This window comes from Oenanthe melanoleuca, chromosome 2, assembly GCF_029582105.1.
Source record: "Oenanthe melanoleuca isolate GR-GAL-2019-014 chromosome 2, OMel1.0, whole genome shotgun sequence".
In the NCBI taxonomy this organism is placed as follows: Eukaryota; Metazoa; Chordata; class Aves; order Passeriformes; family Muscicapidae; genus Oenanthe; species Oenanthe melanoleuca.
Genome location: NC_079335.1, coordinates 38,006,810 through 38,067,757, shown reverse-complemented (window position 1 = coordinate 38,067,757; position 60,948 = coordinate 38,006,810). Strand labels below are relative to the sequence as shown.

The following is a 60,948-nucleotide window of genomic DNA, read 5'->3' as shown; positions in this document are numbered from 1 at the left end:
CTCTCCCATGTTTGTCTATGCTGTGGCATTATTAGTTGGTTTTGTCCTTATCAGTCAGCCCTCCCCTAAACCTCTCTAAAGGTCATGGTTTTGAGGACAGTACAGGCCATGCACTGAGGCCAACCCATTTTTGAGAAGACAATTTAGGTTTGTAGACTTCAGTGACTAGACATCCTACTTATTATTTGTTGCAACATAAAAATGTCAAAGATTTTATGTATCTGTGAAGAGTCTTAAGAGACTGAGGTTTCTCAGGTGTCTCACTAGACATAAAGAAGATTCAGTCAGTGGCAAACATCGAAGTGTTGCTAGTAAATTCAAGTACCATAAAAACTGCTCATTTAGTGTCTCAGGTTATTTAAGAGCTTGCAGCTGTTCTTCTGATGAGAAGAAACTCTAATGATTTACACATTTGTATCTACAGTGGATTTTGTTGCTAGTACCATTTGATGTTTCCCAGATGTTTTAGATAGATTTTCTATTCACCATTTTCATGCCACCCTTGATTTCTTGACCTCTTATATTCTCAGCTGTCTACTCACCAGGTTTATTAACCCTAATCTATTTTACCTCTTCCTTATAGGAAGGCCACTTTGTAGTTCAAAATTACCCTTGCTAGGTATCTCTCTACCTTTTATATTCTGCTATGCCTTGCAGTCATGGTCTTGGTATTCATAATGCACATAATTGATTTTACCCAGTGGCATATTGACATTTTTTGTCTTTTTCAGTATTAATTTCCTAATAATTCATAGCATTTTCCTGAGTTTTTTTTTTTTTTTTTTTAATCTTTATTCAACAGTGTTATCTGATGTTTGTGCTGATATTTTTATGTAACCATGCATTATATCTATAATGTCTCAGTTTCTAGTGGTAATAGCCAAGCTGGGGCAATCATTAGATTTGTTTGCAAAGTTAAGATTGTGCTTTCATGTGTCATTTTACATTTGTTTACATAAAAGTGATTTCCTGTGGTATTTTTGTACTTAGTCACTCAATCTCCTGAGGCTTTTCTGTGGTTCATTTTCAGGCCTCATGATGCTGAATAACCACATCAGCAGCACACCATGTCTCCTTCTGAGTCACACCTTTTTGTGGTCATTTCGGATATGATGAACACTTTGGATCAGAACACCATGCAGTTTGTGGCAGTTGGCATTTACTCCTATTTTTTTTGAACAACTGTAATAACACAAGGGGTTTCCTGCTAGACCTTGTCAGTGTAATTTTTAAAAATCTTGTCAAATGTCTTTTTGAATCTGTATACACTATGTTAAATTTTTCTCCCTTTCTCTAGGCTTCATGGTTACTTCAGAGATTGATCTGTGAGGCAATTGCGGTAGCTTTCCTAAAGTATATGATGTTCTACATTTATTCTGTATTTCTGGAGTCAGTCACTTGCAGAAAACATATGATTGCCTCTACTAAGTATAGATAGAGATACATTGAATGATATGAATGGAAATGGACACCTGAAACCATGCAGAACAAAAGATATTTCTGGAATATATGATTTACTTGGTTTGTTTAATGATCTTAATGATCTTCTGATAGAGTAAGTAGCAATGTATGCATTGCATATCTATCATTCACAATTTCCTCAGTCAAGAAATATTGCTGATTGAAGTTATATTTTACTGTTAAAAATTTCCCAAGTACTTATGCAGAGGCAACTACCCATTAGTAAAGAGATATTAATTACTTTTTTCCTACTCCATTGCAATGAAGATGTGGAACATATAAAGCAATAATACAGGAAGTCTGTTTTGACCAAGCACTAGTTTGTTCTGTGGTGTGAATAAGAAAGTAAGTCATGTAATGACTGGAGAAGAATTAGAGAAAAGAAATACTGACAGACTCATTGTATTTAAATACTAAACCTTCAGTCTTCATTATGATCAATTAACTAAAGAAAATGAAATTTCAGGCATTACAGAGCTAGCGCATGGATGACAGCTCAGCCCCCAGTGAGTTCTCACAAGCAAATACTTATTCTACAGAAGAAATAGGGTTACTTGACCTCAGGTCTGGAAACTGACCTGCAGAGCCATTGAGCGTGAGTGCCTAAATGTCACAAACATGAAGAGAAAGGACCACTTAAAGAGAGCTAGCATGTTCACACCCTCTCACATCCTTTCTGTATCCACAGCACTCGAGATGGTCAGCCATGAAAATGAGTTATTTCCTCTGAAAGGGAAGGATGCTGGAGAATGTATTAAGTTTCTTTGAGTCCTTTCTGCAGGCTTGCACAGATGAATAATTGCTAGATACTGTTGGGCTGCTCACATATGGTTTTCAAGAAGGATGTCTCTTGGGTCTTTTTTATCATCAAATGAAACTCATCAGGTGACATAAACTCAAGTTCTAGAAATAGGTAGATAAGACACTGCTTTGTGACTTACTCCATACAACCGTGCTGCTGTTTCTGCCTTGTTGGCTCTCTAGTTGGACAAAGTTAGCCCAAGGATGAAAAACATCTGTGTGAAACTGAACCCATGCAAGAATCATGATGTGAGGAAAGCCGTCGAGAAGAGTGCAGTCTACTTTGGAGTTCGTCGTTGCACATCTGTAATTGATCAGCTGAATCTATAATTTAGAAGTCCTTTTGCATTCCCTGATTGTGCTAAGTTTGGACATAGCATTACCCATGAGTAATGCTTTCTATAAGCTTTGATTGGCTAGAAGACCCCATCCCATGCTGGCAGACGATGACACGTTACTCAGTTATTCACGCTTCACTTGCTTCCTGGCTGGACTACAAGAGTCTGATGTATTTGGTCACCAGACTTTCAGCACTTAGAACAATTCACCTACAATAAAAAGCCCTCAGCCATTCTGTTTACTTTGAGTGTATCATCAGACCTGTCCTCAGCTGTCTACAATCTCTCCCCACAAGAAGATGGTTCTTCTCATCGCAGTGGGGTTTTTCCACAATGGCCAAAAAGTGTCTAGAGCTTGGTGTTGACAACTGCATTCATCTGTCCATGCAGACCATTCCCTTTGCTCCCTATCTCCACCTCAGTAGGGGTAAGTGCTGTCATAAAAGTTGTCTGTCTAGGAGACAGAATGTTCTTGGAGACCACTCTGAGATGGTGAAATGAATATCCTGGGATGTAAGGACAGTCACAAACCTGACCTTCCATTCAAAGTTCACGGCATATTTATTTGAATTCTAGCAGGGACACTGAGGCAACATAATTGTTTATAATCAAACCAACTCTACCAAATAGACAAGACTTCACTGCCCAAGCATCTTCCCTTGGGAAGAAGAGGAGAGAACAAACAGCATGCAGCAAGCAGGAAGTCATGCTGCTTTAATGTATTTTGGAATGACTTTCCAATGCCATGCTAGTGAGGTATAACGAACTCTTGCAAAACTGAGCAGAAAGTTTCTCACAGCCTAGTTCCCATGCTGTAAGATTTTTTTCTTTTGGTGCAACATTGATCCCTGCTTTTTTGGGCAACATGTAAATGGCATTGCGGAAGTAAGCACACCCTTTCCTTCAAATGCATTTTATTCTGCTACCTGAATATTTGCAATACTGTCATGGCATGTGGCATGCAAAGTTGGCATTTTTCTCTTATTTAAGTTTTAGTAATTGAGGCCCAGACCCTGAGTTCTCTGTTCTCAGCCCCAGACTCATAACCCCCTGAATTCCACCTTTTTGCTCCATCTGCCAGCTCCCAATTTTCTGTTAAGCTTACAGCTTTCCTATCTGTGATGAGAGCTTTTAGGCTGACTTAACAAGCACGTAAACACACAAGCTAAAAAAAGTGGTTATCAGACTGATAGGAAAGTGCAAACCCAAATACTAATAGAGCAATGAAACCAAATGAAGATAGTGCCCATGTATTTGTGTTCTGCCTTTATGAGAATTCATCTTCCTTCGTCTTCTACCTCTTGAGAATTCAGGAGAAACCTAAAAATACTTAACCCTTCAATTGTAAGATATTTTAGTGACAAACACAGTTAAATGCATTCCAAAGAAATACTTGCAGTGGAACCAGCATCTTGGAAACTCTGTGGAAGAGATTAATGTCAAAGTTTCATGGAACACATGAGAGTAAATTAATTTCCATGGCTTATTTCCCACAATATATAAATAAGTATGAACTTTACCTCTACAGGGACACCTTTTTTAGATTCATAGGTAATTTTGACCACTGCAGACTGCCGAGCAAACACCAATTATAAATGACACCACATTTTCTCTAAAAACATATATATTTAAGTCTAGCCACTATTAATTGAAGCTTATTTTCATTTAGACTCCTTGAAAATTCCAGAGCCACTACTGAATCTTTTTTATACTTTGTATGTTCTTGTCCTTTCTCAGCAGGTCTCATTATGAAGCCTGCAGTTGCCTGATGTGCTTGGAGCTATTATCCCATACTGACCCAATCCACTGTGTTTGCATGCTGTCTTGGCTCCCCAGCCTCTTCAGGTGTGGGCCTAAGTTTGGGTGGAGAAGCTGAGAGGCATGTTAGCAAAAGGCAAGTACAGCTGAAAGGGTGCCTGCTGCCCTTCACAGAGGCAAGATTTTGCTTTTACAAGGAGCATTTTCTCCAGACATCCAGAAGTTACCTGGGACACTGGTTCTTTATTCTGGGGTGAACTATGCATTGCATTGGGATTGTGATCAGTTACTTTTATGCATCCAGAATACTCTGTGAGAGGAATTACCATTCGCTGGATTTAAATGCGAATTCAGTGTGTTTGTTATTTGACTGTGTGCTTTAACTAGTGCATATCTTCACACAATCGTATGGAATTTGCAGCTGAATGTCATAATGCAAGGAATTATTTTTGTGATTTATTTGTACCACACTGTAATTCAAGAAATTACATGTAATTAGGGAAAAAAAGAGACATTTTTAGAATACTTGTTCAAAATAAAAAAAAATATGGCTAAAGCTGGGAAACTTCAAGGCAGTAATTTATTTTTGAGGACCTATTTTTTTTTTAAATTAGTTTTACACTTAAATCTATTGAGAAAACTAGTTTTTAGAGAAGAAAGAAATTATACCTGCTCCATAATAGCATGTCCCTTTTCTAAAAAAAATAAAATTAATTACTCATTTAATTATAATCTTCCTTGTATTCAATATTTTCATGGCCCATTGTTTGAAGGCAGTTATCTAACACTCCTCACAGCCCCATATGTTATCAAATTGAAGGTTAAAAATTATAAACAACAAATTCCTGTCTATTTGCTGATGAATAAAGCACAGTTTACAGAGTTTACAACAGATATTAATGAAAAATAATCTTTTGTGAAAGTACTTACTTTCCTGCAATGTGTAAATATATACTAAAATAACTTCTTTTCTTTTACTACTTTTTGAGAAAGAGATGATTGTCCAGCTAGATTTATTGTGAAACTCAATTGTTATGTGCTTTTTAAAAAATAATGGACATTACTGTATGTGTGAAAGAATAAAGAGCAATTTTTACAGCACTTTTTGTTTAAACAGATATTAAGAATAACATCCTGAGAAATCTTCAGCGTCATACAGAAAATATGACCTAAAGAAAGATTAAATGTAAGTAATTTATTAATTCTGCAAGTGACTAAAGAAGAAGCTTTATTCACTGGTAGCAATATTTTAAAGCTGTCGAGCTCTTGTCTTTCCTTTTCTGAACAATGATATTATTTAGGCAGTTGAAAATCCCAAAGTAATTAAAAAGAAATAGTATTGTTTTCTTTGGTGCAAAAGTGAGGTGGCAAATACAGGCTTCCTCTTAGCCCAAGATACTGTAAATGTCATCTTCTTCCTCATCCCCAGTAAACCAATCTAAAATGAATGTGGTTAAGTCATGGTCCATGGTATTTAAGTCTCTGGGGTTTTTCATTAATGTTGTATTTGCAAAATTGCTCAAGAGGCAACAGAAGTAGAAGAATCCATACGCCAAGAGCAAAGGGTAAATACAGTAATAGAAATTGCTAAAATGCTGGCATTTATGATCTTCAGAGTAATTTTCTTTCATCATTTCTTTTTCAGTGCATGAGCCTTCAACAAACTGAGTAATTTCACTAAGTGAAAGACTGTGGGGTAAGTGAACAATAAGAGCATCAGTTTTGGAGGTGCCAAACAAAGACATTTCTAGTTAAGTCTGAAAATATTGTATGTTGTCCCCACTAATGGTATCTGAAAACCCCTCATTATGTCTACAACCCTGCCCCCCATTAAATCCACAACATTTATATTGTATATAGTATATATACTATATATATATATATATATATATAGTATATAAGTATATATAGTTATTGCAACATTTTGTATAACTATTACAGAAATACCATCTTGCATTTACATTTCCAACACTGTTCTTCATGACCTGGCTGACTTTCTCAGTCTGCAGATGAAGGATCCTTTCTTAAATTGTCCTCTGTAGTTGAGAAAACAGTCAGTAACACAGGCTTCAGAAACTGGAAATTGTTGATTCCTCCTGCAGAGGGCATTTTGCCAAAGCATTCTGCTTTAGACTAATGGAAATTCTCAGACTAAATATATGCATGCATAGGACTGGAAAAATATATCTGAAGCATGTGTCTCTATAGGAATCCAATTCATCTAAAGCATAAAATTTGAAACCACATTTTCTTTGTAACTCAGATTGAAACTGACCAGGAGCACAACAGTCTATTTTATTGCACAGTTTTACCAGGTTTGCAGTAGTGGATATTTACTAATCAATATTTGGCAAAGAGAAGAAAGAGACCATAAAGAGAAAAGATACATCCTTAAGTAAGAATGTGCTTGAGTTTTTCCACTTGAACAGCAAGCCTGGTCTTTCTGAATGCATGCCCTATGTCTAAGTAGAAAATCAAAATGTGCACCTGATAAAATAAGAAATAGGGATTTTTAAAAAGTGTAAAGTTTCACTTTCAGCTTTTCTTATTTTAAAGCAGATTTTTTCAGTATTGATTCTCCAGTCTCACAGAGTTACCTCTCAATAAAATCTGTAAGAACAGCTGCAGACATTGTGAGAGTTTAACAATGAATAAATAACACTTCTTCCAGAGCCTGGTGAAATTTATAGGACTTTTTCCCACAGTAACTGACTTGTTCAGATGTTTACTAACTTATGCTATGTATAAATATTCAGGGTTCTGTGCCTGTAAATGCATGCCTAATCGGGGACAGCTGAAGGCAACTGCAGTTTTCTGCAGTGGTATGGACCCTTTTCTGAGAACGCAGACCTAATTCACACACATGCACAAAATGGGCTCAAAATCTCTGTGGTACTTCAGACTACTTACCTGCCTTCCATCTCTTTTTCTTGTTCTTTCAACTGGCTGCAAGGGGAATATATGCCAGAAATTCTGGTTACAGTTCTCAGCAAATTCATTAAATAGAGTGTGCTAAAAGCTGAAGCTCATGGCTGATGAGCTGTACTGCTGGGATAAGCCTTATCAATATTTCTTAGGATATCATCTGTCTAGGTAACTATAAAGGATGCCAGCATTTCAGGGAAAGTAATTTTTTCTTTCTTGTGCTGCGTTACACTTCAGGAGCTATAACATACTGTTAAATACTTTTTGTGCTTCCAATGGAAACTGAAAGACAAGCATAAGAATTGCAATATTATTTGATGGATGTTCAAACCAAATCTAGAATTGATGGGGAGAAAGCATTTATTTTTCGAAACTGAAGCATATCAGATCCATACAAAGATTTAATCACAATTGTGTATAGCCATGTTGTGGGTGTCTATCTGTGCCTCAGAGAGCTACAGATTATCTGCATGGTCGCTTTGGTTTTGATGTGCCAGTAAAGCACATCCACATGATGTGCAGGCTTAGCAGAGCCAGCAAGTGAGAGAGCTTGTGGGTTTTTAGAGTTTTTACACTGTTTGTCTGTGCTAGGACAAACTTTTTTGTCTGTTTCTGAAGATACTTGCTGAGTACCTGTTCTCCATGGGGAACTTCATCTGCTTCATAAGAAGGAGGACTAGGTCTTCCAGAGTGCCAGACCTGTACAGGACATCACTCTTTTTTGACACTACTCCTCATCCTGGGTGTCCTCATGTTTACAGCAAATGAAAAACCTCCATCAAGGACATCACAGCCATGTAATGCCAAAGGAAATCTTCACTGGAATGTCAATGAGGGCATCTGTCTCCTGCAGTAATGTGCAAGTACATGACTTTTCATTGCAAATTAGACCAGAGATTTATTTGCCTCTTTATCAGGCACTCTTGCTATTCCATGCTCATACCTGTATCTTCACTACTCTTAGCCTACCAAATGTGCAGGAGCTATGACTCTCCATCTCTAAGAGATGCCAACTTTTTTACATTTTTCAGTGTTCATCCTTCTCTTTCCCCATAAACATTGGGCAATATAATTGGCTCCTGTTATTTCATGTTACCAAGGTTTTCCAAATTTGGCTTTATCTAACATCTAGTCTTTTGGATCCAGCAGTTTTCTGCACATCTCTTAAGTAGCCTTCTGTACTTCCATAAAAATTTCCTGCACAAGTATCACTCTGTCTTTTCTGGTTCCCAGGCTTTCAATTATTAAGGTATTATAAATGCTCTTGTCAAAAACTACATAGAAGTCCTGGCATATGAATGACTACAAGATGTTTTAGAAGGTGTATATGGATTTTCTCATACACTGGACAGTTTTCTAAAGAAAAGGCAAAAAATTACTTGCAGTTTGAAACCATGACAATTTCTCTTAACTTCTAAAGGTTCAGGGCAAAATATTGGTTTCAATACACAGATATTGTTATTCAGAAGAGGGCACTCCTGTATGCACAGGAATGGTATAGCATGGTACAGACAGGCAAGATTAGCTAGAGTTTGGATCTTTTATAAGTGTTATGTGAGCCTATTTTCTTCATGTTTCTTTCTTTCTCACAATTCTATTGTGTCACTAAAAGGCGAACTTCTCATTCTGGGGGTTTGTGAACGCTGGGAATAGAAGAAGGGAGTGAAAAGAGGGACTGACCCCTCATTCTTCTCCCGTGGTGAACACTCTTACCTTAAAACACACAGCCCAGCGTGAGCGGGAAATATAAATCCCCACCATCTAGGAAAAGCTAAAGAATTAAGCACAAGTGCCCTTCTGCCTTTCAAATTTTGCCGACAGCATTCGAGGAGCAAGTGAAAAGCAAGTCGGTGAAATTGCCTCTTGGAGATGCAGGACGGAGCTGCCTGTATTCCTCCCCGGCCGGCGGGTTCCCATCGGAGCTGCGACTCTTCCCAAGGCATCACTCCGACGGGACGAGCCCTCCTCTTCCTCCGGGGAATCCGTGCTGCCGCCGAGGGCTCTGCTCTTGCCGTTTGGCGATCCTCGAAGGTTTTTCCTCTTCTTTCCGAATAGTTGATGCGTATGAAAAATTGTATGTTCGGGGGAAAAAGAAAAAAAAAAAAGGAAAAAAAAAAAAAAAAAAAAAAAAAAAAAAAAAAAAAAAAAAAGAAGAAGAAGAAAGAAAAAAGAAAACGGAAAAGAAGCGCCAGGAGCAGGCGGGGCCGGGGGTGCCCGGAGCCCCGCAGTTCCTGGTGCTGCCTGCGGATCTCTGCCGGTCTGGGGCGCTCTGTCCCCGCTAGGAACGGGAGGAGGGAGCAGGTTTAAGGCAGGTTTATTTTCGTGCAGCACTGTGATCTCTCCTGGCCCCCCGTAATTTCGGGAGCAGCTGATGTGCTTAAGAAAAATTCAGCGAGAACTGTATTACTGTATTGTATGGGTGAGAAACCAAGCAGAACAGGAAATTGGAAGAGGGTCAAAAATTGTACCAGAGGAGGTTTAGACCAGAGATTAAGAATAAAAATCTTCTTTTTGAATAAGTAGTCAAGCATTGGATCAGGTATCCCAGAGAAGTGGTGGAATCACTGTCCCTGGAGGCCTTTAAAGACATGTACATGTGGCCCTTGGGGACATGGTTTGGTGGTGGACTTGGCAGTACTGGGTTAACTGCTGGACTCAATTATCTTATAGGTCTTTTCCTACATAAAGGAATCTATGTGTGTGTGATGAATGTCATCGTGCCAAGGTGTTCTCTGAAGTTTAGTATATCTGCTGGTATATAAAACTGGGTTATGTCTGTGTCCAAGTGCCAGCCTCACAGAGACCATGACACCTTTCCCCCTTGCTCATGTATCTCTCTTTCAGACTTGTAATGGGTCATTTTAGTTCCTCTTTTCTCCTGTATTCTGGCCATAGTGCAGGTCACCATCCCCACAGAGTCATGCCTTCCACGAACTAATCTGGAAATGTTGACCAGTTTTCATTTGAGGGAAAAAGGAAACTGAGGTTTGCCTTAGCTATTACCTCTGCTCTAGGGATGCCTGGGACACAAAGGTGCCAAATGAAGAAGGGAGTGAAATAAATAATTCAAGTGCCCTTAATATCATCAGATGATTTTGCTACTTCATCCTCTGTTTCAGATCAGTAACCAATACATGAAATGAGCACAGCCAGTAGCACAGGTTTCCCTGTGTTTTCCCAAACATCCCAGCTCCAGTCTGGAAATCAACTACACTCTTCCTAGTTGTCCTTCCATATTAAGCCTACCTTGTTTACCTATACAAGGGCCTTAATTTTCTGGTTTATAGCAGCTTAATTTTCATAAGCAAAACCAGCATTTCTGATTAACATAAAATCTTAAAAGGCACCCTGGAAATTTTCATGATAAAAAAGAGATTTAAAAAAAACATCAGAGCTTGAACTCAATCTTCATGTCTGCATCAGTGCATTTCAGGACATAGTTTCCTTTCTGAAGTTGTGAATAAGAAAGGGCAGGCAAACCTTATACCAAGACCATATTCACCAAAGCTGCTTTAGAAATGGGAAGTACTCATTCCTAACCTCAGCAGCATTATTGAGGATGATATCCTCTTAAGTGCAAAAACCTTTCACTTCACATTGATCTCCATGGGAAATGGGTGATGTGAGACAGATTTTACAAGAAAAAGGTTTTTACCTGAAATATCAGTTTGAACACCTATTGCTAATTCAGTAGCCATAGGGAAGACATCTGGTGTTTCAATTGCCTGCTGCACTCAACTCAGAATGCATTGTTTCCAGCTTGCCCAATCAGTACAAGTTTATTAGTTATAAGTAATTGCTAATCTATGAAGTGAAGAAAGAAGGTATAATCCAACATATCAACAGCATGGTGATGTTTTGGCATTACATGTAATTATAGTATATATGCAGGTATAGTTATATATTTAATGCATTTAAACTTAGATATAAATTAGCTGCATCATTCCTGTCTGTTTTGTGATGCATATTAAATGTCCAAATATTTCAGCTGATAGTAACAATATAGGTTGAAATTCCTTTACTCCATTTTTAAACAATTAAATGGATATGTCAGGATAGGAAATCCATCCAGACTTCCTCATCTGCTGGTGGAAATAAATTGCTGCTCTCAGAAAGCAATCAGGCAGTGAAATAAGTAGTTTGGATCTGCCACTTCACCTCCAGATAACTAAAATTAAATGAGACGGATCACTTATTTACTGCTGCAGGATCATTCAGGTGAGCAAATACATTTTGGTTTAAATAAGCAAGTGCTACACAGTTCAATTTTTATTTTAAAGTGTGCTCCAATTCTATGTAATGTACTTTGAATTCAAAGTAGCACCATCAGGAATATTTGTTCTGCTGCTTAGGCTTTGGAGGGACCTTACAGGATAGTTGGTGATTAAAAGGAAGATGTTTGTGTGTTAGCAAAGTAAATGCCATCATGTTATTAAGAAGTGAAAATCAGGAAAGATTCAAATAGATTTAATTAGCATTGTTTATTCTGTGCTTTTTCTGTGAGGAAAAATAGGACATCTAGAAAAATGCTGTATGTTTGAAATTTATTAATCAAATCTGTTTCACAATGATTGGTTAAAAAAAATACCAACTCCCTCTGTATTTTTAGTTCAGTTAGAGAATTTTACTGGCAGGGCAGACAACTTTTCTTAATATTGTGAGGCAGAATTTTTCAGAGAAATTGTCCTTCCAAACACTAGCCTGTCCTGTTTGTGCCAACTTCAAACGCACTTTCCCTTTTTCTGAGTTACCTATTCTTTCCTTGGTTCCTTTTTTTTTTTCTTTTTTCAGGATGGGAAAAGTTAAACTGTGGACCAGCAGTCAGCTAGGCATTTATCAGACTTGTAGGAACAGTTTTGCATAAATGGAAATGTGTATTGTTACTGAAATAGCCATTTTTTTCAGAATATTTCTGCTGAGCATTACATTGTTTGGAGACACATTGTCATCCAGTACCTTCTGATACATTTTTCTCAAACTGACTGCAAATATCTGTATTTTTTTTTCCACATTTGTGTAGAAGCAGGAGGTTGCTTGTATCACTGATGTAATTTATTCTGCCAATATCTACTCAGGACAAATCTGCTTTCTGCCAAATTGTTGGCTCTTTCTACCAAAACTGTGGCTCAAGTCAGTAATTCCTTGCTGCCCTTTGCTTAAAAGCGTATTTTAGGGAAGAAAATAAAAATGCTTTCCCATGCCTGAGAGTTTGCACATGGATTTGGCAAAGGTGCTAAAAACATTTTTCCATTTAGTTTTCTATTTTGTTGCTTTTCATTTGTCTTGTTGTGACTTACAGTTTTAGGCAAAGTGGTTCTTTCTGACTATGACAGGCTGAAATAAATATATCTGGAGATACGTATTCCTTTTAAGAAAGAGTCTTTGAAATTGGGCATCATTTACAAGCCATGAGAGTTCACAAATGGATTTTTTTCCATTTTCGCAATCAATGGATTATTGTTTGGCTGTTAGATTTCAGCAACATCTAGGTGCCAGACAGCAAAGCTGATGAGAGGTGTGGTAGAAGAGCCCAGTGAAGGCAGAGCCTGCTGGGTCTTTGTGCTGTAACTCTGGTGAACACCACAAGCAGAGCTTCACCCTTCTTGTGCCACACAGGCAGAAGGCAGCAAGGCTGAGGGTCTGTGAGAGCCTCACGCTGTCCTGGATCCTAGACACACCCTGAAACCACAGTATATCAGCCACTGCTGCTCATACACATTTGGCTAAACAGAAAGGGCAAAACCAGAAGTTTCCTGCTCCTTTTTCTTTCTTGGTACCCTTTGGAAATTCTGAGTCTCAGCCAGACAAAGGGAAAAAACTTCAATTTTTACAGCCAATTCTGATCTTTGACCAAAGCAGCTAGTATGTTTTATGGGAAAGCTTAAAGTGAAATATGTTCCAAGGATATTTATTACAGACACAGTTAAAGTGTTTTTTTACAACTTCTTGAATTAGAAAAAGATCACAGACCTGTTTGTTTAATCCCCTTTCCCAAATGTCACAATTTAATAAACGTGATTTTGGAGGATTTACTCCTTTAGTGAATAACAACACATAAGCAAGAAATCTTGTCCCTCCTCTGTGGCCTTCCTCCTTACTTCTGCAGCCCTGTTATTAGGCAAGCATTCCTTACACATAATTTTCTCCAGATAACCTAAGTTGCTCTTTTTGCTTTCTCTGTCAGTGACCTAGAGCACTAGAGTACATCCACTGTGTCTCAGTTTAAGGCAAACTGCCTTTCATACAATCTGAAGTTCTGATTTTATTTTTTGGGGGAAAGGCTGTGGATATGGCACATGGTGCCATGGTTTAGTTGAGGTGTTAGGGCATGGGTTGAACTTGATGATCTTGAATGTCTCTTTTCAACCTAGTGATTCTGTGATTCTGTGATAAGAATGATACAAAAGCTTCAAAGAAGTTTACCAGTGACTGAACTGTCTCTGAGACAATTGTAAAGCTGCACATAAATACTAAGGATAATTTTCTAACAAGAAAGCAAAAAACTAGAGGCAAAAAGCTGGAAACAAAAATACTAGGACAAAAAGAAGGCTTGTACATTCAAGAATTGAACATGTATAACCTCTTTGTTGCATGCAGTATCACCTAATGTGAAATGCTTCTTTCTCGTATTTCCCCAGAAAGATGACATATCTTATTATAGTACAAGAGCAACACAATGCTGCAAGTGTAGTACTATCAAATTCTTCTAATGACAGTCTTCTGCATTTCCCTTTTTGATATTTTATCAGGTTATGTTAAGAGGTATCTGAATGCATCTGTGTTGCAATAGTATTGAAGGAGTTATTTTAAAGGTATTTTTTCTGTGGTGGAATACAAACCACTAAAACTAGTTGTTATCATCATCACTAGACATGATGCCATCTCCAAGATGAAAATGCCTTTCATTTACAGAGCTTGTGTGATGAGAATTTATCCAGCAATACATCAGTTGCTATTATGTGTGGTTAAAATAATATAGGTTTTCCATTGTGACATATGTCCAATGATTCTCAAATTAAGGAGGTTTTTCCTTATGTAGGAATTCTGTATGTTGCCTCTGCTGATTTATAAAAACTAGTTCCTTATATAAAAGAAGTGGCATTTATTTTTCTGATTCTTGCTTTAGTTATTGCAGTGGCTTCTGACTTTTGCGTAAAAGCATCTTCCTTCCTTGAGAAAAAAGTATCTTCCTTCCTTGAGAAGCAAATTGTAAAAATGCAAATGGAAGGAAATTTGATTAAAAAGTCATTGTAAAACCTTTGCAAAATAAGAAATCAGTTGCTATGAAATTATATACTAAATAACTATGCATAATAAATAAACACCAGCCGTTTACCAGCTGGTAAACAGATGTAAGGCAAGTGTAACATTGCTTAAATATTGAAGAGGAAAAGTTTCCTTCTAGTTTCCATTCCTGCATGGTCCCACACTGTGGTCTCTCATCTCCTGCTTTTGCAGACATGGTTAGAATCATGTGTCTTTTCTTAATTTTTATGGGGACTCTCAGATTTGCCAGTTTAGCAGTCAGGGCACTGATATTCCTTCAGCTTCCAGGGAAATCCAACCTATAGATAATAAAGGGCTTTAGACAACAAAGTAGACATCAGGTCTAGCCTGCTTTCCTACTTTTAATTTATTTGCTGTCACACTTTAAGTAGCTTTCAAAGATCATTTCAGTACTACCACACTTTCTGGCTTCTTTTTCTGTTCTGTAGGAGTTAATTCCTTATTTCCTGTTACCTCCTAGCATATCATCCTAGGCAGACTGGCAACATGATGGACTCTTGAGGCCAGCTCTACTCAGCCCATTCAGTTGCAGAAAAGAAAGTATCTGTAAGTGTGTAAATGCACTCAAAATGGATATTGGAACTATTGATATATCATTTGTTAACCAAATTTCTGAGAAAGAAGCTATGGAGGAAGCAACAGAGCAACTGCTAGAACAGCCCTTCCACCAGCACAGTGCTCTTGATCGATGAGCATGGCAGAAACGTGGAGTTTGTGAAAGCATTGAGCAGTGCCTCGTGACTCTATAAATCACTGCTACCTCAGGCACTGCTGCCAGCTGAGATTAGCTAATGAAGTGGAAGGCTACCTTTTATACCATTTATTTGGCTGCAGCAACAGTTCTGTGCAATGGTAGAAGGCAATTAGAGCTGCATTAATTCTTTCTAAAATTAAACAGTCATTCTTTATTAGCAGTCTGTAGCATCCTGAAGAATCTGAAGTATTGAGCAGAGGCATTGTACTGGCTACAGAAAGAAACTAGAGAAATCCATAATAGTAATCAATGTAGAATTTTGATCTGTTAATAACTGGGCTTTTCAGATTGTTTCAGATATTTCCTTATGAAATTATATGAAATATTGAAAATCATCAGGCAATATAGAAAGTAATAACATTGCTCTAGGTGTAAAAGTAAAGAGATGAAAATTCTTTTTCTAGTTTCCATGAAAAATTGTATAAGCATGAAGCCTCCTTTTCCCAGGGCAGGTAATTATGAAAGAGGGACAGCATACACTTACACATAGTTTATGCAGTTTTCACTATTTGTTATGTTTCTCAGGGTACAAGTTAGGTCAAAGATAAAGGTAGTGACAGACAAACAGGGAATTTCCTGACTTCCAGTATCAAATCTATCCCTCCACAATTGTCCCATAACCTGTGGGAACTGTGAACTGAACATATTTCGAGAGAGAGGCTGAGAAAATACAAGTTACTAATGAAAAACACTTCAAATATTGCAGGATTGGGAAATATATCTTTCATTTTAGTATATGAAACTAGCCTCAAATTAGCTCTGAGTATTCTTAGAGTGTCTTCTATAAAACCCATCCTTCTAAAATCATAAAGGGTGATCCGGCCTTTATAAAGACGGTGGTTTATATGGAATGTTTTCAAATTTAATGGGGCAACGGCAATTCAGGCGATAAAGCAGAACAAGATATCAGAATTTCTGGGAAAGCTTCTATGATTTGCTGCAACTTGCATCTCAGTGTCTCTGGGCTTTTATTACATGCTTAAGTATATAAATGATGATCTTGAGCATCTATAAAAAGCTGTAATAATGAACAGGGAACACAATGATTTTGGGTGGAAACATTAAACTCTGAAGTAAAAGAGGAACTAAGTAATGTAGAAGAATGAAATAAATGAGAAATTAAAGTTGCACCATATTGCCTCTAAGGTTTATTCAAAGATTGAGATTACAAAGTGACACAGAATAATTAAAATGTTTCTTTCTCAAAATGCTTATAATTTGAATTGATAATGTTCTTCCTAAGATACTCAATACTGCAATTTCCTTTATATGGAAAATGTGATCTGAAGAGCTATGCTGTATCAATGGGCATAAACAAGAGCAAGAAACTGACATCACAGATTATCTCACTACTGATACAGCAAAACAGGCTTTTCTTCATCAGTTTTGCAGAGAAAAAGGAGTGTGAAAAAAATGAGAAAAATTAAGATAACCTGTATTCCAGTCTCATTTGCAGCTCCTGTGGTAACAGAATTTCCCCTGTTAAAATGGTTTTGTCATGGAGGAATTACAAATAAGATTAAATCCTCAAAGAGAGACAGGACACAATACTCAGGAGTTGTTGATAACTCTGAGATACTTCTTAAGTGCCACTATATTTTGAAATATGAAGACAATTTTCTATTAAAAAAACCAGGAACACCATTCGAATGCATCTTATAAACTTTAATGGGAAGGTTTTGGCTTACGGTTCATGAATTACAGTTTATGAATTGTATTACTGGATCTATCACACTTATTTTCTGTATGAAAAAGAGAAACTTCTTCCCCCTAAACACCACCACCAACACTACCACAACCACCACCACACAACCCCAAATCCTGAAACTATTTTCTTGGTAATTTCAGACAAAAGAGTGTGTTACTAATTTCTAGGACTGATAAGAAGATCTAACAGATCACTGTGAGACTTAGAAAGTATAAGCTTTACAAATTCCTTTCTGAGACAAGCAGATTAGCCTGAATAGAATATGGAGCCAAGAGAGCCCTTGGCTGAGGTTGCTGCAATACAGAATAAGGTTTTGCAGGGTGGCTGTGCAGAATAGGTGAAATACAGCTTAGAAAACAGGGTACATTGTTCTTAATATTCTCATGTCCTCCCTATATGGTTGGTGAACTTACAACTGCAGATGTAAGTTGTAAGATTGATATACTTTAGTTAAAAAAACTGAAAATAAGAAAGGCATCCTGAAAAGTGAGCTCCTTGCCTGCAAATATTTAATCCTGAAACCTTTAACAGTTAAATAATGGATAGCCCACCATATATTAATGTCACTAGAGTGTGATACTACTTCAAGTGTGAGGTCGTTTCACAAATCAGTTTTAAATATATTTTTCTCACCTCGTGAGCCCTGCTCTTAAGCTCTGCAGCACCAGGAATGAAATTATACATTAAGATGTTCAGGCCCACAGTATAGTCACAAACATGATGTCATGTCAATTTGCATTGACTCCTGTAACCATACTTTAAAAATGTTCATAGATCTAGAGGCAAATAGTAACATTCATGCAAAAAGGGAATCCCAATACTCAATGTATTTGCCTGCAATTGATAAAACGATGGGTATTTTCAGGAAGCAATTTAGACTTTGCTGTCCCATTAATAAGAAGAAAATAATATTTAATTACTCATCACCTAGAGAGTTTTAATTAATATAAATCAATAAATCCTTCTTTCCAAAGAGAGCAAGTCTCTGAAGAGCCAAACTTCAGATAGCTTTTTCCTCCTCTCAGAGAAAAGCTTCCCTGTAGTATCTACAGGAACATGAAAGAATTTATTGAATGCATGCATACTTTGGAAACACAGGGATTTCAATAGTGTGTACTCATAACTATTTGTATCTGGGAGCTTGTAAGTATGAGTTTAGTTAATTCCAATTGAATTATGATGACAAACATGGTCAATAGATGACGGTTAAATGTTCTCTGTAATTCCTTAGGGTTTTATAAGCTAGGCTTTGTAGATTCACTATTCTGCTATGCAGTTTATTTATTTGTTTTTAAATTAAGCCAATTATGAACATTTCAGGTTCACATTTTCTGAAAATTTACATGAGGATTGACTTCTATCAATTAAATACCAGCACATATTTTTTGTAACTAATCTCCAAACTTCTGGTATTGGGGATTTTTTTAAATTCTTTTGGACCTTTAGGTTGAAGAACATGGGTGTGGCTTCTCTCCAAATACAAGGAGAGATTTCACCCATAATTTTCCAAGAATAAATGAGGTATTCCTCCTGTCTTTATTATTCCATGATTTACAATGGAATTGTGTTCCACATTAACAGGATACCTCATTGAAGTTTCAGCCTGAAAACAGTACAGTCCATGCAAAGTTGTTACTTGATCACTCAACATAATACCAAATTAATTTTGAATTTTAGTGATTTTTCAAAAATTTCTCAGAAAATTGCCAAACATAAAAACTTAAAAGACAGTTGTGAAGAATTAAATGGCACGCTGATCAACGTAAAATAGCATAAAAGAAGTAAATTTTTTGTCAAGGAATAAATATGATTTAAAATTACTTTTTACTGCAAATGTTTACAATTTGATGGCACTTGAGGTCTTCAGAATACTTTTTGTTTCAATCTTTTTTCTTCTGGCCATAGGCTTCTTCCATGCTCTCAGGGAACTTAACGTAAGACTCGAGGAATAACACTACTTTTCTAGGAAGGAAACTGATGAGACAAAGATTGAATTAGCCTATTTTTTCCCTAAAAGGTACTCTATAAATAAAGAAATGACAAATACATTATATGTGCTCAGTACTTCTAACATCTGGCCGTAGCACATTTGGCACTTCAATGTTACAAATCAGGAAAATGAATGACAGACCAAGATATTTTGTGAAAGCCCAGCCTGCCATGGTGGCAGGGACTGGAAGCAGACAGTACTAGACCAGGCAATGCTCCCTGTGTACCATCTCAGGGAAATTTTTTGTAGTTTCTATACCAAATTCAGCTTAAAACATTTCTTAGAGGCAGAAGAGGCCAGAGGAATGTTATTCACCTAGACTATTAAAAAACCAAACCTGCTGTTTCTTTAAAATTGGGAACATATAACTAGATTGACTGCAGTAATATTAACTAAAGGACTGTTTCAACTAAACTTTCCTGCTGATTTTACAGGCATATGACAAAGGAAAGAAGGTAATGCTAGAAGATAAGTCACATGCTTACATTTTGAGTCCAAGTAAGTATACAGCTGGAGGCATGATCAGATAAAATTTTTCCTTTTTAATTGCATCCACTATCCTGCTAGCTGCATACTCTGGATCATAAACAGGATACAAACAGGGTCTCCTGTAAAACAAGAAAAAAGGGGTTATGAAATTATAAAACTTTACTTTCAAGATAAACACACACACATACATAATTAAATAATTTATGCATTTCCCGTTTTCCCTTCAAATAGTCTTGAGAAGGAATCTCCAAACTTTTTGTTTGTGCTATCATCAAAATAAATTGAAAACACTTTGATGATGCTGTGAATTTAATGACTTTTTTGTAAGCTGACCACAACGAAATTGATGCCCACACTGACTGCAGCTTTGGAAACTTCCAGGCTTAGCCATACTCTGTGCTGTTCTATGCATCATTGCTCTCCAGCAGTTCTTTTCTGCTGTAAATGCTGAGGTGACAGCCAAATGGACCAGGACCAGATTTGTCACCAGCCAGGAGAAGGGCTCTGCTCTGCAAACACACACTGCTGCACAATGATAAATGGTGCAAGCCGGAGCACAGCACTGAAAAACCAAAATCACTGGTGATGCGCTCCTGCAATGGCTCTCTCAGTGCTTGCAGCCTCTCCCATCACTGCATCACAGAGCCACCCACCAGATACCATCACCACAGCTGTTCTCACTCAGAAGTACAGTACCTCCAGCACAGACAGCAGGGCACAGCTAATAAGCACAGGTCATGGGTATCCTGACAGCCATAACTGTAATTACACTGCCAAAATTACTCAGGGCAGAGAACATCAGCACTCTCCTGATAATTAAGGTTCCCTTAACCCTTCAATATTGCTGTGTATCCCCAACTGTTCATTGACTGTGAGGTTGTTACACAGTTCTCATTATTGACTGTATGCAAGACTTGCATTTCTTTATGTCAGAAGTCATAGTTGTCAGTGCCAATGGGGAAAAAATACTGAATTGAAAATCAAATCCACCAACCAAAACCTGAATATGATATACCCAGTGAGTGGCAATTATATTTTACATATGAAATAGACAAATCTAAGCTTTACTTACTTGCTTTTGAAGCCTTTGCTTAACCTAGTACTCAAAAAATAAGGGCAAATGATTGTGGTTTTAATGTCGCGTTTTCCTCCGTGGTACAGTTCTGAATTTATGGCTTCCATCATTCCAATGACTGCACTCTTACTTGCACAATAATCTAGAAAGTGAAGAAAAGAGAAATATCCAAAATTTTAAAAGCACCACGGTAAAAGCTATATACAGAATTGAATTATTTGTAATGCTATTTAAGTCACAATGTCATTTAATTCTATCATTGACAGTCTTGTAATTAGTATTTGAAGCATATTGGTGATCCTAACTCTGGAGATTAATGGCACTTCCCATGAATGATGCACAGTTGCCTAAGGATAAAGTTTTTTTTTTTTTGTTGGTTTTTTTTTTTTTTTTTTTTTTTTTTGTTTGGTTTTTTTTTTTTTTCAGTGCACTATAGAAAGATATAGGCAAATGAGCTTATTCAGCATTTTCTGTAGGTTTCCAGATACTCATTTACCAACCAGGCATTCTTTCAGTTCAGAATGTCTTCAACATGTCATAATATCACAGGTTACATTTCAGAAAGAACTACTTCTAGTGGTAAAATAAAACCACCCTACTTATAAATTCTGCTTCAGCCCATTGCTTCTGATTTGCTCTGCAACTGCAATACCATTTTATTTGCCCAGGAAGACTGAAACTCATCCGATTTTAATTGTTTGATGAATATATGGAGCCCCATCCTTGGAGATAATCAAAACTTGCCCTCACACAGCTCTGTGCAACCTGACCTAAGCTGGGCCTGTTTTTGTCTGGGGATATGGAGCAAGAGACCTTGAGAGATTGCCACCTGCACAAATTATTCTACAGTTTTCCAGTTTTCAGAAACGAATTTAATATAGTGCCTTACATGTTATTTCCCAAAACTTTTTCAAGTGTGTGTGAAAAGAGTTGTTAGATACAATGAAATCCAATTTTGCTAAAAGACTCCCAAGACTGGCATCAGAAGTAGTTTGCTATTCTTCAGGAGTTCACTTGCAGTGAATGATGGAAGCACACAACCTAAAAAAATACATAACTAAGGTGCAAAATGTTATAATGCATGGATGGGAAGGCCCACTCCCAAGAGTCTTAAAAATGAAAGTTGAATGTGACTTATATTACCAATACCAAATATTGGTATTATATCAAGGAAACCCCTAGGTAACAGGTGGCAAATAAACACTACAGTAACACCATCAATCAGCAGAAGAAACAAGAGATCCTTATTACACTGAAGTTCAAGTTCTCATAGGGTGACCTCAGAGATACAATCAACATGTAAGAGAGGCTTGAGGAGAGACTGGGCAGCAGACCCAGACTGATGAAATAGTCTAGACTAGCAGACTGCTCTCCTGAGGGAAACAGCTGAGAATACTTAGCTTTTAATAGCTTAAATCACACTTAATTCAAATTAATTTTATTGAAAGTTCTGCCAAAATGCTTTCTGCACTTGAAAAACCGTACTCCAACTGAATGTGTAGTTCCAGGTATAACCCCTGTGTGTCTCAGGTCTCTGAACACTCACCTGCAGAAAAGCTGTCATGAGAAAGTGTTAGATAACCAGACAGTGAAATCTGCAGAGAGCTCTGCTGAGGCACATGGCACCATCACACTCCAGCACACCATCACCTTTGGCACCCACAGGTCCTTGTCAGTGCAGGCTGCCAAAGCCAAGCATTTCTGAGGTGTCCAAGGGAACTGATTAGTATGTAGATCTAATTTGTAATGGCAGTTGATAATAATTACCTGATAACCTGTAGAGTCCCATTAATCCAGCTGCACTGGCTGTGCTAATCAGGTGCCCACGGTTACAGGCCACCATGGCTGGAAGAAAGGCCTTGAGAGTCTAAAAGAATACAAATATATTTATTTTAAAATATCCCTTATAAATAGGCATAGCAAAAATGTTTCATTCCAAAATTAGGTGATACAAAGGTCTTTCTGGGTCTTTTATCCCCACTTGCTTTCTGGGTCTTCAATACACAAGAAGCCCAAATGACATTTTATCTCTGTAACAATTTTTAAATGAGAGACAACATTTCCTTGAATGACTGCCCTCTGTCTGAAGATCTAACAGGATTACAATCATATTATTAAAAGTGGCAGTGTTTATATTTTCACTGCTTTCCTGGTTCCTCACAATTTGACTGTCGCTGAAGGTTTGGTACACAAGAGGGAGCCAGAAGTCAAGACATGAAGAGAGTTCCGCTGTCTGTGGGCCCTTTTTGTTACAAGCTGGGCTGCCTGACAATTCCAGCTCTCCAGGACACCACTGTGGGTGATGCTTACTGGGAAGAACACTAGTGTTTTACAAAGGGGGAGGGAAAAAATAAGAGATGAGAGCAGCAACAATTTTTTTTCAGTAGCTGAGGAATCCTATTAGACTCCAGATGTGAATGCCTAGTACATCACTTTCCTCCTGCCCTGGGTTTCTACAGACTTGTCAGGGAGAACACCTCTCCCAGTCTGTTTTCCTCAAGTATTTGGAAGAACGATGCAGCGTGGCTGGGGAGTGCTTAGAGAATTTCTATCTGCAATGATTTTCCATTGAAAACTGCCTTTTTACAAGGAGTTGCCAAGCTCTATTGTTTCCCGATGCAGGCTGTTCACTCAGGCATATACACAAAAAGTGCAAGAGGGGGCAATAGTAACTGTCTCACAAAAAAGCCATCCTAAACCTACTGAGACCCCAAATAATTGTGAATTCCTTCAGAGGTAAAAAAAATCAAAACAAATTAATAAAGCTTCAATCCGATGGTGACTACAAATCAAACCATAGCCTGAAGACCAACATGTGCAGCATAAAATCATGGAATCATTTAGGCTGGAAGAGACCTTTAAAACCATGGTGCCCAACTCCAGATGTAACACTGCTCAGTCTGCCAGTAAACTGTGGCTGTGTGTCCCTGAATGCTGCAAGTCTCTCAGGCAAAGCTGTCAGATGCCAGGAAACAAAAGGAGCAGAGAAGTCACATGCCATCATGTCAGCACTGCCTTCAACCTCAGCTGTTGCAGGTAGGGCGTGTTTCATGATACAGCTGCACAAACTTTGATTTACCAGAGTGCCCAGGCAGGTTTGGGTTAACATTACTGAGACATACTGGAGAGACTGTCTCCAGTTACAGGATGATCATGAAAACATGTATTGCCCCAGTCAAGGTCCTTCACATCCCTATTGCTAGCTGAGTTTTTAAGGTAGATGCCACCATTGTGGTTTTAACACCAAACTACTTGTCTGTACCTTTTGTTCACTCAGGAGTAAAAAACTCACAAAAACTTTACCCAGACTTGAGAAAAGAAGTTGATTCTGAGGGTCTTTTCAAAATCTTCATCTGTAAGATCACAGAACTTTTTCCCAATTAGTATGCCAGCATTATTGATTAGAACAGTAACATCCCCTACTTCTTTTTTAACCTGAATAAAAAGAAAAAAAAAAGATAAACAGAAAGCTTTAGAAGATATCCTTGCCTCTTGTGCTTCATTTATGAGAATGTTCAGTAATATTTACAATTATCGATATGTATCGAAAAATAAGTATGCAAGAACAGTTGTATTGCATCAGATCAAAGGTCCTTCTAAGCCCCCCAGCCCTTGTCTCATGGTGGAAAGCAATGAAAAAAGGATCCAGGCTCTAAGGTCTCAACTTTTCACATGCTTCAACTTCAGATATTCTGAGAGAGCTATATCACTGTCTTTAATATATCCCAGTGATTCTCCAACCTGCCCCTCTCCCCAGATTTGTCTAATTGCTCCCTGAACTCCAGAATACTTTTGGCTTCCACAAAACCCAAAGATCAAATATTATGAAGCTTTAGTGTGCACTGTGAGCACGCTTTGATTGCAATCTGAATATTTCCAGTCCCCTATCTTTGGTATTGTAAGAACCTGCATTCCTCTGCCAAGCCTGCTCAACCCCTTTTCTATATAGTTTCTACTGAACTGGAATGAATTCAGCTCAGATAACTGGGGGATACCAATCCTCTGAGCACAATGGCATCTACCATAAAATAGGTAGATAAAATCATCATTAGCTCCATTTAGGTTTTCAAAAAGAAAATCAAAATATTTTGTTCCATGATTTGGATTTATATCAAAGCAGATGGCCAAGATTTACTTATAGTATGAAGAATCAGTCTCACAGATTTCTCTGCTAAAGGTGGATGATTATCTGAGGTCTCAAACATTATATTATGGCTACAAAAATGTTAAAATCCCACGTGTGCTGCTGTCTGGCAATTTGGAAACAGGTGATTGGATCTGGTGTCCCAACATCTGACCTTCCTTTGGCTCTCTGAGGGAGCCTTAGCATTCAGTGAAGATTTGTTTGATATTTCTCCAGCTGTGCCAGGTTCAGGCCTTCTCATTGACAGTAGGGCTCAGATACTTGCACCTTTCCACCTACATAAATGAATGCAAATCTAGACACTGTTCAGTATGGCAGGAATACTCAATTCTTCCTTTGAGGAACACGTCTACTTTTCCCCACTCTTTTAGTCAGGCCATATGATGATCCTCTTTTTCTTATCATGGCAACATGTCTTCATCAATGGCAGCATTTTATTTATCATGGCATAGGCTGTCCTGTTTACTCACTACTACAAAATATGTGTGAAGCTTGGCTTCCATTTAGAAAAAGTCAAGCTGATTATTCTACATTATGTATTTTTTAGGTGTCCTTTAATTCTTCTGTTATCATAATTTTTACTAGATTTCTAAAAGAGAGGTTCATAGTGTGTATGTGTTCTCTCAAGTGCCCTTTAAGACTGGCAGATTTACTATGCTTGATCATCTATTATAGAAAAAGACACATTCTGCATTTCTAGCCCACCAGATCCATGTTTAATTCCTTCAGAATTCCCGGGTGGACACCTCTTTTTTCAGAAAATTAGTTCTTGTTCACTTGACCAGTTTGTTCTAAAACCTCTTCTTTAGAGATCTCAATGGTCTCTTTTGTTTCCTAGAAACAATACTTAGATTATGGGAAAATACTTATGCTTTTCAGCAGTGAGTATACCAAATAAAAGAAATTAATTTAAATTTCTTGCTATTGCTTTCTCTTCTGTGTCTAAGCTCAAGCTTTTTCATATTACCAATGAAAAATATGCAGGTATTTCCAAGAGTAGAGGAGAGCCACAGTTGAAAAACTCTTCTTCTAAGAAGATTTCTGTCTCTACCAGGACTGAACAATACATACAAGTATCTGTGAATATGTTGCTGTTATTAACAATAATTTGACACCTTAACAGCAATTTTTAAATTTTGAACTGCTCTTTAAGTTTCTGTTGGCAGGTCAGTCTGTGCACTTCAGAACTGTGTTTGCTGATTTGGGCACAGCAAATTCTGCAGGCTGGAATCCCGTGGTTGATTTGGTTAATGTGTTTGGACATCAAAAATTACTGGGGAGCACAAGACAAACCTTTTGAGATTCTGCTAAAGTAAGAGCAAACAAATAATTTCAAAATGTTTCTTTTTTCTTTACAGTGTGAGTGAGCTGTGGCCCTCATGCTATTTAAGAGTGTGGGTAAAAGAAATCCTTTCTGATTTGCAAGCATGAGAATTGCAGTTCCAGATACTTACAGTTCCTGAATTCAATTCACCTTTTAGAAGTACTTTTCCACAGGAACATTTCTTGAGGAAAAAAGTTGTTTCAAACTTTCATAACCTTGCTTAGAAAGACTTAATATGATTAGGTTAAAGCTAGAAACAGCAGCCACAAAACAAAGAGCTGAGCCCCCCCCTTGTCTTCATCTTTCCACCCACAACTCATAGAAAATTAATGTTACATTTTAAATCTACTCTGAAACAATCTATCAACATTCACATCATAAAATAATTTAGCTAATTCCTCTGATGTATGCCTGCAGACATAGAATGTCAAAGATGTGACGTAAGAGTATAAGCACATGTATATAAGCACATACACTGAGAATTTAACAGAAGTTTACACTGAAGTTGCAGAGTGGCTAACTGGATTTTAGGTGAAGTTACACTGAAAAGAAGTTTCTGGCAGTTTAAGGAAAGGTAAAAATAAATCAAGCTATTTCAATGTCCAGTTCTGAACTCTGACAATAATCACAATAAGGCAATAGTTCACAAAGCTGTGTCAGCACAGCAGAAGAGATTCACTGTAAATTGAGCCCTTCTTTGCCTTATTTTCCACCTGTATTCATCAAAGAAAGGAACTGACACTAAATCATTGATTTGACTGGAGACCAGCCACATCCTAATGATGTCTGAAAACATTACATCCCAAATCACCCTTAAAAGAACTCCAGTTTCCTAAAACAAATAGGCAAAGGAAAGAACCCCCCTTTTATAATATCCACTGATTGTTCTTTTCTTTTTAAATTATATATTGGTATCTTAAAGAACTCTGAAAGCCTAAATAGATTAATACATGGAGAAAATCTCTGCTGCATGTTTCACCATGCTCTTAATCTAAACATTCCCATGTCACAATGAAGAACAGAAGTGGATAAATCTCAACAGAACTGATTAAACTGTTACTTTGTAGCAACTATAGTTTCAGTTTAATCTAGAAACTATTCTAAAGGAGAATACATTGCTCTACATGATTATTTCCCTCTAGGGAATAGTATGGTTTCTAGCAATAAACAGCAATAAACTCTGTAGGATATTCTATTAAAAAGAAGCAAAAATGCGGATCTTACCTTGTCTGCCTGTTCATAGACATCCTCCCTATTGCTGCAGTCGCAGTGGTAGACAAACACCCGGTTAGCTCCATTTTGCTGCGCTAATCTGCTTGTTTCTTTGTTGCCTTCATCATCAATGTCCCAAAGAACCAAGGTTACTCCCAAAGGAGCCAGCTTTAAGGCAACTTGCCTTCCAATCCCATTTGCAGAGCCAGTAATAAGTACTATTTCACCAGCATAACATTTTTTGCGTAGAGAAAATAAACAGAAGGCGTTCTCGATAAGTAAAAAAATTAAAAATTTCAGGTACTGTAGTAACTTATGGATGCATCTGAAGTTGAACATGATTTCTCAGGTACAAGCGCCAGTCTTCTGTTGTGCAAACGCAGGAACACAATACGTTACAATAGCAGGGTATTGACTGAAAGAAAGAAGAGGTTGACCTTCAAACAGCAAGTTCTTTTGCAGTGCTCTTCTGTGCAGGTGAAAAATGCATTATTAAAGATTTTTTTGTGAAAGCTGCCTTACTAGTAGGATTAGAGCAAATGTCTTCCTCTAGATCCTATGGACCTCTTTCAACCAGGGCTCCTCAGCTTCCAACTCCGTTTTTAAAATCGTTTAGGAATATACATTTTAGGCAGGTATGTTGCAGCAGTAGCTGTAGAGCACTTTGCTTTCACAGCAAGGTGATGCTAGCTGAACAAAAAAGTACTGAACACACTGGTGTGATATCAACCTTAGGAAGGAAGGTGTCCTTCTTAGCAGGAAATGTGACCTGTTTCAGAAGCCAGGCAACTGGGATGTTCCCACGCCGTGTGTACTTTCCAGCAGCGTGCGGCTGAAATCACACCACGTATTATTCCCATTTGCCAGCAACTGACCAGCCCCAGGGAAAAGCCTGGCACTTGGGAGCATTGCTGTTCATCCTGCATTAGGCAGCACCACTCCCTTTATAGTGTTTGGGACGGGACAGCAGAGGCTCAGGAGAAGAAGATCTCAAACCATCCTGGTGGATTGGGTTGGATAGGATAGGATGGATAGACTAGGCTAGGCTAGGATATAGGATAGGATAGGATAGGATATAGGATAGGATAGGATAGGATAGGATAGGATAGGATAGGATAGGATAGGATAGGATAGGAATTAGGATTAGGATAGGATATAGGATAGGATAGGATTAGGATAGGATAGGATAGGATAGGATAGGATAGGATAGGATAGGATAGAGGATAGGATAGGATAGGATAGGATAGGATAGGATAGGATAGGATAGGATAGGATAGGATAGGATAGGATAGGATAGGATAGGATAGGATAGGATAGGATAGGATAGGATAGGATAGGATAGGATAGGGTAGGACCTACGGTCCCTCCCGGCCCTGCCCCAGCAGTCACATCCTCGTCCCTTCTCTGCGCCCGGTCCCGCCGCACTCACCGCCGGCTCCCGACTGTCCCGCAGCCGCCAGCCGGCCCGGACCAGGCTGAGCTGGGCTGGCCCTGCCCATCCCGCCCCAGGGCCCGGCTCCGTGCGGGGGCGGCCCGGGAGTGCGGGCTGCGGGCCGGGCGGGCGGCGCTTCCCGGCTGGGCGGCTGCGGGAGCTTCCCAGCGATTCCCAGGGCTCCTGCCGGGCGGCAGCGCCCTCTCCCAGCCGGGACATCCCGCTGCTGCTGCTGCTGCTGCTGCTGCTGTCTCGGTGTCCCTCCCGTGCCCGGCCGGCTCCCCTGGCTCCATCCCTCCCGGCCGCTCCATCCCTCCTGCCCGCTCCATCCCTCCCGGCCGCTCCATCCCTCCTGTCCGCTCCATCCCTCCCGGCCGCTCCATCCCCCCTGGCCGAGGTGTTCTTTCCTCCCTCTGCTGCTGCTTCGCTGGAGGTACAAAGTTAAACACTTCTTAAACGCTTCTTAGTTTATATCGTAAATTACTGTTCTCTGGCTTTCCGGCATGGGAGCAGAAGGCAGATGATGATCAAAAGTGTGAGCCCTAAATCAGTGAATCCCCTGATTAACATTTCACACCTTTAAAATGACTTTTGTGGGCCCTCAGTTTCCCATACATGCATTATCCAACTCTAAAGATACAGTCCTGCACCACTGTATCATTACTATTTTTGAATAGAAAGCCACATACATACCTAGGTCCGTAAGAATGTGCTTCTGTTTGAGACACCAGCTTGTCTCAATCACCATGACGTCTTCCACACACCACATTGGCTTTTTTTGTAAAAAGGCAATGAAAAGAACACTACTTGTTTGGTGTACTTCGCATTTCAAATGAGTTACATTAGAGGTCTTGCTAATTGGCAAATCATAAAAGGAAAAAAGTGGAATAAATTCACAGTGTGCTCTGATGTACACATCTATGTTGTATACACCATTCAAACTACAGTTTATGAGGATTCATAAGATATTTTTCTGTTAAGCTGAGATAAAATGATAGCTCCCAAAATGTGATGTAATTTACACCAAGAAATATGGTGGAAAACTGTACTCTGTCAGTGTAAACAGTTGTATGGAAGGAATGTGTTTCCGTGCACAGTTAACTGTTGAATATTCTATTTAGGTGCTAGCCAAAGGGGAACTGAAATACGCCCACGGAGGATGAAGGCAGTTCTCAAAGCCTCAGTGAGCTGTGGATCCAAACAAGGTGCCAAGAAATGCAAAATAGGTGGGTAACCTAACTCCAAGTGTCTCATGCTGCAATCAGTAATTACATGGCAAAAGCAGCAGATTACGGTGAGGAGAAGCTGAAATGATTCAGCAATGAATTCCTGGTTATGAAACAAAGCCAGGAAGATGCTTGTTTATTATGATGACATTTCAAGGTGAGCAACATGGGTGAGGAACGGTGTTGCAACCAGAACTTGGTAAGCTCTAAGTTGGCAGGAGGATCCTGTTTCCAAAGCATGTGCTTAGGCAAGTATGAAAACACATGACTTCCTCACTCTTGTGCTGAACTGACCTAAGGAGCAGCCAGCTATCATCCTGTAAGTGATGAGAATGACAATGATGATTAATAATTTATATACCTGAACTAGACACTTTGGTGTGGTAGTGGAATGTTACAGCTCATTGTTATCTTGAGGTACAGAGTGGACATGGTAAGTGACAAGGGTCTTGGGGAATGCAGAGTGATTTAGGATAGTTTGCATTCTGCTCACTTCCAGCTAGATTTGATGATTCCTTTAGAGAATTGTTTGGCATTTTTGAAATTAAGTATTTGTGTGGCTTTTTGTCTCAGAGTTTCGAAACATTGAATTTTGTTGTCAATCAGAAACTTATTCTCTTGACTGATGTATGCTCTGTAATTGGTCACTTGCCCCAAACTTATCTTTCTCTGCAATTAGCTTCGAATTTGTACCAGAAACTCATCCACATTTGACTGCACTGAAAGAAAAAAACCTTAACAACAAAAAACTGCTGCAGCTAGAGAAGCCACAGAAATAGTTCTGTGAGTGATATTTTTATTATTGACCTTCCAGTAACAAACTTTCACATGTCTGGCCTTTGTTTTAATCATAACAAATCTATTAAACTTAGGAAACAGGGCAAATGCACAAATAGACCAATCTAAAAGTTAAAAGTACATCGCTAACTATGTCAAGAGCAGGGATAACCACACAACCAAGAATGCCAAAAAATGATAGTTCACCAGCATGTCTGTTCACCTCTGTACACTTTGTATACACATTCCATTTTATGAGAAGTTAAGAGATGTCATAAGAGGCTGTTGTGGTTTAACCTGACATCAACCAAGCCCCATGCAGCTGTTTGCTCACTCCCCACCAGTGGGATCAGGGAGAGATCTGGGAGTGCAAAACCTAGAAAACTAGTGAGATAAAGACAGTTTAATACAGAAAGCAAAAGGTGTGCACACAAGCAAAGCAAAGCAAGGAATTAATTCACTGTTTCCCATGGGCAGGCAGGTGTTTGGCCATCTCCAGGACAGCAAAGCCCCATCATGTGTAATAGTTGTTTGGGAAAACAAATGTCATCACACCAAAGGCCCTCATCCTCCTCTTTCTTCCCCTCACATTGTCTGGACATGATGCCACAGGGTCTGGAATATCTCCTTGGTCAGTTGGAGTGACGTGTCCTGTCTCTGTCTCCTCCCATGCACTCATGGCAGCAGGAGAGGCAGAAAAGGCCTTGGCTCTGTGCAAGTCCTGCTCAGCAACAACCAAAGCATCTCTACATTGTGCTGTGTTCAGCACAAAAACCCAAACCCAAGCCCCAAATCAGCCACTGTGAAGAAAACTACTCCAGCCAAAACCAACACAGAGGCATGTCAAATTAAGCCTCTCAAGTCTATCAAGCAAGTCTATTGAAATAATTCACTATCCTTCCTTTATGTGCATAAGAATCAGTCAAACACACATGCTAAAATCTACCCATGTAGTGAGGGATTTGGCTGAGGTTTCCTCATCATGTAAATCCTCTGGCATGTTTGCAATTGTCAAGGTGATAAAGATAACAGTGTTTCAGTGAGTATATGCTTGTTTGATGCATGAAATTGTCACAACTACTAATGGCCATGCATAGGAATTGAAAGTATAATTCATTTTATTAGTCTTTTTGATTGGTTGTAAAGGTTAGGGTTAGAGAACTACTCTTGTCCTCAAGCCAGCTGGACCTTTTGAGTATTTCTGGTGGACTATACATTGAGCAATACTGTTTGTTACTAAAAATGTGAAGATGCTAACTTGCAAGGTGCTGAGACGAATGGTATCGAAAAGTATCTTCACACATGAGCTGCAATAGGTGTTCTAAATATATGTTATTAATTACTGGTAATTATTATATCCCACAGCTTTTAATAAACAGTTATTAAGTATTTATCAATATATTAATAAGTCATCCGTGTATAATCAGCACGTAAAACTGAAAATTCTACTGCCAAAAAGAAAAATATGGATTTAATATAATAGGATTACTTTATTAAAGTGCTTGATAAATAATTATCTTACTGGGCAACTGAATGACTTGGGTTTATCTTTCTAAAATTTAATATAGCCACTCATCCACTGTAAACAGATGTGACAAATAAATTCTTTGAGAAATACAGACGAGTGATATATTAACATTTTCTGACAAAACTGATTTCTGCAGGGTCTAACAGTTCTTTAGGTCTGTGCTGAATTTGTGGAAGAATTTTATTTGACATTCAAAATGCATTGATATCAAATCAGTGCTAGCAATTAATGTAGTTGTTGAAATCATGTGGCAATTTGCAATTATATATTTAGAAGAAGGAAAAACTCCCAAATATACATAATTCCTCAAAAGGCAAACTGTTTAGCACTGGTATACTGGTGAGAACAAAGAACCTGTCTGTAGGTCACTAGCATTTGTTGAAGTTAGTGAATTGATATAATAAAAACAAAATGTCCATGTTTATAAGGACCCAGAAAGAAGCACATAGTGTCTGCCTGTGACAGTGAATTAAGTCATGTGATTGACTTTTTAGAGTAATCCAACGTTGAATACAAGATGACAAGTGGGAATCCCTTACTACACAGTGTATGTGACAACCTTAACTCTCCAGTTTCAATAATTTTAACTTTCAGAATGGCAGGAAAAGTTCCAATTGTTTCCTGTGTCAAAACATGCTTGTGATCCATAGAGGTCAAAGGCATCAGCCTGAAATCTCACCAGACATCTATGTTATGTTAAATGAAATAAAAAAAATAGTTTTATCAATTCATCAGAAGGAAATAAATCCTCAGCACTAACTTAATGTATCCCTTGGATCTAACAGCTTTGGCCAAAACTCAGGACCACCATGGAGCACCCACCAGGCATGCACTCTGCAGTGAACCCCTCATCCTATCTCAAGATGAAGCTGATCAGAGATATGCAAGAAGTGGCTGTGCATCCTATAAATGAAGAAAAACAGGAGTTCTAGCTCACAAAACTTGGATCTTGTGTCAAGCATGAGTTGCTTGCTTTCTGAGGAATAGTAGGGAGCACAGATGACCTCCTTTCCTATGTTTTTTTTTCGTCTTTTAATTGATTTGATATACTCCATCACACAGTCAGCCAAACTAATTTAATCTCCACTGAACTAAAAATTAATTTTATGAGGTAGCTGTTGTAATACTGCTGAGGCATGATCCAGGGGATAACTATAGGCTGCTGCAGCTATGGGAGGGTTTGTACTTACAGGCATGTAAGGAAAACTTTCAGTACTGTACAGAATCCTTGGCTAATGGATTTCAGCCATCCTACAGTGAGCCTACAGAGACACTAGAGCTGTGCAGGGATCCCTCTGCAGGCCTGTGCATGCCACATTCATCCTCAAAGATGTTGCTTATCTGCATCCACATCTAACCCTGCAGGTGCTTAATGTTCTGCCAGTCTGTAATTACCATGTCAGTCAAAGGGCAGCTCCACCCTGTGCCTGAGCAGGTGCTGCAGTGTGTGCTTCAGCAGCTCCAGCTCTGTGACCTGGCAGTATGCAGGTGTGGTGCCTGAGAGATTACAGTCATGTGTGGTGTAAGGGCACCAGCTGCAGGGCACCAGGGTTCTGCTGCTTCAGTCCAGTGAAAACACACAGCTGATGCTACATTCCCTAGGAAGAGGGCACAGAGCACAGAGCCTGTCATTACTGAGTCCAAAGACACTCAGGAATTTAAACTGCAGAGCCTCACATCCCTGGAAATATGAAACATTTGGGAAAAAGCTGATGTTGGCTGTGATCTTCACAAGGGAAAAAACAGGTATCTTGGGGACAAAACGATAAAAGGATAAAATTTTTTGTCACATGTAGAAAACTAACCTTGCTTCCCAGAGTAAAATATTATATTCCCCAAAAGAAGCCAGGGAGGAGAATAGCCTCCTCTTTAAGTTAGTCAGACAGTCATTTTGCATGTAGTCTGACCAGTTCTTCCTGTCAAATGGCATTCCCTTCCTCCCAATTAATTGAAAGGCTGAAATAACCCTCTCTAACTCTTTTTAAGTTGAATGACAAGTATTTGGACTATTTTACTAAGATGGGTTGTTTATTTACATGTAGGTATAATAGCATTTGAGTGTACTCATTAATAATTTACATTTTTTCTTGTATGCTGAAAAAATGGGTTCTTATTTAAGTGGTGGTAGTACTGAGGACTAAAAGTAAATGGGTTACCTGATCTCTTTTAGCCTGACTAAATATTCACTGTCACTGTGCAGCTGTACAGGTTAATAGTTGTTGCTGTAAGAAAGATTATGGAGCGGCAAGAGAACACAACAACAAGACACTTTTTTGCTTGGTGCAAGAAAGAGCAATTTATTGAAGGAAGCTATTGCTTTAAATAAGGCAGTTTGTACAAAACAAAATACAGACAGATTATTGGTTAGAGAAAGAGACACTTTTTTTTTTTTTTTTTTTGCTTTTTTATGGACTTTGCAGGTGGTGCAGGTGGTTTTTTTTTTTTTTTTTTTTTTTTTTTTCTGGTGTGTGTTTACATTAAAGGAGTTTTTAGCTTGGGAAAAAAATTTAGCTGAGGCTGAGGAAGTTTCATGGCCTGAAAAAGACTTAGAACTTGAGAAAAAGGCGTGGCAGATTTTGCCTAGGCCTTCAGCAGTGTCCACAAATAGTAATGGGGAAATAATAGTAGTGATGGGGAGACTGATAGTGAGGGGAAGGAAAGATGGTATTTGAGAATATGGGAAAGAAGTATCCCGTTTCTGAGACCACTTTCTGAGATCAGGGACTGGGTTGGATTGGGCACTTTGAATGTGAATGTGGAAAGGGGAATGTGAAAAGGGGATGGGGATGTGCTGATGGATGCCTGGGCATTTAGGCTGACAAAATGCAGTTTTAGAATAGCTGGTTTCCTCAAGGTGTGACTTAATGCACCTGCTGAACTTGAAGAATCAAATAGTCTGAAAATGACTAACCAGAGAATAATTATCCCAGGAGGAAGAGCAGCCAGGAGACCAGAACTGGAGTACCCTAACAGTGCCAGCAAACCACAAAAGCACCTCAAAGCAGTGCAAGAACTGGATGGGGTGTCTTCAGTAGTGAGGGATATTATTCAGAAAAGGATTTCCTCTAAGAATTTATCTTTATCACTACTATGCCTATTTATTTTGACTCAGGTTAAGGTTTAGTAATTTAATTTAGTAATTTAAATGCTCTTCTCATTAAGATGCTGAGAAATTATGATGGTATTCACATTTATATGAATGTAGAGCAGATTTGTTGTCATGCTGTCACCATTTTGGTCATGCTTCACCAGTGACCTGAGCCTTTTGAGGGGCCACAAGGTTTGGTGCTGGGACATGAGGATGGTGAGTTTAAAAGGCATTTGCAGGCACCACATGTTCTGAATGGTCATGATGCTGGGGACTGATTCATTTTATGCAGTGATGGTGAAACTCCTGGAGTCTAAAGGATCTCTGAAGAATCCACAGGGAGAAGATATTACTTCTGAACTCATCTAGCCTGAGAACCTTGTTTCAGACTTTTTGTCTCAGTTGCTACAGAGAAATTCAGTATGATGGATACCTGGGTGTGAAACACATCCCGTGTTCAGTCTGCTGATCAACAGCTTGGTTAGCAAAGTTTAAGCATGCAACGACTTCCATAGAAGTTCTTTGCTTTGATTAATTTCCACTGCATCTGTTCAGATGGAAGCTGACAGCTTTTCTTCTGGTTGATGGGCAAAGAATCAGTTAATCATGTTCTGAGAATGACTTTGTCACATTAACTGTGTCAATTGCTGTCATAGCATGACAGATATGCTGTATTAACAAAAATTAAAATAAAAAAGTTGTACCTCCAAATAACATTTTTCTAGATAGAGAAATGTGGTGCCCATGGAATTTCAGCCCTTTTCAGCTAGTTATTTGCAGAGATGAAAATGTAGAGAAAGGTGAAAGTCCCACAGTAAAACCCATTTATACTGCAGGTCATGATGGAAAAACTCTGGTTTGTATGTACTAGGAGAGGCTTATATGGCTTGTCTGCTTCAGCTGCTTTGATAAGAAAAAATTGCCTATCATTTGTGCTGTTGCTGTCATTGTCTCCTCAAGAAAAAAACATTGCCTGAATAAGTGCTTTAGAATATTTTGCAGGACACTAAGTCTAAAAGTTAAGATGCAGATTCTCATAGGACTGTAGGAGTGGTTTTCATAATCTGGTATCCTATAATTTTATATGGATTGGAATTGTGATGAATTGTGGCAAATGCACAGAGATCTTACTGCAAATGGAGTGCAAGCCAGTGCATTCATTTGAACAGTGCAAACATTTAAAAACTAGGGAAATACAGGGTCTCTTGTGAGCACTCACATGGGCTGGGGAAGACTGTGTTGAGAAACAGAGTAATGCCAGAGAGGCAAGAGGTAAAGGTCATGTATGTCCTGACAGACATGGACAACTATGAAGAGGTTTAACACTCATGATCTGTGCATAAGGAAATGCCATCCTTCTCCCTGAGGAAGCAGTACAGAGCTTTTAACTAATCTTTTAGCAGAGTGATTTTGTGACAACTATTTAACCTTGAGAGATTTCATTCCATAGTTTCAGCAGGGATTACAGTAAATGATCAATTTAGGTAAAGTCACAATCTAATTAAACAAATTCAGTCTAAATCCCTGCTGGGCCACTAAAGATTTGTCTGTCAAATACCTCTAAGCATTTTCATTTTCTATAGCAACAGTTAATTGGATATGCAACTGTCAGTTTAAATGCTTTAAATGAGGCTGATGGCATTAGTAATTGAATGCTTGGATTAATGATTTACAGTTGGCTTTGCAGCCCTGTTCCTTGCTTACAGCTAGGACCATAACTCCCCATCCTTCTCAGGTGGATGGAATAATGTAGCTTTGTAACTGCAATATAGCTATGATAGAATGAATTACAGGTATGATATAGGTTTGATGTAGCCAGTGTATTCCTGCTGACACGTTGAACTATTTTTAATACTGCAGGGAGCAAAGGATCACGATCAAAATGCTAAAAGCAGAAAAGCTAAGAACAGCCACCTAACCTCCAGAGCTAGCAGTTGGAACTGAAGGTCTCAGTCACTCTCCAATTAAACTAGTCTTTTATGGTTTGAGGCAGAAAGCAAACCTCAGTGTGGTGGGTGGTGAAATTAAATCCAAGGCTGTGAGTGCAGGCTGACAAAGGGATTTCTGCAAGAGGTAGTAGGATTTCAAAGGGAGTGGAGGAGGTGAAGTCTGTGCACTGCCTAAGTGCTGTTTGAGAAAGAGACCAGACTGCAAAGTTTAGTCGTGTAGAGGAGTCTCATGGGTGATGCTTGAATCTCTCATCTTGTTGGGAACTGAAGAGAAGGATGGAAGCATTATGGCTCTGAGAGGGAAATGGTTACACTGTTCTCTGAGTGATTTTTAAGATCCCTCTTTTCTGCTTTAAAAGACCAGAAATACAGTATGCTGCTTGGGGTGTCACAGGTTTCAGGGCCAGCTAACCTGTTCCAGGAATTTCTTCATTCTCACAGCAACCCAGAGTCAGAAAACTTTACCATTCATTTGGCTTCTAATTTGAAAGTTCTGGCATGGTCTTGTTGGTATAAAAAGGAATTTTATTTATTGTGTCCAGCTGATCACTGTAGTGCTTGAGGAACAAAGCTATAAGAAAAACTTTCTGAGGCACTGAGTTGTATATATAAATTACATAGCTGAGCTATGAATTTGTCATTTTGCCTTATGTGTAGGCCTCCAAAATCACTCTTAATGACAAAGAGACCCTCATAGACCATAAACTGAAAATTTAGGTTCTTCTTAATTAAGTTCCCTTCAGAATTAAAATGAACCAGTGCATATTTAGAGTCTCTGTTGAACACAGTATAATAATACTTATTTCAGTATATTAAATTAGAACATGTTTCTGTTCTAAAGATTCTATCTTGGGAAACATTATCTGAAAGAGCTAACGACATTAGATGTTATAATTACTTGTATTTATGATATAGTTATAAGCAATTATAAAGTAAATTATCGTAACTCTTTAGAAATAATCACAAAATAATGATTGTAGTAATAACCTTATAGTTATTTATATTTATTATGTATCATACTATATTTTAATTTACTAGAAATAAACAGGAAATTCAAAGTTATGCTCTGCATATTTCAGCTCACAGAATATACCAAGTTCAGCTGAAATTTGGAAATTGATTTATGGCCTTTGCTCATTATCCCAAGATTTAAGATTAGGTTTTCAGGCAGAGCTTCAGCTGCAAATAGTTTGGTATTCAGAAATCAGTGTATTCATCAGCTTCTTTCTCTCTCCTGTATGGGAACTTCATTTAGTTCAGGAAATACTTTTTGTTGTTGTTCCTTCCTGTAGTTAGTTCCTATTAAAAAGCCCAACTCATCCTTGTCTAACCTAAATTAGACTATCTTTTTTCCCCTTTTGTTCCTAATGAAGAGACATTAATCTCTTTGACTGGTTTGGACCCTTCCAGCATACATTTTTCATATTAATTTTTTTTAAAAATATACTTAATATTCAGATCAATGATTCTATTCTGGAACAATGATAAAAGCCAGAAAAAGGAAATGTAGAATCCTAGTTTTGGTTCAGAATGACATTTCTTTCTTTAGAATACTCTTGTAATTAATTTTCTTTCTAGACATCAGGCTTTCCTCCTTTCCGCTTTTATTTATATAAAGCAATTCAGCTATTTCAATAATCTGATGAAGTGATAGTTCTAGGAATCTATTGTAAGAGGAAAATTAGTGGAGCCTTTCAGAATCTAGACCAAGGCTGAGATGCCTTTTTTCATTTCCCAGCTCAGTAGATCCTATTTTCAACCTCATTTTTGATTTGTGATTCAGAAAATCTTGATTGATTCATTGGCAGATTTTAAGCTGGTTTAATTTGAAATGTTAATTACTGAAAGTGTTGGAACACTTTAAAGAGTGTCTGAATGATGGCATAACTGAAAGCCATAAAACAAGAAATTCCACATCAACAGAAGGAATTAGATCTTATTCTAATTTCACATCTTTAACATTGAAATTATTAAAGCAAGAAAGTGTGTGACTGGAGTTATTTTCATTTATAATGGAAAGAGTGGGGACTATTCAGTTTTACTATATCATTCTGAGAATCAAAGTCACATGTCCTTTCTGTGTACATTGCCTCCTCCCTGTTCAGCCTTGGAAGAGACTTACTCCCCTTTGGATGGCCTCACTCCAGTTTTGGGTTGCATGCATATATCCCAGTTAGATGTTTGTACCAAGTGCTTTTGTTTTTTCTATACAAATTCACAGAATCACAGAATCAATTAAGTTGGAAAAGACCTCTGAGATCATTGAATCCAACCTGTGATCCAACACTACCTTGTTCAGCTAGACCACAGCACAGAGTGCCACATGCAGTCTTCCCTTAAACACTTCCAGGCGTTTCACCTTTCTGGGCAGCCCATTCTAACATCTATTTACCCTCTCTGTAAAGAAATTCTTCCTACCATCCAACCTAAACCTCCCCTGGTGCACCTCAAGGCTGTATTCTTGTGTCCTGTTGCTGGCTGCCTTGAGAAGAGGCTGAACCCCTCCTGGTCACAACCTCCTTTCAGGGCTGTATACTGCAATAAAGTTTCCCCTGAGGCTCCTTCTCTCCAGGCTAAACCTCCCCAGCTCCCTCTGATGCCCATCAGACTTGTACTCCAGACCCTTCACCAGCTTCGTTGTGTTTCTCTGGACACACCCCAGCACCTAAAATTCCTTCCTGAGCCAGGAGGCTCAGAGCTGGACACAGGACTCAAGGTGTGGCCTCACCAGTGCCAAGCACAGAGGGACAATCACTGCCTGGTCCTGCTGGCCACACCATTGCTGACACAGGCCGGGATGCTGTTGGCATTCTTGGCCAAGGGCACACTGCTGGCTCATGTTCAGAAGCTGTCAGTCTGAGCCTCCAGCTCCCTCTCTGCCAGGCTGCTGTCCTGCCACTCTGTCCCCAGCCTGTAGCACTGCAGGGGGCTGTTGTGGCAGAGCACAGGACCCAGTGCTTGGCCTTGTTAAACCTCATACTGGGATTCTGCCCATCTGTCCAGCCTGTCCAGGTCCCTCTGCAGAGCCCTCCTACCCTCCAGCAGATTGACACTTGCACCCAACTCGGTGTCATCCATGAATTTGCTGACTCAATCCCCTCCTCCAGATCATCAGTGAAGATAATAAACAGGACTGGCCCCAGCATTGATCCCTGGGGGGACACCACTAATGACTGGATGCTAACTGATGCAGCACCACCACTCTCTGGGTCTGCCCAACCAGACAGTTCTTAACCCAGTGAAGAGTGCCCCTGTCCAAGATGTGGGCTGCCAGCTTTTGCAGGAGTATGCCATGGAAGATGATGCCAAAAGGATTTTGACTCTAACATATTGTTCCTATATATTCATAGCTCTGTAGACTGTTATTATATAGTAATACAGTTACCTAACTTCAGTATTTCTCCTATTAGATAAACTCCTGAGGGCCAGTTCTAATCTCGCTTCCTATGGGAATCAAGGTCAAGACACCTTCCCAAGACACTTCCCTATAAACAGCTAGCAATGAAGGTTGTTCAGAAGGAGTTGAACCAAGAGGGAGGATTACTTCATCACCTGTTTCTAACTGTCAATTGTGCTAATTTTCTAAACTTACAGAACTCTACATGCCCTATATCATATATGTATCTTTGCTGCATTTTTGGTACTTATTTCAGCATGTTGTGCACCTGGAGGGACCTTCATTAAAATCATAACCAGATTTTATCACCTAACCTTGTTCAGCTCTTGATTTTAGGGCTCAAAAGGAAACAAAGATGGTGGCAAAGGTGTCATATTGATATAAATTTAAAGGTTTAGTTGGTCGAAACACTTCATTCTTCAATATATGTACTAGATCTCTTGAGATCTGGGGGTTTTACACCTTATTAAATTATTGAGTTTTTGTTAACTATGAAGGATGGGTAAAAATAATTGGTAAACTGTTTGCATCATCAAGTACACCAATGCTGGTTTTAGTTTGAAAGCCAGCAAGGGTCTCTCTTTGGCTGAATTACAGGTTTTAAATTACAACTTTTTATGGAAGAGACTAAATGTTGAAGCAAAATATTAAGGATGTGGTTTTAGCTCTTCCTGGAGTGAACATTTGAAGCAAACCTGCTGCTGATGGTGTGGGTTGTGCTCCAGAAGAGTCCAAGTGTGCACAACCCAAGGTTCTTGTGGATGAAACCACTCAGGGGATGTGCCATTCTCCCCACTATGGGCAGGTGCAATGGAGGAAAGAATGGGAAGACTTTTCCTGGGGCTGGTAGCATCTTGAAGAACTCTATAGGAAGGTAATAGGAAACAAATGAATCCTGAAGACACCATGGAGCTTCTCCAGGCACCTGTATTTTCTAGATTTAAAAATTTCCTATTATCAATTCTGTACAGCAGGAAGAGGAAAATAGGTGCCTTGTCTTTTGCTGAAGGAAAAGGAATACTCTACACTTTAGCAGGCAAGATTTTGACCACTTCAGACCACCCCATCCTCTAAGGGCCAAGCCTAAAATCATCATAACTAATTGTTTGTCTTGAGGCCTTCAAGTGCATTTTGAAACACATGTTAATTTTTACAGGTCATGAGTACCTAGACAATTCCATTGCCTTGAAATTAAAGTAAAGTCAGACCTTTTGCCATTTTTGTAAATAGGCAGTACTGTGCAAAACTGAAATACAGATACATGGAGACTCATGGAGGGTTTTAGGCAGTGCTGTGGTCAAGGCAATTTTCATCATGTTAATTTAAGTGGGAAGTGACCAGTAACTAGTAGTAGTACATGGGGGAAAACTGCTCACAGACTAAGGATAGTGGGGGATTGTCAGAATTATGGAAGGAGTTGTACTCTGGGATGGGATCTGGCCTTTGATGTAAGCACCACCTGTGTAAATTGCAAAGGATCTACAGTGTTAGTGTTGGCTTTTCTATTTGTTCTCAGATTAATTTATACTGCCTTTGTTTGAAACAGAGAAGTCTGACCAGCAGTTTCCTATATTTCAGTAAGCCAAAGTGATTTATAGCAGCTGATATTTAATGGAAAAACATCTGTCAGGTGCCCTGCAAAATCAGGTATTTTTATGCCATTTTGGTCATGTTTATTTTGCACAAACAATCTTACCACTTTTTAAATGAGTGCTTATTATTTTAAGGCCAAGTGTACAATCCTATACTGGATGTATATCAAAGATGTAATTAATCAAACACATCACTGTGTTGTACACTGGAGAAATTTTTAGTGCAGTCAAACACACTTGTGATTTTTCTTTTGTTAATGTCAATTGTTGAACACTACGAATTATAAATTTAGGCTTTAAGTATTTATTCTGTTAACTGATTAAAATTATTATTCTAGTGTTCTAAGAAACTGAAAACTAAAGACAAAAGTATATTTCCACTATTGTGTGTGCACTACAAGTTATGTAATTATGGAAAAAAGGGTTGGCATTGCTCTGATGGCTTAAGGAAAAATTGAGATGGTATTTGATTAAATGACAGAGAGAAGAAATAGCACTTCAGAATTTTTGCAGTTAGGATGAAGAATTTATTGTATGTACAGTTAAGCAACTCTACTGTAGATGTAGTTCCTCTTAAAAGAAAACGAATACAGTAATCAAAATAGTTCTAGCATGGAAATTACAATACAGACTGAAAGTTGACTAAACCAGAAATCAGTTATTTGACTTGAAAGAACACAGAACCTGGAACAACAAATTGCAGTTTGCATCATTAACCAAGGACAGTAAAAAACTGTACAGTACAAGCAACACGTTACAATAAGTTATGACAAATAAGGCAGTCTTTCTCATTTAGGGGACAAAAAGGGATAAAGGGAAAGGTATTAAAATCTCATAAAACCACCATATCTCTTTTCCATCTCTGGGACTTCTTTGGAATAGGTTTCCCCATCTTCTTCTGAAGGGAGAATGGAGTCGGCAAAGCGCTTAAGAAAGCCACCGTATCGTTTCTGGTAATCCAGCCACCACTCTGGCCTGCCCACTCTTCTCATGAAGCCACCGTATCTCTTTTGCAGCTCCTTGGCCTCATCTTCCAGTTCGGGGCTGCGCTTTATGCTCCTCATGAAGCCTCCATACCTTTTGCTGACATCGCCGTCGTTCTCGTTCGCCTCTCGATAGTGCGCCGCCTCGGGGCTGTCCCCTGCTCCCAGCAGCTCCTTCAGCAGATCAGAGGAGTTGGCCAGGGCATCGTCATCCGAGTCTTTCTTCATGAACCCTCCGTACCTCTTAGCCAGGATCTCTCCTCCATTAGCTTCATCCTCTGGCTCTGCCCGATAGAGCTCATCCATTTTCTTCATGAACCCCCCATATCTTTTCATGAAGCCTCTGTACTTCTTCGCAAGCAGGTGGCTCTCATCCAGCTCTTTCTTGTCTCCCGGAGCAATGTTGCCATCCTCAGGGAGATCCAGCTTTGCCAGTTGCAAGAGCTCCTTGCAGGTCTCCCAGGCTTTGGCAGAAGGCAGTTTTCCTTCACATTCTAGTGTACATGCCTGAAAAATGGATGTGGTTTACTGAGAAGGATTTGATAGTAGCTATCACCTCACTACGACCTTATCTTAGATTTACTTGTTTATAAAAGAGCGTAAGTGAGCCTCTCTTTGTGAGTGGCTTGGAAGAAATGCTCTTTGGGAACAGCTGATTTGGTACCTGTCTGTTTTGAAGTTATTCATGTCCCTCTCTGAAGGACAAGGTAGTCTCCACTCTAAGTGACAGACTACCAGATATTATGAATTGTGGGTCCTCTATGTCAAGGTTGCCCTTATGTTTCTGTTCCAAAGGAAGCCACAAGTACAGTTCTTGTATCTCCCTTACACTCGTGTGAGCTATGATTTATTTTTTTAATTTACTACTGGGAAGCTAAAAACCAATTGTGGTTTGCTTCATAACACAAGTGCAGAAGCGTATTCGGTCTTCATAAATAAAAGTATCATTCAGAAATTTTAGAAAAGAAGTTGCACAGCATGGTCATTGCTAAGAAACCAGCTGTACTGTACTGTTCAGTATCTTCAATACACTGCATAGCTTTAAAGGCTGTGTGTTGCCATTAGTTTTTCTCTTTGTGGAACAGATCATTCCAGCGTGTACCAATAGAAACATAGAAATACAGGCTCTCTTAGGGCAGGATCAAATTTCCATATTTGCTAGCTGGAAAGCAGTGACCATCAAAGAGGGGGAAAAATATCCTAAGCTGTGTTGTTCCTGACTGTATTTAAAAAAAATTCAGGTACCACATAAAAAAAGCTTTCAGTACCTTATGCATATCTCATAACCTGCCTTGTGATGAAAATAAATAGATATTAGCTGCTATTATCTCTCTAGTGTTAGGGGGATTTATTTCTTGTGCAGCTGTACCCTTCAGTTGTAAAATAAAGTGGTCCCACTTTTTTTCTTCTTGCTTGTGGTTTTCATACCACAACATGCAAAGAAAAACCCATCAAATATTTTCAATAAGAGAAACACTCATTCTGACTATAGATTATGTGTTCTAAGATCCTAACACACTTTAAACTGTGAAATTAAACTCTGGCACAGTTCTCTCTCATAGTTCATTGTCCACTGCACAACCTGTCTCTTGAGCCTGACTTTAGTCTGAGAAATTGAAATATGATTTCTTTAGTATGGTCACAAGAAAATTGAAGGGGTTTAAATATATTTTGCAACACAATAATTTAACTGGCCCTAAATGCTTATTATTATATATTATAGTCATGCTGTAAAGAAAATAAGATTTCAGCTCAGTCTATCTTTGGAATTGCTCTAAATCAAAGCAAGAATAGGTCTCTCTCTCTCTCAGTTAGTTTTAATAACCTCCTGTTATCAGATGAACATACTCTGTAAGCGTGAGTGACCAGGAACAGTGTAAAAAGTCTGGTATCTTACAAATACAGTGTGAAAAATTCAGTTATTATGTTACTAGATACTAATATCTAGAAACAATAGTTTCCAAGAATTATTCATACATGTTTAACAGACACAAAGTATGCTACATTGCTCCTTTGCCTATTTAGCTAATAGGACTGATTCTTCCTTTAATGCTTACTGAAGAGAGACTGTCAATACAGATGTGCAGATATACTCTGAAAAGCCCTCCCTTCATAATGGCAAACTACCTTTTTTTATCGTAGTTGACATTAAAGTTTGATTGAAAGTTAATATAAGAAAAGGAGGGGAAAAAAAAGAAAAAAGAAAAAAAAAAAAAAAGAAAAAAAAATAAAAAGGTAGAGGGAACTATTTTGCCAGCTGTCCAAAAATTAATATTGCCTTTCTGAGCATGCTATGGTTAAGAGTTCTTGAGCTTTTGGAGTAAGTAGAAGTACTCAGAGGCTCCTAATTCTCTGTAAGGCTAGAGAGCCAAGTTCTTCCTTTTGCATGATCCCAAGTAACCAGTGACATGAGAGGAACAAACTTTTAAGACCATTTAGATGTGCCGAGACATGATGCCTCAATGCTTGTGTATTTGAGGTCAGGAACAACCGATGCCACTGGAAAAGTACCTGGAAGCCAGAGGTCTCACCTTCTTCAGGAAGGGCTGAAGGACCCCAGGCTTTCGCTGACCCTGATCTTTAAATGTCAAGCTGAGTTGTCTCTGTGACTGTTCTTCCAAACAATTTCAACATCGTAAAGTTTACCGATAACCCCCACTCCCAGTCTCCCTCATTCTGGATTAAGCACCATTTGTTTTAGAAGCCGGTATCTTTCTCAGGCACATCCCTAACGCTGTGCAGCACCGTGCAGAGAGGAGAAGCAGCTAAAGTACTGCTACTCAAACAGGCTTTAAACCCGCTTTTTTCGGTGAGATTTCAGGCAGACCTTTTCAGCTCGACGGCCATCCTGCCCGGAGAGAGCTCACCTTACCATGGACCAGTGGATAAGTGTCGGGACGCTCCACCGCGCTCTGCTGGGCTCCCTCGTCCTGTCGGAGCTGGGATGCCCGGCAGCCACCCCTCCTTCCCATGCCGAGATGCCCTTTCCCGTCGGATTTTCCTCCCTCTTTGTGTTTTCATTCGGCCCTTTCCTCGCTGCCCGCGGAGCTCCTCGGGGCGCTCCGGGTTTGTCTCAGCGCTCCCTCCTCGCCCTCTGCCCACTTCTCCCTCTCTCTCCACTTCAGAAAAAGTCTTCCAAGCCACCCCGGTCACTCCCCGCACTATTCATTTTTCTTACTCTCCGCTTTCCCCGCTGCCCTTCCTCCCTCCCGAGCCGGGATCCGCAGAGGATGCCGCCGCAGCGCCCTTACCAGCGGGTGGATGCCGGCGCGGGGTCCCAGGCGGTAGGCGCAGGCGGCGCAGTCGCGGCCGCAGTCGGCCCTGGCCCTGGGCAGCAGGCAGGTGCTGAGGGCCAGCAGCGAGCAGCCGAGTCTCAGCAGCAGCGCCATGGGGCTGCAAGAAGGACAGGTCAGCCGGCGGCCGCCTCCTCCCGTCCCACCCCGGCACGGCCTCCCCAGCCTCGGAGCCGCGAAAGGCGGCGAGAAGGGCTCCAGCTCCGCTAAACTCACGCTCTTTAGAGCCGGGGTGATCGCGCTTGCGAGGTAAGCGGGAGCTTTAACTCAGCAGGCGCTCGGCAGCTGAGAGGCAACTGCCCTGCGCTGGGAGCAGGAGCTGACCCGGAGGCTGGAGCGCACAGAAGATCCCGTTGGGTGAAAGTGCTCGTATCCAAACCTTTTATCCCTCCCCGCCTGCCGAAGCCGGCACCACAGGGGGAGAAGAGGCGCGCCGCGAATCCCGGCCCCTCCCGGGAAGGGTTCCCCCCGGGATGCCCCAGCAGCCCCCCGACGCCGGGCACCAGCCCCGCAGAGCCCCCGGCCGCGGGCAGAGCAGCTCCCTCACTCACTCTCACACACACTCGCTGCCCTCGGGGCTCCCAAGAGTCGCCGAGGAAGAAGCTGCGCCTCGCCGAAGCCTCGGAGCCACTGTTATTTATAGCGCGCCGGAGCAGGCTGAGGAGCCCCGGGGGAGGCGGCAGAGGGGGCCCGCTGGCAGCTCGGAGGGGCGCGGAGCCGAGCCCGCTGCCGGGGCCGGGCACCGCTGCGGAGCGTGTGCGGGCGGCGGCGGCGGCACTTTATAATTGCTGACCGCGGGGAGAAGGCGGCCTCCCCCAATCGCCGCCGGGCTCCCGCTGACGCGGCGAGTACGACATCCCCCGGCACCGCCGCCCGTGGCTCCGGCGGGGCTGGGGATGAGGGTGTGCGTGTGTGTGTGTGTGTGTGTGCGTGTGTGTGTGCGTGTGTGTGTGTGTGTGTGTGTGTGTGTGTGTGCGTGTGCGTGTGTGTGTGTGTGTGTGTGTGTGTGTGTGTGTGCCCGCCCCTGCCACCGGGGAGCGGGGAACCGGCCCCCGAAAGTTACCGGGGGAAGTTTGCACCGGGGGCGGGCGGGGAGTGAGACAGCGCCTGAGTCATGCGGGGGTGGCCGTGCGGGACGGGCAGAGGCGCCCGAGGCTGGAGGCAGCCCCGGAGTAACCCCGCTCCCCGGGCAGCGGACACAGGCTCCCAAAGAGCCCCGCACAGCGCGGAGATGGGACTGGGTTTGAGATTTTTTTATTTTTTATTTTTTGTTTGATTCGTTTTTCCTTTTTTGTTTCCTCCCTCTCTGCCGCTCCGCCAAACCCCCAAGCTGCCGGTGGTGAGAGTTCTTGCTGCGCGTCTTCTGCCTCCCTCCCCGAGCCTCAGGTGTAAAACAGTTTGGAGGAAGCAGATTTTATTAGAACAAGGGTTTTAATTTGGAACTATTGGAATTCACAAGTATGGGTAGATTTGCATCGTTGTCACAATTTTGGTGCCCAGGAAAACACAAATAGGAACGAACCAGCGAGAAGCAAACCTCCAAGCACTTCTACAAGGTTCTTAAGAACAGCATCCAGGGCTGCTCACTGTTATGCTCTGACTGACATCTTGGGGAACAGGCATAAAGCAGTGACACTGATCCCTGACACCTCTTGTATGTAGAGTGCTCTGCCCCAGCCATGCTCAGCTTCATTTCTATGACTGTCAGATGCCAACTTCTGCTTCCAGCCCCTAATTATTTCTAGATGGTATATATTAAGTTGATTTTCTTCCAGCATTGTTCTTCAGTTAAAAGAGCATTTTCCTTCATCCTAATATGTCTCTAGGGTGGGATTATTCTCTTTAGTCCTCATTTTGCTGAAGTGAACAAGCTGTGCTCTTCATCAGTTTGTCCTAAGATGTCATGTGAATGTTCTGCTCTGCGTTTGCTATGGTTGGAGTTCATAATTTCTGTGCATGAGTGATGGGAACAGAACACAGCATGTCAGTTGAAATTTCATTAGGACAATAATGCGTAATTATGTTCCCTGGAGGAAGAAGACACCTCAATTTATACCTCCCCAGGTCTCATTTGCCTTTCCTGATGCTGCAGTACATTGATGTCACACACTCACTGAGATACAGCCAGATCTTTGTCCTTTAGAAGCAAGAGGAAATCCAGTACTATTACTGTATGGGAACTGTGATTTTTTTGGTCACTTTTGTCTTTACATCAGCTATCTGACTCAGCTTAAGGATGCTAAAATGTATGTGTGGATTTTCAGAAATACATCCATTCCAGCCAAAGGCATTGCTCTTGCCTATAATCAGTGTATGTGAGAAGAGAATTGGGCTCTCTGTTTATGCAGTAATATCAGCCAACTTTGTAAGTGAACCCTCAAGAGAAGAGGTAGACATTTTAAAAATCATCCTGGTGGGTATATTTATGTAAGCATGTGAGGGATCTGCATTTGGAACAATGAGAAAATTGCTATGCCACTGAATCAGCAGGATTGCTTTCAAGTTTGTTCCTGAGTTGGTTAGGGAAGCACTGACTAACTCCAGAAGTGACACATTTGATGTCTCTTTTGCTGTGAAGCTGCTCAGTACAAGCAGAGCTTTTTGTGATGGACATCATCAGAGCAGTCCTCCTGGGTGACTTACTGACTCTCAGCTCTGCCATCATACTCTAATAGCCAGCATGGTGTGACAGGACAGATAGTGTCCTGTTCCTCTGGCAGCCTGCAGCCCGTGTCCCTGGGCTGAGAGGCTGCTGCTTTCATCATGCTGCACACCAGCATCTGTGATCAGCCAGCTCCCTCAGCTCCTCAGCCTGCCATAGCCTCCAGTACTCTGTTTAATGTCACTCACTCTGCTTAATCTGGTCATGATGAAAACCAGCCAGTGTTAGAATCTCACTGTGTACAGAGGTGCAGATAATCCCTGTGGGTGAAATGCCCATTATTATTACCCATTATAACAGGACAAGAAAAAGGATAAAGGAAGAGTAAAGCATATAAAAAAATCAAATAAAAGGCTTGTAAATTCTGTGTGGAAGTGAACTAGTGAAGAGGGTTATTTTACTGTGCATAAGCCTTTTGGCTGATGGTGGGAGACAGGGAAAAGATGGGAAGAGATCTAGTGAGAAATGTACATCTGCAAGGACATTTTCAGCAAGTGAGAGAGAGAGCAGAGGTATCCATGTACAGCCAGCACTGAGGAGAAGAAATCCAGCTGTGGCTGCTGCAAGTACTACAGACAACCCTGACTCTTTGGTTCATCTGCTTCTCCGCATTGTCATTTGCATCTTTAGCTGGTTCCTCTCTATCACTGGTCCTCAACCTACATCCTTATGGAGGTTGTAAAGGCATCCCCAGGGTGGAGAGTGGGAAGAAGGTCCCAGCTGAACTCTTGTTTTACCCTTTCCTACAGTGCTACACAGAGCCCTTTCCTTCCTCCTGAAAGATGCTAATATTCACAGAGGATGAGATACTAGAAAGGAATGATGAAGAGGATATTTCTTGAAGAGCTCACTTTTCCCAGTGTCAGCAGATGGAAGCTCTGTAATTCCCTGTCTGAGTATTCTTTGAACAGAGAGAATGGAACAAAGAGAGAATTTAGCAAATTTTGCCAAAATACTACAGTGCAAAAACTACATAAGGAAAATTACTCACTTTAGGATGGAGGGTAATTTCCTCTGCAATGGTGAACTGAGAAACCAAGAAATAGGGAGGCAGGAAGAGAAAGAGAACACTTTTTACAGCAGTAAAGACAATATCTTGTTTGCTACTAGTGTTATAATAAAAATGTCCTGGCACTGAAAAACTATATATATATATATATATATATATACTTCTATACATAAAAAATCTTTAGCATTTGCATAATCCAGAATTACCAATGACACCAACTGCTTTTTATCAGCCAAAAGAAAACTCTTTTTACAACAGTAGTGCTTGCAGTGCCAAGGGCCCCATTGCCCTATGGTTTGTCTAACTCCCAAAGGTAGAATGAGGTGAAGCCAAGATGAAATAGTCTTCATTTTACTGGAGAACACACTCTGAAAGAATTTCTGAAGTGCAGCAAAAAATGAGCAGCTGAGTTAGAACTGAAATCTTAGAATTCACATTGGTTTCTTTTCTGCAGGACCAGCTTTCCTTTCCAAGCTATACTCATCATGATAATCAAGCTGCTACAAAGTAATTAAAAGAAAATGAATTAATATAAATATGAAATAAACATGCTTTTAGTACCTCAAGCAATCCTCCTCACTACACAGAGCCTTTTTGACAGAATTGAAGAGTAGGGAATGTAGAGCAGCATGCTAATTATTTTCTTCAGCTCAGTGTAAAAGGTCACAGTATTTCTTAAGATCAAACAGTCGGGTTCTATTTACCTCAGCCTAAACAGGCTTAATTTTTAATGGGAAAATACATAACTGGTATCAGAGCCAAGAAAAACATTGCAAGTCAACTCTCTTTTACCCAATATAATCAAAGTCATTAAAAGAGATGAGTTATTAATCTGAATATACAAGACGTGCATTGTTGTTTTTAAAATATCTTTATTAAATTATGTCTAATGTAAGAAGAGAGGAGCTGTAATACAGAGAGGTAGTCAATTACAATTGGTATGCATTGCCTAAAATGTACCTTTACAGGATAGAGATGTTCCAGTGTTCCAAACATCTATATTCCATAGTAAATGTCTAGGTGTATCATTTAAGATATGAAAAAATAAGAAAGATCTCAATGATGCAGACATTCTTGCTCAGAGCTGCTGAAGGCAATCTTATATGAAGAACTGGAATGATAAACTTAGTGTCTCAGATGAAACTGGCCCTTATTAATAATATTTTTGCCTTTGAACAATTTACACCTCTTTTAGAAGGCAAAACCATGAGCAGATCTGGTGGCAGTAAGGTGATATTTTCAAGGAAAGAGCACTGGCAGCTGCTGTCCCCTCCTAGTGGCTGATGCTGTGTAGCTTTGTAAGGGAGGAGGAGGCTTCCTGCAACTTTATCTGAGTGAAATAAAGAGTGTGACAAGCATTCAGTATAAGCAAATGCAATTATTGGTGCATTTATTTATCTGGAATTGTATCAGGCAAAGTAACAATGAAGCAAAGAATTTTATACTATGGAAATACATGGAAATTCACTTTATTACATGCTTCTCTGTTTCAGATGAATATGTGCACTCCAAGATTCCTGAGATCAGGCCTGAACTGCAGTAAATATAATGTGCTGCAGAGTGAATTGAACAAACTGCAAAAAAAAAACAAACCTAAATGTATTTGTTATAAAAGCATTGTTTTTCTCATTTCCACAGAGGCCATGGGAGAGGTATTTCCAATAAAATAAGAAGAAAACAGCGTGCCCAGTAGCAGAATAAATTGTGATGGAATCCAGACACAGTGATTATTATTTAAGACAATGACTACTCCACATAAGTGGAGTGATTTATCCTGATTTTTTCAATTAAGATAACTCGTCCATGAATTACAAAGGAAGTATTAGACTCCATCTATGAAAAGGATTGCAATGTCTAAAGCATATGTGGAAGGATTAGCTGAAAATTGTAAATGAGAGATTTTGATCACTTCAGTCATATTAAGAAAATCAAGCAAACAGGATCTAAATAATATATTTGGAGTGCAAGTTTAAATTATTTTCTGATTATTCACATTGAGGCAGCAGAATTTGGGAGCTTTTTCCTCCAGTTCCAGCCTCACATTTTCAGTGCTAGTATATTATTGCCCAGCTGGGGAGTGCTGTGCTTCCACTTTAGCACAGCATCCAAAAGAAGCTGTTTTTGCAGGCTGGAGCTGTGGGGAGCTGATGTGAGACGTGCAGGCAGGGTGAAGGCTGGCTGGGCTCCTCCTCGTGGGGCACAGCGTGGTGCTGCAGGGCAGGCAGAGGTCAATCAAACTCCCATGCTTTGGGGGCTTCAGAATCAGCCTTAAAGCAGTGCTGGTGGGTGCTGTGACTTCCAGCTGCACAGCACTGAGTGTTTGTCAGGTGATCACTGACCTCTCTCCTTTCCACTCCCACCAGGGCACTCGATTCCTCTGCTGCAAAACAACTTTTTGCTCATCGAAGGCAGAGCCCACTCTGGATTAGCCACTGTCACAGCTGCAATCCCCATGGAACTGCAAATAGAAAGTGGATGGTGTCCATGCAAAAAATAGAGTGGGAAAGGTGCAAAAACACAGGCTTCTCACCAGCAACATTTAATGATCCGTAATTGTGCTTTCAAGGTAAATGATTTTCAACTGTTTGAATTACACCCTCAGTTATGTTCCAGAAACTGTTTTCCATAGGGAAAGAAAGGTTCAATGTATCGAGTTATCTATCTAGGAAGCAGAAGAAGATGCTGACATAAAAAATCCTAAGAGCATTTAAAAATGGAACAAAAAAATATTATTATCACATTATCTCATTTTACACATATTTGACCTGTTCTGCTGACCATTTGTACCTCTTTGTTTGTACCTCTTTATGCTTTGCACTTCCATTTAAAAACCTGGAAACACAACTCTGACCTTTCCCTTCTCAGATTATTTTCCTTTCCTTCCAAGCTGCTTGTTTTATACTTGAAAGTAATTTCATTTCTCCTGCTGCATAACTGAACAGTTCAAAAACTTAAAAATGACCTTAGACATATGAGTCCTTATTGCTTTTGCTGTAGAAAACGGCTGAAAATATTTCATGAAGGTTGAAGCATTGAATTTGACTGGGGTGTAGGTTTAATCTGAAGATTGAATTTAAGGAGAAGTTGGGAAGATCCTGAATGCTTTTGCAGCAGAAGAGTTACCACATTGAGTGAAAATGTAGGTGCAGTAACAGTGCACAAGAAAGGAAAATGACTGATGTCTTTGACAGGTGTGATGTTTTAATTATTTTGATATGACATGAATGTATTGGAGAAGATTGCCTTGTGGTTGACTCCTTTCCCAACTTGCAAAGGGTCATTTTGCATTTTGATTGTTCTATGTCCATGTTATGATATCTGGTTTTTCCTTTGTCAGTTTGAAAGCTTGAAAAATTAGGGTGGCAACCACTGCTCAAGTGGAGGTACAATACAAGGATATTTTTAATATTAAAATGCTTGCAGTAACATTTCCACACAGCTAACCAGCATTGTCTATCTTGGCAAAAGCTTTCTGTGCCACCTCAAAGTGGTGAATTCACCTCTTCCCTCTAACATAAAGTAAGTGCTACCAGTTAAGACCTGATAATGACTAGCTTGGCAGCATTTTACTAGACAAAGCAATTGATGACAATTCATAGCTTTTGATTTTGTTAATTCAAATATGAGATATAGTATTTATACCTCTAAGACAGGACTAAAAGATCAGGCTTTTCAGACTTTTAGCTTATGAGTTTGAACTTCATTTGGAGTATCCCTTGCCTACTAGTGGTACCCTAGGATTTATACTGCTGTTGTGTTCAGACACATATAAGGTAAAGATCCCATAAAAAAAGGATATAGAATATAGAATAACACAACTCTCACAATGTTAAAATATGAATGTATTTTAAGCAGTAATAAGCTGTACTTCAGCTTGCTCAAGTGCATCAGCACCTTAAGTATAGATAATGACTATTGCAAGTCACAGCTGTGAAGTTTTATGGGATTAGGCTAGTTTATGTCATTAAGCATTCCTCAAGCTGATTACCTTTCTCTGTCTTTTCTGCTGTTTCCTGCTGTGCAGGCAGCAGTGCTGATCAGTGCCTGAGGCAGACACTGTGCCTGGCTCTGAGAGCATCCTGGTAGCTGCCTGCTCACCTCAGCTGTATCTTCAGGGTGAGGTGGAGTTTTGTCATGGCACACTATAACTGGACATAAAGCATTTGCTGAAATGAGGACTACTCTCTGAAGATGGAGCAGTGTACTGCTGGTCAGCTGTTCAAAAGTACCACTGCAAAGCAACAGGAGAGGTGGGAAGCTTTCAGAGGTCAGGGAGCTTCTAGGCAAGGCTGAGCACTGTCACCAATCTGGTTGTGCAGCTCCTCTCTTCAGCCCTGAGAGATAGAGCTGTGTGTTATCTCACAGGAGCTTTGCTTCCATTTGGAGACAGGACGAATATTGTAGATGGAAGAGCTGACTTGTTTTGAGCCTCAGCCCATTGATTTTACTCGTTTAGGCAAAGCAGAAATATATAGAATTACCTGAAAGTGGAGGGGTCCTGTCACATCCCAAGGTGTCTCCTTAGAGCTGAGATCACCTCTGGAGGACATGCAGGTGGTCTGGAACCCAGCTCTTTCCAACGCCCATCAATGAGAGACTGCAGGAGGCTGTTCTTAGAGGTTTTCATGGTTGTTTATTCTTCCTTATCTCAGGAATGCTTTGTCCAGCGAACAGCAGTCTGCTCGCCAGACGTCCATGGCAGAATCCGCCTGGCAGAGGCAGGACTTATCTTTTATAGTCTAAATTAAGTACTAGGTATTTACAAATGACCCCCAATACAATACAATTTTGTTACATGGTCCAGCTCTGTCCTCATCCAATCTAAAAGTGCCAGCGTGTCACCCAGCATGGATGACACGGAGAAGAAGGAGGAAGAATATCCACACCCCCAATTCTCCATGTTGACCATGTGTCCCTTATCACAAACATTCTAGAAATCTGCTAATTCTACATTCTAACAGTCTAATTTACACTCTATTTATTTTTGCGGCTTGCATTTCTTCTCTCAATGTTGGTAAATTGTTCCAAGGAGCTAAATCCAGCCCCTGAGACACCTGGGTCTCATTCCAGGGTCTTTGGGGACCCCACCAGGGGAGTCTTAAACCTTCCAGGGAAGCCAGAGGAATACTCTGGACTCCCACAGGGTCCCTGGCAGGGGAACAGTTTCTATCACTGACAGAGTATGCAGGCCAGTTGCCTTCTAAATATGTGTGAGATGTCAAATTTTTTTTCTGCATGGTACATTTCTGCTTTTGTTAGGAGAATCATGGAGCCTCTGACAGCAGTCAGCAGTCTTCTGTTAAGACCACAAATGAACTCAGAAGAGAGCTGCAGCTGGGATGCCCAACATGACTTGCAGGCATGTAAGCCCAGTGAAAGGATTTGTGAAGCAAACTAACTATAAATCAGCAAACCATAACTATGAATCAGTGAAATGTAACAAAGTTAGAGCTCACAAAGAAGCTCAGACATAATGCCTCCTTTATGTAATTTCCAAGTCTTTCAAAATGTAGTTTTTGTGGAGGTCTGCTAGACACATACAGTTCCAGTGATTTCTGCTTTATCTTGTCTGCAGTTTCCTTTAGTCTTCTGGGTGTGTGATGACCTCCAGGTTTTCTGTGTCTCAGGTGGAGCTCCCTATCTCCATGGTGTTGTGTGCCATGGCCAGGTGAAAATCTCCTTTGAATACTTCTCATTAAAAAAATAGCTGCAGCAAGACAAAACAGAGATGGGAGAAAATGCAAGGCTCAATCATGTTTTTCAATCTTGCCAATTATTTAATCTTATGGTGAAAATCTTCCACACATTATGAGGTTTAATCTGATATCCATATTTGTGTTGTCCTTTTCATGGGCTGTTGAAAGTTACTTTGGAGGAGAGAAGTGATTCCATAGTCTAAATGTGCACTTGAATCCAAGAAAACAATTACCAATCTCTTTTAATAAAAATGTGCTCTGTGTGGAGGTAGCCAAAATTTGAAATCCAAGGTTGGTGGTTTGAGCCTGGTTTGGCTGTTAAACTGTGATGAACTGCATTTGTTTCTGAATCTCAGTGTTTTGAGTTCAAATCCCACCTTCCCTTCTCCACAAGCTACCTGCCTGCTCTGTAGGACTCACAGAAGTGTGCACTTTCTATTTTACACCTGCAAAGTTTTCCATCAAAAAGTAAGGCAACAGAATTCTAATAGTAATCTTATAATTTAGGGACCTCTTATGGGTTATTATGGTTGGCAAACTAATAAGGAAAAAGATGAAAGCGAAAGGCAAGGAAATTCAGTGTTAATTTATTTGACATCTATGTCTTATGTATGATTTATGAGAATATTTCACAGTACAATACAGTAATTTTATTTTATGTCTTCAAAGAAAGGAACTAATCTGAGGCATTCCAAAACCTCCACAAAATGGGTTGAGAATAATGAAGGGAGATGTAAGTTTTAATTCTTTAAATAATAAATACATTTTCAATTAATCAGATACAGATCAATTAGTTTTTGTTTATGGCAATAAAATGCTAAATTAAATCTAGTAATATGGGGAGATATGAAGCTCAAAGACAGGTGGTGACTATACCTCTCAGTAATGTTTTCAGCAAAGAGTTTAATTAAATTATAACTTGGAGTTTCCTCACGAGGTTACCACTGTGAATGTGCAGAATCCAGTGATGTCCACTATGCACACACAGAAGTGAGAAATACATATATTTTTACAGAATGAGGACATTCCTGTGAAGCTATACATCTGAAAGAAAACTATAATCAAACTGAATCTGGTATTTCCTAATGCATTTTGCAAATACAGAATTAATATCATTCTGTAAAACTCTCCATTTAACTTTTGCAGAGATTTATGGCTATTTTCTATGTGGCAGTATGATATTTAGTTCCAGGAGGCAGATTTAAAACAGAAGTTTGGTTTTAATCATGTACTCCTCCCTTGATGAAAAAGAAACTCTTTGCTTTGTTTGAGTTGTGATTAATGTCTTTTGTGGTGTTACCTGAGTTACAAATCAGAACATATAGAAGTTGTGGGGGAATAGCACTGAACCACAGTGATCCAAGTATTAAATAATTGCTACTTTTATGGATCATTGCTTCTCAAACATAGTATTAAGATAGACAGAAATTACAGTACAGAAAAGAAACTCATGGCGATAGTACTACAGCTAATATTTACTCTCCAGGTTGCTCCTTTTTGTTCTGCTTTTTTTTTTTTTTTTTTTTTTTTTTTTTTTTTTTTTAGTACAAGGAAAGAGTTACAGGTAATCTACTGGCTGTCTTGACTGGACCCCAAATACCAGCATTTAACTCACTCTTTAATAAAGCAATCCATGGAACAATGAGAGATTTTCAGTACTCCACCTTTCCTGCCTGTTCAGAGCAATCTCCTAGGCTAATTTTACTTAACCTCTACCTAACAATTAAGGTCTGTTGTCTCAGTCCCATGAGGAATCTTTCAAAGTGTCACACTTTTGAAATTACTGCCAATATCTTGACTGGTCCAAATTCATGTAGCTACAGTGATGCTGTATTTTGTATTCTTGATGAAGTTCAAAACTACTTTTTCTTGTCTATGTGTCATGTACTCATGTTAATATTTTTCCAGTCTGCCAGTTTTTATGGCACTGATCTTTTTACTTGTTATGCATCATTTGATTTAATTCCATTGCAGACAGTGATTTATAACTGCTTTATTATAAAGAAAAAAACACCAGGAAAGAAGAAGAGAGATGCAGGATGGTGAGCACTGACATTAAACTGAGCTAACATCTGATGCACTTTCCAGGAAAACCTTTAAGATAATGATTGTTTCCCCAAATTAAACTGCATATGAGGTAAGTGGTGGCACCCCTATTGCTTGATTTAGTTTCAGCCAGTTGATTTAATTATGCAGTGGGGAAAAGTATATCAGTGCAGTATGGATGTTTAGGAAAGGTCACTTTAATTCTTATTTTGATGCTTTGCTGCACAGTTTATTTCAATAAGAATGTACCTATAAACCCGCAAATATCCATACATTGAAGAGAGGCCTTCAAAAACTTGTTAATTCTGTTACTATTGGTAAAGGCAAACTTAATAGAATCAAAAAAAGGTTTTATTTTAAAATTCAGTACAATTTTGATAATTTTTAGAAGTCTGTACTCTTCCCATCCTAGCACATCAAAGCCTTTGATTTAGTAAATCTCATTCTTACAATGGCATTGCTCTCTATGTTGTTTAGGGATGAATGTAATTCCTACTGATGCTATGTTACCTGAATTGCTTCCTTCAGAATCAGCTATTTAGAATCTGCTTCATATAGCATTAATTTCTTTGTGTGTTCCTATATGCTTTGAACTTTTCTGGTGTTACTTTGCCATTTTTTCTGTAATGAAATATAAGAATATTTCATTACATGAAAAAATATGGGAGAGGTGAAGCCTTTACCTGAAGAGTGACTACAGATTTCCAAACCTTTCAAGCGTGACATTTGCAAAAATTTGACATTTCTTTGTCATCTCAGGTTTGTACCTTCATGAGCAGTGAGAAGATCAGAACTTTGTGATTCCTATTTCTGTGTCCTCTTGAATGACATTTTAGCATTCACATTGCTGCATTTCAGCCAGCATAATAGAATAGACAATGATTTCCTTTGCTGACAGAACACAGTTAATGTGGCCACATTTCCAAGTGTTGATGTGCATAGATTTCAAGGACTTTTATTGTCTTGTACATAAAATACATGTGCTACAGATTCTGCTGAATTTTAAATTCAGCTAAATTGTTATTGCATATTTATTACAAACATATAAAAACAAGAAAAGCAATTCTTCATATTCAAATAGGTACTTACATTTATTTTAAAGCCATCTGTAGCCCTCAGTTGCTTGGGTTTTACTTTGTCACTCTCCAGCTTTACTGCTTCCCTTACTGATGACTCCTCATGCTTTGTGTTGATAGGGAAAAACCTTATTTCAGTTTCTTGAAGTTTCAAAAGCAATTCTGTAAACAAGTTTGAAAAATGTAGGCAGTGGCAGATAATGATCAGAAAATGTTAACTGTCTATCACTGGAATTGTTTATAAATAAAGGAGAGCTATGTTTAAGAAAATGTTGGTAGCATCATGGATATGAAATTTTATTTCCATTGATTAGACAATGATGCTTTTACTACTCAGGGAGACAGAAAATCTAAACTTTTCATAACACAATTTTTAAACTTTTCCATTTTAGTAGAGGCAGCAGGATGCAAAACAGAAGCAAAATATAAATACATGTGATTACAGATTTCAGTTAGACCTTTGCCTAACATGTCTACATTTGTCAAATCCAAGACAAACTCTGTAAGGTCTGATAAATAATTTAGAGCTGCAGTTTACAAGGCTCAGTCAAGCTAAGGTTATCTTGGCAGTAAATTATTTCTCATCCATCACTCTCTGCATCTTGTTTTTTTGCAAGACAGATTTGATAAGATAGGATTACTTGCACAAAGGATAGCTTTCCTTCATTTCAGACTGTACATCACAGCCTGTTGTATGTACTCCTTAAACTGAAAAGCAAATTTTGTATTGTAAATTGATCAATATGAAAACAAACTTTGGGAAGTAACCTAGATCTAGGCAGCACATTATCTTGCCAAGTCTTGCCTAACAATAAAAATCTCAGTCACAGAAATATGTTGATTATTCTTATTTTAAAGTTGACTTTCAAAGGATAAAAATCTATGTTTATTCATCTTGTGTGGGTCTTTAAGCAAGATGGAAGTCTGCAACATAGCACTGCCTGTGTCATCTAAAGATGTAGAAAAGAAAGCAGCTCTTCAGTCCTGTTGTCATGGAAAAATGCTGGAATAAATGGGGCCACTGACAAAGTTACAAAAGCCACAACTTGCTTGGGCTGTTTAGTGAAAAAAGCCACTGTTGAGCCAACTCTAGAGAGCCTTCTTGTAAGCTGGAGTGCTGAAATGGCAGAGAGCTCTCTCCATGACTTGGTAGGAAGCTCAGAAGGAAATGGTAGCCAAACAATTTTGGTCTGTGCACAGCAGCTTGCAGGCACAAAGGAAGTGCAGAGACACCCAGAGATTAAAGCATTTTGAATGGCCATTATTATGCTTTTGAGGAGTTCTGTGGCTGAGGAACACCTTTATCATCTCTAATTCATGAAGGATTTAGGTTTCATCCAACCTCTATTCCATTTTCATAGGTTTTAGTAGTTTATGACAAATGCTCCAGAAATTCCAATCCTGTTCTCTGCTGTGCAGTGTTGCAGACATTGCAATTACTTCCTCACTCTGAAGTGCAGTCTGTGGGTGAAGTGGTGCTCTTGTGTGTGAGCAATCTGTGTATGTTGTGTACTGCTCCCTGAAGAAGCAGTGCACATGTCCCTGTGCTCTGCTAATGCTTTTTGCCATCATTATCTTTGTTCAATATACATAATGATATTTAACATTACTTTTTAATGAAAGAGGTATTAAACCAAGAACTTAGTTCTTACATTTTTATTTGAATCCCATGTACCCAAGACTGAGTTCATACTAGCTGGCTTTTAAAGAGACAAAGCCTTTGCAGCTGCTAAATAAATGGGACTAAAGCCATGCTCAGTAAGTCCTTTCCATTGTGAGATAGCAAACACAAATGTTAGCTTCTCTTTTAAGTCCAAACCTCATTCTTCTGCCCTAAAAAGCAAAGGCATCCTATTTTTTGTTGCTAGATGATGAAGAGTGATAGTTTTTTTAGAATGAGGTATGATAGCAATGAAAGAAGAAAATTA

At 39.5% G+C, this 60,948-nt stretch overlaps 2 protein-coding genes across 2 annotated transcripts; both read right to left on the bottom strand.

The window, feature by feature from the left end:
• Positions 1-18,702: 18,702 nt before the first annotated feature.
• SDR16C5 (short chain dehydrogenase/reductase family 16C member 5) lies at positions 18,703-27,636 on the bottom strand. The gene is made up of 6 exons (XM_056484690.1): positions 27,279-27,636; positions 23,890-24,021; positions 22,354-22,453; positions 20,584-20,728; positions 19,508-19,630; positions 18,703-19,006 (listed from the first exon to the last, which is right to left on the bottom strand). Exons 1-6 carry the CDS (start codon positions 27,603-27,605, stop codon positions 18,913-18,915), a joined length of 921 nt encoding a protein of 306 aa, XP_056340665.1. The 5' UTR covers positions 27,606-27,636; the 3' UTR covers positions 18,703-18,912.
• Positions 27,637-42,765: 15,129 nt separating this feature from the next.
• On the bottom strand, positions 42,766-47,563 carry PENK (proenkephalin). Its single transcript, XM_056485383.1, has 3 exons — positions 47,083-47,563; positions 46,490-46,631; positions 42,766-43,745 (listed from the first exon to the last, which is right to left on the bottom strand). Exons 2-3 carry the CDS (start codon positions 46,625-46,627, stop codon positions 43,080-43,082), a joined length of 804 nt encoding a protein of 267 aa, XP_056341358.1. The 5' UTR covers positions 46,628-46,631; positions 47,083-47,563; the 3' UTR covers positions 42,766-43,079.
• Between the last annotated feature and the right edge of the window lie 13,385 nt (positions 47,564-60,948).

Bases quoted from the DNA above. Each gene is read 5' to 3' on its own strand.
- SDR16C5 (XM_056484690.1), bottom strand. From the start codon at position 27,605: ATGTTCAACTTCAGATGCATCCATAAGTTACTACAGTACCTGAAATTT. The intron at 20,729-22,353 runs GTAATTATTATC...TTCACTTTCTAG, and splicing joins GGGACTCTACAGGTTATCAG to ATTATTGTGCAAGTAAGAGT. The intron at 19,007-19,507 runs GTAAGCATGTGA...TTGTCTCATCAG, and splicing joins TACTTACTTGGACTCAAAAT to TTTCCTTCCTAGAAAAGTAG.
- PENK (XM_056485383.1), bottom strand. From the start codon at position 46,627: ATGGCGCTGCTGCTGAGACTCGGCTGCTCGCTGCTGGCCCTCAGCACC. The intron at 43,746-46,489 runs GTAAGGGCGCTG...TCCATTTTTCAG, and splicing joins GCGCCGGCATCCACCCGCTG to GCATGTACACTAGAATGTGA.